Genomic DNA, 72,089 nt, shown 5'->3' with positions numbered 1-72,089 from the left:
TTTTCATTGATGACATGGGTGAGGGTATTGAATCTTTCATTTGTAAATCTGGGGATGACACTAAGCTGGGAACGTTTGTTGATCTGTTGGCAGGTGGGAGGGCTCTGCAGAGAGACCTGGAATGGTTGGATGGATGGGCAGGGTCTAACAAGATGAAGTTTAACAAGTCCAAGTGCCGAGTCCTGCACTTTGGCCACAATAACCCCCTACAGCATTATAGGCTGGGGACAGTGTGGCTGGACAGTGCCCAGGAGGAAAGGGACCTGGGGGTTCTGGTCAGCAGCTGGCTGAACATGAGCCAGCAGTGTGCCCAGGTGGCCGAGAGGGCCAATGGCAACTGGCCTGTATCAGGAATGGGTTGGCCAGCAGGAGGGAGGTGATTCTTCCCCTGTACTTGGCACTGGTCAGGCCACACCTTGAGTGCTGTGTCCAGTTCTGGCCCCTCAGTTTAGGAAGAACATTGAGACACTTGAGCGCATCCAGAGGAGGGCAACAAGGCTGGTGAAGGACTTGGAACACAAGCCATATTAAGAATGACTGAGGGAGCTGGGCTTGTTTAGCCTGGAGAAAAGGAGACTCAGAGATTACCTTATCACTCTCTACAACTCCTGAAAGGTGGCTGTAGTCAGGTGTGGTTGGTCTCTTTCTCCAGGCAGCAACTGACAGAATGAGAGGACACAGGCTGCATCAAGGGAAATATAGGTTGGATATTAGGAAAAAGTCTTTCACAGAAAGAGTGATAAAGTACTGGAATGGTCTGCCTGGGGAGGTGGTAGACATGTTTAAAAAAAGACTGGATGTGGCACTTGATGCCATGATTTAGTTGAGGTGTTAGGACTGGGTTGGACTCGATGATCTTGAAGGTTTCTTCCAACCTACATATTCTGTGATTCTGTGATTCTGTGATTCTGTGATTCTGCTCATAGGTCAACTGATGTCCCTGGTGCTTGGCCTGGAGGGTTGTGATTCTAAGATTGTTTTCCTGCATATTTTTTTACTGAGGTCATGGATTTTTCAGAACTAACATTAATGTGGGTGGCCAAAAAGGCAAGTATCATGGAAAATATAGTTCAAAGAATTAATCTGCTTGAAGGTTTGGGAAAGAGAGGAGAGAGGAGCACAGGTGAGGTGTCTGTGCAGCTATAGTAGTAGTATATCACAGTATCCTTGTGATAAAGGAGTGCAGGTCTTGCCTACTGCTCCACCTGTAGCAAAATAAAACTCATGGAATGGTTCCTGGAGTTTCTACTGGATTTATAGGACACTGGGCAATAAAAGATGAAAATTTTAATTATTTATTGCTTCTAATGAATGATCAGACCAGGATAGACTTGGATTTTGTTTTCTTTTGTAGAGTATTCAGATGTTCCATTTTGCTGCTCTTGTGGGCAGAGAAATCACAGAAAATGGCTGTGTAATTCTCTAATAATCTGATATTAAAGTCCTGTGAGCTTTCTTTATGAAACAAGTGTATTTTTTTGTCATAATTTTATTGGACAACTTGCCTTATAGGCAAAATGGGAAATATACTCTGCAAAGAATTAATTATTCCACTGGGGTTTCTATAGTAATTGTGGAGATTAAATTCAAAGTTTATCACTGTAAAGTAAATCGGTGAAGTTGGCATTATTTTGGTTTTAATTCAGAGATTTGGAAGGGTTCTTGCCAAATTATAAATTCATCTAATACTCTGGTTTTATGGATATATCCGCATTCGTATGAACAATCAAAACCTACTGTCTTTGTAATGAAGTGAAGAAAACAGTTGAAACTTAACATTACTGAAGTAGCATTGTATTTTAATTAATAACCACATGGAACAACTGTTCAGATAAGAATACTACCTTTTCTAGTGAAATAAATAAAATAAAGTGCATTGTATGAATGATCACAAAGACTCCCTCCTGGATTGTGCAAGATAAATATTCATTAAGTGAGCCCTGCAGTTGCAAGCAGAAGATAGGCTTTATCACTATGGAAGGGTTTTGTGATAAAGAAGGGTTGTATTGATGGCTTGAAGTGACATCTGGGAGCCCAGAACTGCTGTAAGGAAAGACTGAGAGGCAGAGCAGTTCCTGGGTGGGTTCACTTGGTTCTGGCTTCGTTTGTTGTAAGCTGAACAATTGTACTATGCTGCTGTTGATCCTGCATCAGATACAGCAAAAGTCCTCCTCTGCCTCCCCTCGTTAATGTCATGGCTGATGAATTTCCACCCACAGAACTTTTCCATTCTCCTTCTTATCATTGTGCAACCCCCTGTCCGCAGTGTGACTGAGAATATTTGGGGATAACCACGGGATTACTGGGAAAACTCATGCAGAATTTGACAAGAAAGCAAGAAGAAATAAAATTATTCATGTGTTACACTTTTAGGACTCTGGACATGGATCTGAATCCTGGTTTATGAACATTTTCCCCCTAGATCTCAAGGTAGGGAGTAATGATTTTTAAATAACAGGTGTAATATATGAAAGGAGCAAAGAATTCCCCTTCCAAGCTGTCACACATTTGGTCAAGTAGCAACAGATGAGGGAGGGAACAAATAAGACCTTTTAATTTTTCATTTTTGATTCTATATCAAAACATAGAACATGATTTGAATATTCCCTGCAGAGCTGTACTAAAGCATAAGCCGTGGACAGGTAATCCAGACTTAATTCTCAGACAGATGAAGAGTCTGAGGTACTTTTTTATCATTTGAATTTATCTCAATATCTGAAAGGGGAATTAACTGTTGTACAGATTATTCATTCAGAAAAGCACACAGCGCAATACACTTTTCTTCATTTCTGTAAGGATACCACATGTAATTTAGTGAGTAATTTAGACTCCAAGTGATCAAAACAAGATATTGGTCAGAATACAATTTTTCCACCAATTTACTTGGTATCTTTGACCTTAATTTCAAATGAGAAGGAAAGGAAGCAAGGCAGATGCCTGTATCACATACAAATTTGCCACTTTCCTTCACTAATCACCTAACTTCTACATCTCCTATTAGCAACTATATATGGAATTTCTCATTGTAGTACATTACTCCAGTGAAGTGACTCCACCTTGTTCCAAAATACCGTCCCTGATATGCCATGTATAGGCCAAATTTGAATAGAATATTCTTGTTTTCTCAAACTGAGAATGTAATGTAAGTGTTTCTAGTTTCTTTGGAGAGGAGTGGGTCAGGATGGGTCTAAAATATCCTTTGTAGTGCCCTGGTGCCTCTAATCCTATCATGCTGCATGAAAGTTGTGTTTTCTTACCTTTGATAAAACAAGTTTTTTCTGTTTCAGATGTTAATATTATCAAATTGGAATTAAACAAGGCACATCCTTTAGTGAATTTGCCTGTTATTGGAGAGACGTTCTGGGGAAAGCCTTTACAGAACTCAAAGGTGGGATCTGCATGAAGTGCAATTTAAAAATTAGTTCTAAGTGCCCTTCATATTGGTTTGCTCATGGTGAGAAATATTTATGTGGTTTTACACTGATGGAAAAAGCAAAATGGACAGGCTTGTGTGATGGAGAGTGCAGCAGCAGGATCTCCATTCTGTCTTCAGCCACACCGAGACCATAGAAATTTAAAGAAGTAACACACAAATAAATAAAAGCTTTATAAACCACGTGTATTAGATTTTCATCCTTACATTTAACCCTGGCTGTGATCCTAAATCTAAGATTGTTTTGCACTTGATTTGCAAATAGAGAAGTTTGCAAAATTTGGCAGAATTTCGCCAGAATGCCCAACTTCCCACAAGGTTTCCAACATTCAATTTTGATGATGTACTACAAGATCAACTGCTTTCTAATTCTATTTCTCCATTATTTGCAGCAGAAATGTTATTAGATATGGATTTCAGTAGTGTGATTACCAGTGAGTGGTAATTTTGATGGATCTGTGTGGGAACTGCTGGAGGAATGAAATCAAACCATGATTTAGATTTAACCTAATCTTACCCTAAGCTATTCTAAATATTATCAACACTTTTCCATCTCTTCTGAAAATAAATAGGAAGGTACTCTAAGTAATGGTTTGTTTTGTGTCCTGACAAAATAAAAAAAAAATAGAATTAAATTCTCTATAATTAGAAACAAAGGAATCACAACTTCTACGCATTTTGAAGAAATATTAGAAAAAAAGCTATTGATCAATTTTCAGAAACTATTCTTGGTATAGTGGCCAGGTTTTAGTTAATATTTAGAATCTTGTATATCTGAGAACTTCCTATGGGGAATGTGTATTAGCTCTGTGTTCCTCCAGCCCATCCACCAAGGGGATTGTTTTCCAAACTGCTGCTGGTCTGAGATGACTGAAATGATGGCTTTAACGACTTCTCTGTGGTAAATATTGGAGTTTGCATGTGTTTGCCATGCTGGTATTTTCTTCCATTTAACTGTGTCCTGTAATAGCTGTTGAACAACATTTTATTTAGGGTTCAGTTGGGAAATTCAGCCCCAAGGTCAGGGTGAGTTAATCTGCAAAAGCAGCAAAGCCCCAGCAAGGTGAACCCTGATGCACTTTAGATCTTTCACTGTGGCAGTGCAGGAGTTTCCAGAGCACTGATCACTCCCCATTGCCTGTGCTTTGGGGTTTTCCTGCTTTATGGCCTGCAGTGCCCTCCTCTCTCTGTCCCTGCCAGCAGGGATTGCAGCACTCTGTCTTTGGCCAGATTTGCATCACGGCCAGGACTCCCAATATTTCTGGTTTCCTCATCTGTTTGTGGTTCTGGGATTATTCCGAGCACCTCCGCCTCCTGCTCCCCAAACCCCATGGCATGACACACCCTGCAGTGGTGCATTCCTCTGGAGCATCCCTTGGTTTATCACTAGACTGGGATAAGGGGTTAGGAAGAAGTTGGTGCAGTTAAATTTCGATATTGAGACTCCATTTCAGTCCTCAAGCAGAATAAATTCTGTGTTTGCCTCCATTTATCTCTGTTGCTTGTTCTTTGATAGAAAAAGTCATAATTCCCCAATGATTGGAGTCCTCTTCCAGCGAATTTTAAAACTTGACTTTGCACAAAATTCTCACATTCCTTCAAATCTTTCTCAGGTTGCTACAGCTCACTGAATTACTAGAACTGATAATAAAAAAAAAAGAGTATTTTGTGGGGAGAAGTCTGTAATAGCTGGGTTTTGGGGGTTTTTTTCCTTAGCTAAGGTTGGATTTTGGCCGTATTTCCAAGTGTCATCACACATCCAGCTGACAGTAGAAAACTTCTGTAACAGCTGCATCAACACAGCCAAACCAGTCTTGTTTCCACATTCAGCAGCTTTACTTCAAATATAAAACAAACTGAAAGAACTGAACTTTCCTCAGTAATTTCTTTCCCAACAGAAACCTGAAAACTTACATTTTTGTTGCAGCTCTTTTCAAGGGGGGAAAAAAAAAAATCATATTTATCTTGTTCAGCTGTCAGGCTTTGGAAGATAATGGCATTGTTTTAATGTATATTGCACAGAATCACACCTGGAAGGCTCGAGTCCTATCTGTTCATAAATGTTAGGTGATAACAAGAGCAGATGACTGAGTTTATAAACATATTGCTGTACAATGTCTCTACTGTGGGGTTTTTTAACAAATGAGAAAGATAAGGAATGAAATTATTAAAACATATTGATCACTTGCCTGTTTTGAGATGTTGGGGTCTTTGTTGGGGGTTTTTAAAATTCTGTAGCTTGAAAAGTAATTTTGAAAAGACAGAGTGAGGAGTTTTGTGATGTTTGGTATATATTTACTCTATGAAATAGTCTTATTAATATTCGAACTGCTTTTTTTTAAGTTTCCTTCTCACCTGAGCAATAAAGAAAAGCCCTGATTTATGGTGTCCCAAAAGGATTTGACATGATGTCTTATAGGATTTAGGTTGTTTGGGGGGTTTTGTTTGTTAGCTTAATTATAGCACTTCTTTCTACAGTACTGGATTCTGATTTGCTTGAATAACTTGACCAACTGGTTTCTTCTTAAATAGTATAAAAGTCACACTGATGGCAAAATGCAAAATGATTTGAGCTCTTTATAAGATGGGAATGGATGTGCTCCTTTTGCTGTGATTCATGAGCTGGGAACCCTTGGGTCAGCTATTGGCTCTGGGACAATTTGAGTGGAGCAGAACATCATTAAGTGGGATGGGAGGTCTTGTAGTTCAGGGGATGCTACTGAACAATCTGCAAACATCTGTCAGTCCTCAGGAAAAATATTCCAAAGCTGGTTTAGCTCTTGAACTAGAGGATGAGCAAGGCTACCTGAAAATTGGAGCCTTACCCTTCTTGTGCCTCAGCTGCAGTCCATGCACTACAGAAAGATAGCAGTGCTACCCTCTGGGTGAGATCTTTCAAAACTGTAACAATTGTAAATGTCACATTAACAGGAGCCATTGGAACACCTGAGCTAGAAGCCCTGAAATTACAAAAAAAGAAAAAAATATGAAAGAATATGATCTGTCATGTATCTGTATAATGAAGCGAGTGTTGTTCTCAGCATCCATGCAAACCTGCATGGGAAGGATATGGACTAAAACACTGAAAGAAGGGCAACAGGGTTGGAAATCTGCTGTAAAATGAAAAAGTTTAATATCAAATAGCTTATTTTTAAATAGTAATAGCCCCTGTGTTATCCTGGGCATCCATTTACCACTATTGGCAGTCAAATCCTGAGAGTGAGCTTATAATTTAATGCTTTACATTAAAGAACTATTCTCATCTAGCACATCTGCCTTGTAGCCTCTGCAAATAAATAACAAGTGTGTCATGACTCACGGGCCAGTGGGTGCCATGGCCAAATGGCTAAAACTGCCTGGGCTGTTTTTTGTAGCAGAAGAATAGGAAACATTTATTAGAGCCATTATAGACAGCCAAGTGATTTAAGAGCTAAAGAGGTGTCATTTATATAATGTTACAATTCTTTTAACTCTGAAAAATAAAATAAGCAAGTATCCAAACAGGCTCTGCAGCTGCACTGCAGCCCCACAAACCTGGGCACTCCTATAAAGTCCATCAAGTGGAGCTCAATTTTACAGCTGCATGTTTCAATGCTCTATCTTGTTGACTGACTTCAATATCCTCAAATTTTATGCTGTTTGACGCACCGAGATAAAATTTCTGTCCTTGCACCTTGCTTGCTTTGGAAGTTAGAAAAAAACTTAGTAAGTCACAGAAAACACTCCACTGTATGACTGTAAAACTGTTTCAGAAATGATAATATTGATAACTGGTCACAGTTGCTTCCTTGGGCATTTGCAGTTATATCAGATGTTGCTCATGCTGATGCCATGAATATGGTCTGGAGAGGAATCAAAGATTTATTACTAGTAGTTGTCAGGATCACTGGGATCTGCTCCTTGAATGGGGCTCTGCAGGAAGAAAGCCACAGATACTGAACTTCAAAGCAAGAGATTACTGAGAGACATAAATGTTCCAAACGGTGGAGTGTATTCTGGTAAGCACTTGGGAGACCAGCCTTGGTGGGAGACTGGAACAGAGACTGCACTGAAGTGAAATAATTGCTCAAGGGCTTGATGTATTTTCTGCAAGCATTCATACGTCACCAGAGTTCTCTGAAAATGATTTGAATTGCTTGTCTTCCAAAAATTTGGCAGAAATCACCAGGGGATGTGGGGGTGTTACATCTGTTCATGGCTAAGGATGGCCTTAGAGCATTTTTACTTGCCTTCTCAAAATCATTTAGAGTTACATTTGCTTCTTTGCAAGGTATGAAGTTCCTTTCCAGGAACTACTTCATGGTTTTTAATGTTGTTAGTTTTCACTTTGAATTTCACTGTAGGTTTAGAAAATTACATACTATTCTTCGTGTGCTCTGTAAAGGGGCCTGTTCAGTCTCTTAACACAGGAAACTTGCTGAATTTCCCCAGGGTTGTAGATCTTATTATTTTCTACTCGTTGAATTAATCCTCCTGGGAACCATTCAATTTTTTGTAGCCCTTAAAACTTTCAGAGCTCCATATTATTATGAAAGGTTTAACTGAGTTAAAGTTGTTAGGACAGGGTTTAATTTTGCAGCCCCCATCTTCACGACCTCATGGTTTGCTCTCCAGTGCATAAAATTTGAGACTCTGAATTGCTCGCCTACAGGAAGCACTTTTCAAAACTGGGGAGAAAATTGCATAGTATCAGAACATGAATTGATGTGTCAGTGAACTCCTCTCCCTCCTTACCTGTTGCACTATCTCTTCCCAGCCTCCTTTCAAAGGATCCCAGGACCTGCTTCTCCAACTGTAACTCTCAGCAATGGTTGAATTCCACTTTTCAGCAGTAATTGTCTCACCCTTGGCCCTGCAGCTCAAGCAGGATCCTTTTCAGCTTGGGACGGGTTCCTGGCTAGGAGGAAATTATTTTTCCACTGCCTTGTGGGGTCTCTAATCCACAGTTTGGAGCACTTCTGCTTCATAAATCTTTCTCGTGTGGTAGTAATTGGGTTTAACCCTCCTTGCCCCTCTTCCAAATGCCAGGGATGTAACTGTGTGTTAACACAGGACCTACATCACAAATTCCTTCACCAGTGGTTTCTGTGGTTCCAGACAGATCTTTCACAAAGATGTCTTTATTCAGGCAGAATCTGGGATATTTGGTGGGCTCTGTGTGCAGTAGTTTTGTGTCAAGGTGCAAATCAGATTAAGACAATTAACAGCAGTGAGAGATTTGATAGGATGAAGAATGAAAGCTCCACCATGAGAGGAACAGTGGTGTCTGTGTGTTCAGGACTCTACCTCAAAATGCACCTTTTCCAATACTGAATTTCAGTGTAGGGTATGGGATGTGTCTCTGGCACAGTAGGAGTATATTTTTTAAAACTGACTTGGAATGTAGATTAGTAATATACTCAGTGTTGAATTCTCTGTACATTTATTATGCATCTCTTAATTTTCTAGAGGAGCAGAAATCTCTTCTGTAATTCCAGCTTAAGGAAGATGACATGGCTCAGAAAAGATAATTTGATTGTTGCACTTGCAAAGCATCCCTCCCTCCAGGACGCAAGTCAAGGACAATAAAAAATGCCACAGGAATAAATATAAATTACATACTTCATACTCTATAAGTCCAGAGATAGAGATTATCATCAGTTGTGGTCTCTGATAGCTCAGTGAGTGTTCTGGTCATGCAAATGCTCTAACCCAGGCAGGACTCTAAGAAATATCCCCAGTAAAGACATAATGGATCACATCAGTTACCAGATTGAAACCACTCTTGATATCCAAATTTTTTTGACAGGTTGACATCACTGGGGCTGTTCAGCCTGGGGAAGAGAAGGTTAAATAGAGACCTGATGGCAGCTTTCCAGTATCAGAAGGTGCTACAGAGAAACTGGAGAAGGACAATTCTTCAGGAACTGCAGTGACAGGACAAGGCAGAATAGGTTCAAACTGCCATAGGGGAAATTTAGATGGGATATTGGGAAGGAATTGTTGCCTGGGAGGGTGGGCAGGCCCTGGCACAGGGTGCCCAGAGAAGCTGTGGCTTCCCTTAGATCCCTGGCAGTGTCCAAGGCCAGGTTGGACATTGGAGCTTGGAGCAGCCTGGGACAGTGGAAGGTGTCTCTCTCCATGGCAGGGGATGGAACCAGATGATCTTCAATGTCATCTCCAACCCAAACCATTCTATGATTCTGTGATTCTAAATGAACCTTGCCCATTTGAATGATCCTGCATATTTTCAGTTATAGTTTGTTGGGGGTTAGATTTCTCTTTTATTTACTTACAGATTTTTTTCCCATAAGTTGCTAGGAAATTAACTACTGGGTACTTATGGGTACTTAAGAAAAAACAAAAGAAGTGGCTGAAGTCAGGAGAGGAGTGTGGCACTGGGCTACACTTCTTTTGTCTCTGGGAGTTTCTCTCGAGGGGAAAGATACCGTGAGTTTCGGGGGGGGGGGGGGGGGGGGGGGAAGGGGGGGGGGCGGGGACGGGGGTGGGACAGGTAAAAAGGTCAGGGCTGGGGGCAGCTGCTCTCTCATTCTCGGCATCAGAAGGACCATGGTCAAGCTGTTGCATACTGCAGGGAGAATTCACTGTCACCACTGGAGTCCAGTCCTAGGGATCATCTGCTCGTGTGCCCAGGAATCCTGAGCTCGCCTTCTTTTTGCTGCCCTGCTGGGAGCTGGGCTGCTGCCGTCCTGCCCCCGGCGCTTTCTTCAGCCCTGCTCTGGATCTTTCTGCGCTATAGCCCCACACCCCCAGCCCTGCCAGGACGTCCTGCAGTTCCAGCTACCACCACAGCGCTTCTGGTACATCTCATCCACCAGCCCAGGATTTCTGCTTGTTCCTACCGTTCCAGCGTAGTGGTCCTCAGAGGCCTGCAGGGTCACCGGGGTCAGACTGCCTCAGGGTTTTGTGGAACAAAGCCTCTCCTCCATCCCTTCCCATCTCAGCCGAGAAGGCTGGCACAAGGTTCCTAGTTCTGTTTTTGTTGTCAATGCCATAGTTATTGTTGTTTGTTTGCCTTGTTATACATACCAGTAAAGAACTGTTATTCCTATCCTTATATCTTTGCCTGAGAGCCCCTTAATTTCAAAATCGTAATAATTTGGAGGGAGGAGGTTTGCATTCTCCATTCCAAGGGAGGTTCCTGCCCTCCGTAGCAGACCCTTGTCTTTCCAAACCAAAACATAATTTTAACTCAAATATTCATGGTTTAAAAAATGGATGCTTGATGCATCCAGATAATAAACTGGGCAATGATTGCACTTCCCCCATCATCCTGATAATATAAATATCCACTCTATAAAACCTCTGCTGCAGTTTCTTTAATCCACTTTAACATGTGAAAAACAACTTGAGAAGGTTATTCAGCGCTAAAAATATCTTCTTTATAAACGTTTCTTTATTGATTTTGAAGCAGTGTAACTAACACAGAGGTTTCTGGGGCATCCAGGTAGGAGAAGACATGGATCAGCTGTGGTGGCTGCAGTCAAATTCATGGTGTTGCACTGGAACTCTACAGTCCCCTTTGAAGATGTCACCCAGTGGGTGCTGTTGTCACCAGCACCTGAAGCCCCTCAGACTTCAGCTCTCTGAAGCTGTGATAAGCTCAGTTGGATTTTAGTGGTTGGCAGAGTTGCCATTCCATGCTCTCATTGTGTATCCAAGGCCCACATCTCTCTGCTCTGGAGGGAAGTCTTCAATTTAGAACTCTTCAGAAAATAATTTTTTGGCTTTGGAAATCAATAGAATATGCATCGTTTTTTATTCAGCGCACACCCCTATGCTGAAGGAGAGAAAATGCAAGTTGCAGAGTCAAATGTTTTCTCTGGGGTGCTGGAATTGCTTTTTGTTCATGGACAAAGACTTGAATTCTGTCCCTCATTTAGTTAAAATACTGATTTCTGATATATTTGGAAGCTACTGATAATCTGTTCTTAAATTACAGGTGAAGACTGTCCCAGCCTTATAGACTATCCCAAATACATCTCAAGCAGATAAAAGGGACTACCTTTTTCACAGCACGTTGTTAAGTTTAATTTATTGCCATGAGAGAATGTGGAGCCTGGAAGCATAAATGGTTCTAAAAAGGGTTTAGCTAAATCTGTTGGTTGCTGCTAAACACAATGATCTACAAAGCAAGTGCCAACTTTGAGAGTTCCTAAACTTGTTATTGAAGCTGAGAAATACTCTGTGGAAAGATTGGTTTAATGGGGTGGTGAGAAGAAATGTGTCTTCCCTCACACAGAGCGATATTCCACAAACAGATCTGATATCAGTTTTGCCTGGGTATGGCAAGAAGTGAGTAAAAACCAGCATGTGAGTAGTACAACACCAAGGGTAAAGCCCCATTCCTAAGCTAGTCACATGGAAAGTGAAACCATTTCAGTTTTAGCAAGCCATTTTTACAACTTGAAGGAATATTGGGTAAGTTAGCAGATGATACTAGATTGGGAGGAGTTGTTGACTGGAAGACAGGGAGGCCCTGCAGAGAGACCTTGACAAATAAGAGGGCTGTGAATCACCAGTGGTGTGATGTACAGCAAGGGCAAGTGCTGGATTCTGCACCTGGGATGGGGCAACATGGATGTATGGACAGACTGGGGATGAGAGGCTGGAGAGTGGCCATGGGAAGAGACCCAGGGGTCCTGCTGGATGGCCAGGTGGATCTGAGTCAGCAGTGCCCTAGAGCCACGAGGGACATCCCTGTCCTGGGGGATGAGGCCCAGTAATGCCAGCTGGGCCAGGGAGGGATTGTCCTTCTGGGCCGGGGTGGCCTCACCCGCAGTGCTGGGGCAGCTCTGGGCACCATGAGGTAAAAAAAAGACATTAAGCCATTTGAGAATTTCCAAAAGAGGCCATGAAGATGGTGAAGGGCCTGGAGAAGCAGCTGAGGGCACTGGACTGGTTCAGCTGCAGCAGACGAGCTGAGGGCAGAGCTCCCCAGGGCTGCAGGGGCAGCTCCGAGCTCTGCTCTGGGCCAGGGACAGCACCCAGGGAGTGGCGGGAGCTGGGCCAGGGCAGGCTCAGGCTGCAGAGCAGGGAAAGATTCTGCAGGGAAAGATTCTGCTGCCCCCAGAGGGCGCTGAGCCCTGGTTCCCCAGGGAATGGGCATGACCCTGAGGCTGCCAGAGCTCCAGGAGCGTTTGGATATTTCTCCAGGGATGCACAGGAGGGATCGTTGGGGTGTCTGGGCAGGGACAGGAGCTGGATCAATGATCCTGGTGGGTCCCTTCCACTCAGGATATGAGATGAGAATACCCATCTCTGTGATTCCCTCATTTAATGACAGAAGCAGTTGCACTTTTTAAATGAGGAATGGCAGTTGCACATTAGGACAATCTCAGGAGGGACATTGTTCCTGTTACTCCCAAGGCAGGCAGAAATGGGTATTTGCACAAAAAGAAGATAATTCTGGTCTTTATAAAAGGATAAAATGAACTCTTAACAATTTTTAATCAAATGGCAAATAGCAACATCTTATTAACTAATAAATTCACCAAGAATTTAGGGAATTTAATCCATTAATCTTAAATCTCTGCATAGACAGGAAGTCATTCAGATAATGAGTCACCTGAGGCAATAAGATTCAGTAGAAATCAAGCAGCTAATTTTTGTCTGCGCCTGTGAATATTTCTTATAGGAATCCTATCTCTTTCTCTTGAGAGCAATATTATTAGCACCTTCTGCACTCCTTTCATGCCACGATGCTGGAGGAACCACATGCGGGGCTGGGTCTCTGTGCTCTTTCAGGCATTCATGTATTTTTTTGATGCTGAATAATTCATGAAGAACATTTGCTAATAGAAACATGTCAAACAAACATTCCATCTAAATTTGGCTATTTGTTTTAACATTTAAATTCCTCCGCAATTTGAAGTGTGGCTTTTTGTTCATTGACCTACTTGCAGTAATTTCCCACTGGAAGAAACACCCATTTCTTCTTATTTTTCTCAATCTAATCTTCAAATAATTGCACCAAATAAGCTTCTTTTTTTTTTTTTCTTAGCATATTTGGCTTTTTGAATTTTCAGTTTCTACATATGAGCTTAGAATCAGATGACTAAAATGTGATGTATCAGAGTGTGCATGTGGTGGGGTGATGTGGTGGAATTTGGGAATACCAGCAGGGAAAAATCAATGTTTATCATGATCTTTTCTCAGTGTGAAGTGGACTGAGAAAGGATGTTATGTAGCATGAAATCATGTAGAATGACCTTGAAAGAATTTAAAAGGTAATCATGAGCATTCTGTCTGAGCCTGCAGATTTATTGTAGCACAAAGATGCTGTGAGTTCACCTATTATACTCTTAAGTAAACAGAGGATTTATAATGGACATCTGTATGATTAAAAGCTCAGTCCCCAGAGAGGTGTGAGCACCTCATAACTTACAAACTGAAAAACGGTGACTGAGGTATCAGAGACATTCCTCATGCTTGGAATTAATTTCATATTAAGGGAGTTTAGAATGGGGCCTCTTTCTCCACATTGGAGCGAGTGATTAAATCTTTGTATATTAAGCATTTATATTTTTTGCTTCCTAACTTTGACTTTATGTATGTGATTATTCTGGAATCTTTGCACGCAAAAGAGACTTGAGAAGGGGTCCTGCTATTTTAGAGTCTGTGATCATCAGAAATTTGTTTTCTGTCCAACCACCACAGGACAAATGTTTATCACCCAGTTATACTCAGTCTGGTCACAATTCCTACATCTCCTTAACCTCCCTCTTGTGCTTCTATCCATGAAAGACAATATTTCATAAGGATTCAATGGTGATGCTGTTGTATACCACACCACAAAGACTCCAACTCCAGAAGGCTGAAAATTATTCCCTTGTTCTTGGGATGTGTTGCCCTTTCTATACTATTCTACCCAGACCAATTTGATTGGTGACAAGAAGACAAACTTCTTTAATTGCATTGCTCAGACCAGAGGGACATCAAAAAGAAGTCCCTCCTAGGGAAAAAAATGTAAACAAATTTGCAGTTACAAAAACATGTCTCATGTTTACAGAAAATTCCCTGGGAAAGAAATTTCAGAAACCAAAACATCTCAGGCATGAACCAGGGCTACACAATGGGAAGATAATGAACATCACTACTAAATAAATATAGTGTGAGCAAGAGGTTTGCATGTGGATAGAAATTATTCTTAAAAATTTAATAAGCTGACTGTGTTCACAGTGATAATACAGAACAGAATGTCCAAATCCATTCCATTCTGGAATATTTTCAGATGCCTTGGAAAGCTGCAATTGACCCATACAACCTGATGTTTTGAAAATGTCTGAATGATGCTGCACCCAAGGTTCTTCTGTATTTTAAAGACCTGGAAAATCTATTTTATTGTTTTATTATTATAAATATATATGAAGACATCTATTTTATTATTGTATTCTTGCTCTTTTCACTAGTTTAAAAATAATTTAGAAAGTCTTCTGCTTCTGTAGGTTCATTTCTCTGTCACTTAATTTTTGTTGTATTTTTATTAATTGGTGTCAGCAAGGTGATTTTCAGCTGCTGTCGTTCTCCTATCTGCCTGTATGGCCTCCTCTGTCACAGTCTGATCAACCCGACTTGAAGAACAGGGTTCACCCTGATTTGGTGAACAGGGTCAATGGTCTATCGCGATCTGGCAATAAAGATAGGTCGCTGGCTTTAACCAAGATGACCGTCACTGGGGGTCCGCCACGGCTGCCAGTGAAGTAAAAGGAGCAGGTATGACTGTGGTTGCCTGAAAAGCAATTTATTAAGGCCATACACAGTAGTGCCGGAGGATGAAGCTCTGGGGTGAGCAGCCAACAGAAGAGAAATATTACAGGGAACAGAACATTATATAACCTTGGTAACAGAACAAAGAACCTATGAACAACAATGTAGCCATATACAGAAAAGCAACTGGCCAATTATAAACACATAACCTTATTTGTAACAGCCTAATCTGCATAACAATTCCCATGATCCCTTCCTTCTCACCATAACCTAAACATAAGTTTCCCTGCCTATGTTCCCATTTCCCATGGCCATGGAGGTTGATGCCTCCTAGGCAATCAGTTGAGGCCAGACCATTGTCCATCCCAACCAGTTGAACTTCCACACTCTTCTACAAATCTTGCCTTAATGTTATTTTTTGATGTGATTCTTGATGTCCTCCACTTATCCAAACTCAGGTACTAAATGGACAAATCTATGAGACAGTGTTTCCAACATTTTCATAGTGACTACAGATGTAATTAACTCACAGTTGTCTCAAGGAAGGTTAGTAACATCATGCAGCATTTTTGTCTATATTTTTATAACAAAAATCAAAATTCAATTCTTCCTTTCCACCACTCACCATCAACTTTCAGGCACCACCGTCCATTTATTGTATGAGCTGGAACAGCTTTGATGTAGAGGGTTATTTTTTTCATCATAGGTGTATTAAAAGTATTTAATGTATTTGAAAATTCTTCTGCTAAATAGAAAGAACATTTTTAAGGTACACACTTAAAATGGAAGCATTAAGAACATTGGTTTTCATTTTACAATTAGTTTATCATTTTACAAATGGTAAATCTTGATTACATATATATTTTTCCTTTTCTCTGTCAGCTATAATGGTGTTACAGATGTGTATTAGGGAAAGCACATTATTTTCCTTTGAATTGTGTGAGTCAGAATAGATTTCTCTCCTTTCTCATCAAAGAATATTTTGACTAATTTTCTTAGGCACTTTTTATGGAAAAAGTTTAGCTTTGAACTTTTTTCCACACTGAGAAACTTTAAAACTAATTATTTTTTTTCTAAACTGAGAGCTTTACTTACGTTTGCATTGCAGAAAGTGCGAGAATGAAATTTCATTCCTTTCACCTGTCATACATGAACATTTTTAGGCTGTGCTCCTTTGCGGTTAGAGGAAAAAAATAATAGCTTACATTTCTAGGAGGCCAATCTTTTCAGATGTTGGCTTCAAAAAGACCCAGATTGAGTCACCCAAGCCACTTTTTAATAATCACTTACCTTGATGTGCTGCATTTAAGTACTGCTTCAATAGCCTGAATTGGAGGGGATCAAAATTATTGGATATTTGTGAAAAGCTGGGCCTAAACACCTACTATACTGTCCAAGAAAAGTTGTTCACAGCAGTTTACTGTGGAGGGGGTGGAAAGGGAGGTGGCTTAACTGTGAGTTCAAAAATCATGAGGAGTAGACCCTGAACAAGATCATCTTCTCAAGCCATTGCTTCCCCTCCCATGATGAATTGTGGAACCATCACCTTTAGAAACTAAATGTACATCCCATCCGTCTTCTTCCTCTGTGCTAACTTGTAATTCCCACCTGTGCCTGGTTGAATGTTTTCTCCTTGTCCTCGTGGCTGTTCTGCTGGGAAGAATGATGGCATTTCCATTACATTCCAAATATTCCTCAGCCCCAAGGTTTCAGTTCAAGTGACTTAGTTTTTCTGTGTCAGAGAGCTACAGGACTATGCAGCTTTTATGCAGGTGAAATTTGAATTACCCATAAGCATCTCCTGTTGAAATTTCTCATAAAGTACACATTTCAATTAAAGTTTTTGTTTCCTCATTAAGCATGGGAAAAGTCTTGTATTCAGAATACTAGTGGAATATCCAACAGATAACTCCACTACTCTATCCTTAAAAGTTATCTGCCCTTCACTGTGAAAAAACTCCCCCAGCAGAGCAGCACAGACATATAAATAGCTATCTTCTAAACTTTCCATCAACGAATATTGTTTTCTGTCATCACAATTGCACCATGAAATACGAAAGTTCAATTTCCTCTTCATTTCCTTTTAATAAAACCTCTGCTCATTTCATTTTTGAAGAGAGATTGGATCTAAATTACTTTGATTTCTTCTGGCCCAACTTTGGTGAATGTTTCGAGAGAGAATCTGAAACCCTTTTAAAACCCACCAAAGTGATCAACGGCTGTGTTCTGAGGAGTTTTGTACTCACATTCTCATCTCTCTTTTAATACAGGTCTTTTGCATTTAGAAGTGGCAGTAGCAGTATCGATTCCAGGACATGGTTGCAAGAAGCATAAATATTGCACCCACTGATGGAGCTGCTGTTCAAAACTTAACTTTCTCTTAAAACTGTAGGAAAGGGAATTAACTACAAGAAAATATGTGCAAGATTATTTATCAGCAAAGCCATTTTATGTTGTAGACCTTATTCATCATTCCCAATATGCACAGAGAGAATTTGGGTGGATGGGATCTATATGATCTTTACAACTGTACCTACCCATGATCAAGTCAATGGAATTAAACCAAAGGAAAACATAAACAGGATAAATCAAATGCAGATTTCGCAGGTTGGCTCTTCCTGCAAGTTCTGTTTTTTTCCTTCTGGTTTTCTTGGATAAACATGGGAGTTTTTCCTAAAATTACATCAACAATTCAGAGTAAACTCAGTTAATGCATTAATAGCTTGGGCTTGTGGGTCATAGATGTGCCTGATCACTGAAGTTAAAGGTTTCTGGGCCAAGTGACAGAGAACCACAGAATGGTTTGGGTTGGAACAGACCTTAAAGCCTATCCAGTGCCACCCCTGCAGTGGACAGGGACACCTTCCATTGTCCCAGGCTGCTCCAAGCCCCAGTGTCTAACCTGGTCTTGGACACTGCCAGGGATCCAGGACCAGCCACAGCTTCTCTGGGCACCCTGTGCCAGGGCCTGCCCACCCTCCCAGGCAACAATTCCTTCCAAATATCCCATCTAACCCTGTGGCGGTGTGTGAATGAGTCCCATTGGCTGTTCTGTATTTGTTTGTTGTGCTTTGTTGTATGTTAATGTTAAATGGTTTGCTCCTTGTACCGCCCCCCCCCCCCCCTTGTTTACCCAAAGACAGTTAACTGTCAATCTTATGTTATATAACCACCTGGTCCTGCCAGTCATTCTGAGGCCTTGCCCTGTGCCTGGAAAGTTCTAGGAAGGGCCTCAGATGATTGGTTGGGATCAGGGGTTCCCCCTACCCTTGTTATCTGTATGGTTGTTATGCTGATTGATGTTCCCTGAGCCACTCCCTGATTCCTTGCGATTGGTCCCATGCTCTGCCCTCCCATGTGTTCCTCCCCTGTTTAAAAGTTGCTGCAGGCAGGTGTTCGGGGTTTCTCTGGAGGCATGGCCCTGGGTGTGAATAAATCCCAGTTGCTACTCCTCTGAAGAGTCCCGCTTCTCTTTGCCTGCGCCTTAGTAGTGGTCCTGCTTCTTTGGCTCCAAGATCCCCTTGTTGCTGTGGTGCCAGGGCTGGCCGGGGCCGGCGACAATTAGGCAGCCACCGCATAACCCTGCCCTCTGGAAGTGGTAGCCATTCCCTGTGTCCTGTCAATCCAGCCCTTGAAAACATTCTCTCTCCATCTTAACAGCTCCTTCCCCACACAACAGAAGCCTGGCCTTTCCCATGGCATTGAATATTTCACATTGTTAATTCACTTCAGCTAAAAAGTATGTGGTGAGGGCTCTGAGTGTGGTTTCTGCCTAAACCTCTCTAACAGAGATTTGGTATTTCTACTATTTTCAAAGATGAATTGGGACTTTCATGCACAAATAGCAGCAGTTGTCTCAGGGTGCATGACTTCTTGCATATGTGTGTCTTCATTAGTGAGAGAATGTTTGTACTCAATAAAGCATTTGTTTTCAGCCTCTGTTGTGGGACCAAGGAAGAGGCATTGGATGTTCCAGTCATTGTGGAAGTGATATTTCATTCCTGGGTTGCATACTATGGCTGGCAATGAGTCCCTGTCCATAATTGCTCTCTGGACAAATCACAGCTCTCTAATCTTTTGTGACACATAAATCCAGGAAGGAGAAGCGTTTCTGTCTGTGCAGGAGCTCAGTATCTTCAGAGCCAGCTTTTTTGTGTCCATCAAGGAGCACTGGAGACCACGGATCCTTTGGAATTGCTTCAGCATAGCCGAGGCTGATATTTTGTGCATGAAGGTCTGTGTGCCCGTGAGGCTGCGCCTGTGAGTGACACCAAACACCCTTTACTGCAGTCCATCATTTCCATTTACAGCAGTGCCCCAAGTCACATCTTTAGAATTTATAATCCCAGGTGAACAGAAGATTTTGCCAAAGGCTGTTTCTCATTAAATTGATAATGAGTTTGAATTTTGCAGAAACCGTGTAAGACAATCCACTGGCTCCATGGTGATGTGGCTATGACTGTGTTAAACTATTCCAAAAACTCTCTTGTGCATATGAAGTTAAACAAATTTGGAACAACTTGTTTGGAACAACTTTGTTTCTTTATTCTTTGTTGGCAAACTATTACAAAAAAACTCTTCATTCGGCAGTCTTGGGTTGGCTGGGGGAGAAAAAATAGAGAAGCAGGACCTCAGACCTCAATTTCCCTTATTATAATAAATCAATTTAATACTCATTTGTGTTCAGTCTCCATTGGAAATTTGCATTATCCAATCAGAACTGAACAGGGCCCCCAGGAGCGATTAAGTGTCACATAAAAATTCAACAGGAAGTTCGTGCAATAAATCGGTAAAATTCATATATGGAGATTTTAAACCCATCTAAATTCTATTAAAATCCTGTAAATTCTATTTTAGACAAGAAGGAAACTTGGGAACTGTAACATCCCTAAGAGGTTCCTCAAAGTGTACATACTAATTTTTAATCATTTATCCTTTTTGAATGTCCAAATTAAGTAGTTTAACTGAAGTGAGTATGGCTTTCATTTCTACTTCTGATGAGGAGTAATATAGAGACATTATATTGTCATAATCTTCTAATATTTAGCTGGTAAAAAATACATTCTGTAAGTTACAGGCAACTTTTTAGCATCTTGAATTAAATTTTGAAATATATTTAATGGGAGAAGGGTTTACGTGACTCACAGTGGATCCAGACACAGCTTCAGGACACTTGGGTGTGTGTGTATATGTGTTCTTTGAAAAAAACAGAGGGGCAGCAGGAGTGATGGAAAAGCAGGAGGAAGTGGACAAATGGGAGTAGAGCAAAGCAAAGCCATCGCCAGTGGAAAACTTAGTAAATTCCAGGTAAAGAACTCTACATTTTCTGCTTTGTAATGAGAAAAAGATGTGAAGTAAGGGTGAGTTCCTTCCTGTTCAGCAGCAGACAAAAGGGAAAAGAGAGAACTCAGTCTGGGAGTAAAAACCAGTAAAAATAACAATTAATGCAGAAGCAGGAACCAGTGAGGTACCTTCAGTCCTATCCAGCTCCAGTTCAGGGGCACAACTGCTCTGAAATAATTTGCTGTCCTAAATGCTGCCTTTGATCTTCTGGATTTCTATGATGTTCCTCATCTGGTGGAAGAATTCATGCTGGAGCAAGAGACAGAAGCCTGGAATATTTATTTAATATCAATAAGTAATGCTGGAAAAACTGGCCTGAGGAAGGAGTCTTCAGGGATATTTGAAACATTGTGTGTAGTTCATATTTAATTATATTTGACTGATATATCTGCAGTTGGTGTATGTGATTAAAGCAATTCTTTAAAGCTCTAAATGTCATGTAGAAACATGGTAGGAGAACAAAGCAGAAATCCACTGTGTCGAAGTGATTGCATAATAAATGTCTTGCTTTTAAAAATTGTGCAAAACCTACAATATTTATATATTTTAGAAGGGCTGAGCTAAAACGTAACTTTATATTAGAAGACACATTTTTGGTTAAAATATATTATTTGGACTAATTTGAACTATTTTTGTTTGAAGGTTGACCACAAGTATAATTAACCTCTTGGTCTCTTTGTATTTCCATTTCAAGAACTTGTGAATGAGTTTCATTTTCACTTTGAAAGAAGTTGTTCTAGAGGAGGATCATTATAACTGGCACATTGCTGCTGCCCACATTTCTCTGATATTTCCTCCAAAAATGACTCACGCATAATCAGAATAAGCAGGGTTTCTTTATTACTTTGGATTGTTTCAGGGAAAGCAACAGATGGTGGTATTTGAGCTGTCCAGATACAGAAAACATGGCCTTGCACTGTCAGGCTGTCTTTGCATTGTTTGCCTTTTTACAGACATAATTCAGAATAATTAGGCAAGCATTTAAGGTCCTGCGTAAGTAGTAAAGTGGGTCAATAATTTCTGCTTGAAATTATCCATCTGGCTGAACAATTTCTGAAGTCAACAATTATGTGGATGAACCCTTCCACTTTTGACAGGAGATCAGTCTTTATCTTCTGCATCTGTTTAAATCCTTCTGCAGTTAGCACCAGGCAGGACTAACACTTTACTTATTTAGGGAAGGAAATTTAATCTTTAGAAAGTTCTACCCTGAGGAAATGAGAACTGTCATTCTCATTAATACACATTCAATTTCCTTTTTTCTCTGTTATTGCTCTTATTTCCACATAAAATTTCTCTGAAGAAAAGAAAATCAGAAAAGCAGATATTCTTGCTTATGACAATAAGAAAACTTGTGCTGAATCAAATATTCTTGGGTTTGGGGAAGTTGCTTGGCTGATAAAGGGTGCTTACATTAATCAGCTCTGTTATACAGTGTGAGGGTGTAGAGGCATGTAGGAATTAGATCTAAATTCTACTTTATGCTTATTCAGATGAATTGGACCAAAGCAGAAATTGTAGAGGAACACAATAGTTCATTTGTTCTTGTATCACCTTTTTAACAAGCTGAGGTGAAGGATTGGAATAGCACATTTCAGATTTATTTATAGTCTCCTCACTTTGTAACTTGGTAATACAATAAATGGAATTGGGGGGTGGGGGGGGGGATAACCCACAGTTTGAAACACTTATAATAAAGCTCCTTTTTTTTTCTTATCTCATGCTGTGAATGAAAGTCTGCCAAGAGAGATAAGAAGGTTCTGTTCACCAGAATCTGTTGACACAGTATTTTTAAAAAAGTATAGTCATGGATAAGAGTCCTGGGAGTTTTGGGTTGGTACTGATCATATCTCATATAAATAAATAATCTGTGGTGGCATTTCAGCATTGGTAACATTCCTTTCTCAATAAAAATACTTTAAAACTTTTTTTTTTTTTTTTTTTTAGGAGTTTTAGCAAAAAAACCCTGTTTGCTGTGTACATATGGATGTGCACTGGGGGAAAAAGGGAAAAGCACTGCTCACTATGAAAGAATGCTGGGGGTAATACATTTTCAATTCTTGCTGGCTTTATAACTTCTCTAATAAATTAAAAAGTAAATTAATCATACTCCACAATTGCATGTTCTTGAAGAAATAAGACTTTAGATCCAGGCTGTCTCATGCTTAGAATGAAATGATCTGTATCACACACACCAATTGCACACAAGCAAAGTAATGGCCCTGAGGCTGCCAGGCAGTAATAAATAAAGAGTACATGCTTAGGACCAAGTGCACATTTTATTAGATAAATGTAATTTGACTCCAGCACACAGGAAAATTAAATGGTGATTTTTCAAATTTTTGGGAGGAGGTTGAAACAACTTGTTTTGAAGTTCTGGTATTGTCACCGAAATTAGCTGATTTGGGATTGACTTCTTAATTCCAGTTAGATAAGAACAGCAAAAATGAATTTTTTAAGCCTTGGTTCTTCTAGATAATTCAGTTGGGATTGGAGTATCCTGAGGAGGGGTGGTTATTTGTGGGGTCTCAAGTCTGGTCTGGGTGAAGGGTGTAGGGTGTGCTTAAAAATCCAGTCTTCAACCAAAGTAAAGAAATTACCAAAGCACTGCTTGTTTGGTTGAATTACCAGCACTGAGGATGAAGAACTTTCTTTTAATGTGCACCAGATGTTGTTACTCTTTCAAGGCACTGAGAGCTATTCTGCTGTGAAGTATTTGATCAGGGCTGGATCTCTTTCTCCAGCCATTTGTTCTCCCCAGCATGAAGATTTATGGCATTATGTCATTCCTAAGGAGAGGAATGGATTTAGCCACATATGTTTGGGAAAAAAAGTTTCTAAAGTTTACATTGCTTTAAAAGAATGCAATAAATTGCTTGAGCCGCAAATTTGGATATTTGCTGTGACTTTTTCATATAGACAAAAATAGGCACACAGATACAAAATAATTCCTATATATGGAGCCCAAATTGCCTTTTATGCCACCACAGCCCCCATTTTAGAGCACACATGTAACATGGGAGACAATAAATCCTTGCATTATATGAATAAAATCCTCTTGGCAGTTCACTGGGATTTTATGCATGTAAAAATATTTGATCATCTGTGTTCATTTTCATTTTGAAAATGGAGTTCTTGTGGAGATGAGAAAATTTCTAAAAGAATCAGCTTGCTGTCCTCTCAAGCTCCTCTCCAGCAGACTACTGTGTTGCCTGATTATGTTGAACTTCCATAGTTCTTTAAGACCAAGAGACATTTTGTAGAATGAGAGTTACTTTTCAACTATCCGAGCTTGAAGAAAATAAAAGAACTTGTTTTATGTAAGACATTCAGATTGGCCATCTTTTCATCTCAGAAACAAGGCATAATTCCATCTTCCCAAAAGTTTTCAAATGCATTCATTAGAAGGACAGGGTTTAATTAATTTAAAATGTATTTCATATTTGCTTGACTATTAAATCTGAGATATTCTGCAGACTGTGGGAAAATGCCCACTTAAGATTAAAATTAGCTGATATCACTCTTTATTCCATCTGTGCTCTATTTGACTGCCAGAATGGGGAAAGAAAATAGAGGTAGAAGGTGAAGGTTATGAGTGGAAGCACTTATAAAAAACAGTAATTATTGACCTTGGTGGTGTGTCAACAGCATGTTCAGCTGCTCCTGAGAAGAACCAAATGTTCAAGGAGGACTACAATCCCCTCCTTTGCTGTTCACGCCTCAGCAGGGAAATCACAGGGTGGTGAGCACTGGCAGAGGAGTCCCAGCACTCCTTTGGATGTTGTCTGGTTGTCCTGCTGCTCAGAACTGCTTCTGGGCCTCTTTTGCAGACAGGGCTACACTGAAGGCATCTCCAGTGCAAATGGCCTGGTGAGGCTTGTCTTTCACACTTCTGGAGAGTGGCTGTGTGACCTTGGATGTGCTGGCAGTGACAGTAAAGCATGCTCTGTCCAGCACTGGTTCTGTGGTTGAAGGCCAGGTAACTCTGGCTTCTCCAGAGCAGCCCTGTGACCACACACACTGCCCATGAATCCTTCAGCACAAAGAGCTCCACAGAAAACCAAAGTTTAAAAAATCCCTCATATTTCTTCACATTGCAACTCATTCATTTAGCCATTTTAATGCCATTAAACTAATCAAAGTTTATAAGTTTTTTTTTAACCTAATGCTAGTTTATAAGTTAAAGCTTAGAAGTATGTAAGTTCGTAATATTTATAATTAATATATATAAGTGTAAAAGGCATCTGAAGGTGTCAGAGGAAGGGCCAGATTGGACCATTACCGATCATGGAATCATGGAATTTTCTGAGTCAGAAGAGACCCACAGGGATCATTGATCCAGCTCCTGTCCCTGCCCACACACCTCAACAATCTCTCCTTGTGCATCCCTGGTGTCCAAGGGCCCCTGGAGCTCTGGCAGCCTAGGGGCCATGCCCATTCCCTGGGAAGCCAAGGCAGTGACTTGAACCCTCTGGGGGAAGAACCTTTCCCTGCAGCCTGATGCAAAAAGGTTTCTCTTGGAAACTGGACCTGGGAAGGAATTGGTGGGCTGCTGGTAGAAGAATTGTGGCTGGAGCCTCAGTCCTGGGGGGAGATTTGTCAGGAAAAGGTTTTTCCTCATACCCAAAAGATAATGGAGGTGTATTGCCATAAGGAATCTAAATGTGCTTTTATGAGGAGAGGAGGAGTTTAGGGTGGGTTTTAGCTGTGAAGCTGAAGAGGCTTGCTGGCTCAGAAAAGGAGCAAGGCAATCTGAAGCTTTCTGAAGTTGAACCTTTCTTGTGCTTTCTAATTCCTACATTCCTCATCCCACTATTTAATGCAGCAAATGGCTTCCTTCCAACATTGACTTTCCAGGTCTTGAGAAACATAGTCATATTTAGAGTGTTCATTCTCTACATTTTACATTAATATACCTCATATTCTCTTTGGGAACAGAGCAGGAGAGAATCCTGCCTTCCCTTTCTTGGCTTGGGACCACAAAGTGCTGTGAAAGCTGATCAGAAGATTGCTCAGTTTTTTCCAATTCACACCAACCAGCACAATTGAAGAAAACGGGTTAGAGATAAATTTAATATTCTCAGGGAAATTAATATGTTCAGCCTCTCTTGAAAATGTATTACTTTGTTTGCTTTCATTTTAGACGAATATAAAAGCATCTTAAAGACATTATTCATATGCATTTTTAGTGTGTCTGAAATTTAGGTTTCTCCATTACATGGCATTCTGCTTCATTTTTTAACCTTGAGAGTCTCTGCTATAAAGGTGGAGATAATGTCCAATGCTGGTAATTTCACTGGGTTTGATTATCTATTGCATTATATCATAAAAATTTCTATGATCTCAGCTGCCTATTAACTATGGACCCAGGTGAGTAAGGAAAAGCTCTCAGGTGATATCATTGTCAAGTTAGATTCCAGCTGTACCGATATAAAATAGAACATATTCATTGTGGGAAATGTCAAACAGATAGCTGTGGAATGAAAAACATTTTTTTAATATTTCTGATATTTATAGAGAAATATGACCAAATATTTGAAAAGCCATAGTTCCTTATGGCTTTTTTTCTGAGGTGACATCTTATAACACCAGGCCTATATCGTACTTCCTGCAGCAAATTACAGCCTGATGTCTTAAATTATAGACCAAATTACATGTCAAGTGAAATTCAAACAATACCATATCTTTTTCTTTTAAAAATCCACTACCTGGAGCCGGAGAGATTTACAGATTTAGCCTCCTGTAAGATTTAAAAACATTTAAAAATCACTAAATCTGTATGCACATTAGGATACTCTAAGCATTAAGAGTTGTTTACATCAGAATTTTAAATACACATCAACATTTTTTTGAGGTGCAGGTGAAATTAAGGTGCTCAGATATTTGTCTTTTTGCTTCCTTGCATAATTTCACTGCATCTTAAATTCCCCACCAGGATGAAGCATTGCAATCAGATTTAGATGACAGAGAAGGAAAAAAAAAATATATATATATATACAAGGAAAAAACTCAGGCAAGAAGAGGGAGATCAGATGGGGAGAGCAATGTGTTTTTCATCATTCTGGTATTTCAGGATATTTTGTTTCCCAATCCAACCATTGAATGCTCCTCATAAGTATTGTAACTTCTGCCTTTGCCCCAGGGTACTATTTTGCAGTCTGACTATACTTTCAAAAAGATGTATTTCTCCCTGTGAGCTTTTTCCCTGTGAAACATTTCCTGGTACAGTAAAAAACCCTTTAGAAAGCTGTCTTCAGAGAAGCTGATCAGAACACCTCTTTTCCTGTTCATCCTTGTCAAAATAATGCTCAGCTACGAATTTCCTTAAGAATCTCTAAGCCATTACAGTAACAATTTAACTAAGAAAGCACTTTTATAAGTGCTGACAGATATGAGAAATGCCTTAAAAAGGTAATTTTGAAGTGTCTTATTTCAAAAAAACTTTCATTCCTAAATGTGTTCTGTTTAAATTTATAATTTTTTTATATTCACGACATAAGTATAATATTGTTCCATTGCAGCACAAAAAAAGGGGAATTTTGATATAGAAAATTAGATTTAGACAGTAAAAATGGCACTATTTTTGTGAAACAATTAAAAATCCCTAATCTTTTGAGGTTATGATGGTATTGATATTTTGATATAGAATTTATAATGGAGGGATTTTCCTCACCACTTGTATTTAAAGAAGACTGGTGCATATGTTGAGGTGGAAGAATATTTTAAGAAAAAAAAAAATTAAATCATCCTAAAAAATATCAAATTTTTACTTTGACCAATTTTTGCTACAATGGTCTTTGAAAATTATATTGTTTTTTATGTAGTGCTTTTAATTTCATTCAACATTTTCACTTCATGGGTAGGATAATTTAGTGATCAGGATTTTTTGAGTGTGACCTTAATCCAGTTCTTGAATGAGCTTGGGTCTGTCTTTGGAAAAGTCTGATAAACAGAACCCAAATTTTATAATCAACAACCTTATTTACTGAATCACTGATGAGAAGTAATTCAAAAGGTGTCTGCACTATAAATTGCTTTCCAGATACAAATTTGGATGTATAAAATAGAAATATGGGGAAATACACTGCATTTTCATTTAGAGAACCAGTCCCTGGCTGTCAGAGCGATCTGGTTTTAAGAGGAATAAGTTTGTTCAGCTCTCGGGGAAGGAGAGAGCCGATGCTAAGGGCAGTGCTCACATTTAATGATGAAAACACAGGCTTCAGGAGCCTTCTCCGTGTTCAGTTTACAATGTCAGCCTTAATCAGCATTGCTGCTGGCAGAGCCCAGGACTTGCTCAGAGATCCTGGGGAGTAGGAAGGGAATAGGAAAATCCGCTTAGGTTTTGCTCATCCCATCTACGTGTGTGGCTTTGGCCCCTCCTCGTGGCAGGCTGCAAGTGCCACAGCAAATCTCCAGTTCAGCAGCCCCCCAGGCAGGGACAGACCTCACTTCCCTCTGGACTGGGGCCGGGGTGGTGGGTGCCTGGCAGTGCAGGAGGAGGAATCCACAGTTCTGTAGGAATCTCAGTTCTGCCAAATCAAGTTTCTTGGCTTGCGTTAACATTTCCATACTAAAAAGTTGATCTGCAGGAAGAGAAAACCCTTCTTAGGGCTTTATTAGAATATAAAGTAGAAAAAAAAGAAAAATGGAAAAAGTAGAAAAAAATGATGGGGAAGAAGGGAAAAAGAATCTTGAACTTGTGTGTGTGTTTGTGTGTGTGTATTTATTGAAACAGCTTTATTTGTGTCTCACTCTGGAGGTAATGTTGTACAAATTTTTTCTATCATTTATGAAAAATACGTTCCAAATTAGATGGATTCTGGGAGCGTGGTACAGGATCTGCTTGTTTCCAGAAGAAAAGCATCTCTCTGTTTATGTCACAGGTCCCTAAGTGCTTCAGCCCAGTAACACTCCAGTGAGGTCATGGGCTCTCCGTGCTGATGATGGAAAAATTCTGATTGGAAAGGAAAAAAACCCTCAATCCATGCAGGTCCTACGGATTTCCAAAAAATAAGATCCTGTCAGGATCACAGAGTCAGAAGAACACAAAATAATTTTCTAGCAGTCTCTTGCAGGGAAGGTCAGCTGGAAGGGAGCTCCAGCCTCCTCCTCCCCAGGCTGACAGGATAGCCTCTGGACCTCGCTGCCTCTGGAAGATTTTCCCTCTGAACAGCTTTGGTAGTCAGAGCTCTACACTCAAATATTAAAAGTCAGACTGTACAAGAGGGCATGAGACAGGCTTGACTGTTGTGGTTTGGTTTGGTTTGGTTTTTTTTAATATCAGATGATAGAAGCTAAAAATGTCAGGGAAAAGAATTTCAGTGAATAAAAATAACAAGAGATCGAGAAGCAGTTGGACAAGCAAAATACAGTGGAAGGAAATGAACACAGGCCTGGAAAATATCTGTCTGGTCAGCCCAGTTTCCAGGGCTCATGGGGAGTTGAGATTAAAATGTCTAAAACAGAAACAGAATTTTTATTTTATGATACAGAAAATCGCAGGCTGGAGCAATCAGACCGGAACGTCTCCTTTGTAAGTTAAATTCACAGCATAGCTCCAGAGCATTCCAGGAGAGCCTGTAGATTTCTATAGCAGATTTTTAATAGCTCTTTTGACAATGCATGAGGGATTGGAGGAATAGGGTTGCAACCTTTTTTTAAATTTCCTGTTTTGAGAGATTCTTAGTGAGCCAGGAATAGAGTCTGAGAAGATTTAACTCTTCAGGAGCACAGATGTTAAGGGTGATAAATAAAGGATGATGTCACCAAGCAGCAGGATACACAACAGGTATGACGATAAAATCTACCATGATATTCACCCAAATGGAGTTTGTGGACATTAGAGAGACTTTTGGAACCATGGACAGTGCCAAACCTGAGGATTCACACCTGCTGAAAGTGCATATGGAAGGAGGTGCTCATCTTTGATGTTCAACTGATCAATGATAAAGTTGAAAGTGTCCATCAACACCTGACTAAAAATGTTTACATGTCTAATATTTATATGTAATTCTGAGCCTGAAGCATGAGCAAAAACTTAAATGTATCAGTCTATACAACTGTATATCATAACTTGAAAGAGAAGGTAAAGATCTTCCTACATCTGAAAGGATTTTTAACAGCTTTGTGCTTATACTTGGGACTACCTCTGAAAAATATGAATTTTTAAGGACTGAAAAGTTTGCCCGATTAGATCTTTTGAGACATCTCAAAATTAGACACAAAAAATTTAAAACAGTCATGTCTTTTATGTGTCCCTATAACCCATCTTGGGCAAACACTGATAATTAAATTTTAATGATTCTTATATTCAGTGATGCAGTCACTGCTTACCTGGTATTGTCATGAGACAAAGATGTTTATTTTTCTGTTGACATAATCAGAATTTATTTGAACTCCTGTCTCTAAAGATATGATTAAGAGATATACACTGGGAGTTCTCAAAGAGATTGTTCATAAATAAAGGCAGGTGATGATTGGCCAACTATTTTAAAAATCCAGATGAGTGATTACCTTTAACTGGGGGCAAAGTAAGTAGAGCTTGTGTTTTTACATCTACTATGCCCTGCACGGAGGGGATTTCTTTTATTATCCTTGAAAACCTCTGTGTTTTCTAATGAATTGAACAATAAATGGATTTATGTGTTTTTCCTGTATCTGAATTCTATCCTACATGTGAAGTAGGATCGCATGTAGGATAAAATTAAAGTGCTGATACCTATTTATCCTCATAATGCCTTTAAAGTAAATGTAAAAAGTAAAAGTCCTCTCTGTGTACTAACAGCACACTTGGGGTAATATATTCACATCTTAACTTGGAGCCAGATCTGATGTTTTAAATGATTAAATGTTAAATCTGGTATTTACAGTTGGACTGTGCAAAAGTCAAAGAGAACAATTTGTCAGCTCATTTATATTTTGCTTCTGAAGCCAGTTAACTAATCAGTCTAACAGTAAAAGAAGTAAGATAAATGGAGACCATTCTGTTATGTAGAAAAGTGTACATGAAGGTAATTTTTTCACATTTTGCTTCATTTCATCTGCAGTTATCAGGGTCACAATTGCTTCTGAGAACTCAAGGTGCTCTTCATGTTGCTTCCATGATGTGAAGGGTTCAAGCTCTTTTGGCAGACCACTGGCCTGCAGTCCTGGATTTTTTTGCATTCTTTTTTCTCTATGCTAATTTAGGAAAAAGCCTCTGCGTTTTTATTACAGGGAACTTGCCAGATAAACACACTGTGTAAGACAGCAGTTTCTGCTAGAAACAAGATCAAATTGCACCTTGACGCAATTGCTAGTAGAGTTCCCATTAGTTTACATTAAAAATATGCCATAATCTAAGCTCAAATAGCTTGCAGTAACTTCTTTTTCTGCCATGAATTCTCCTGATTTAAGGAGTAATGGGGTCATCCCATTTGCCTCAACAAAAACCTGCAAGAGGCCCATCAGGTGTTTCTCATTGCATCTCATGACCAAAATTATATGAAAAACCCTAAAAGCTATAGGCTAATGTGTTAAAAATCTAATTACTTTGCAAAGGGAGTAAGGAGTTCTGTGTGAAATACGATCTTGACTGTTTTTACTGCTTCTGCCAACTGACTGCATTTGCTGCATTCCCCAGGTGGGCAAGAAAGGCATTGGCACCTGGCCTGGGTCGAAAATGCTGTGACCCCGCAGGGCCAGGGCACTGGTGAGGTCACACCTCGAGGGCTGTGTCCAGTTCTGAGCCCTTCAATTCAGGACAAGAGACCTGGGGGACTGGAGGGTGTCCAGGGCGGGGAATGGTGCTGGGAAGGGGCTGGAGCCCCAGGAGGAGCTGAGGGGGCTGGGAAAGGGGCTCAGCCTGGAGAAAAGGAGGCTCAGGGGGGACCCTGTGGCTCTGCACAACTCCCTGACAGGAGGGGACAGCTTGGGGGGGGGGGGGGTTGGGCTCTGCTCCCAGGGAACAGGGGCAGGACAAGAGAGAACAGCCTCAGGCTGGGCCAGGGGAGACTCAGGTTGGAATCAGGAGGAATTTCTGCATGGAAAGGGTGGTCAGGCAATGGAACTGCCCAGAGAGGTTTGGAGTGCCCATCCCTGGAGGTGTCCAAGGAAGGCCTGGAGGTGGCACTCAGTGCTATGGGCTGGGGACAAGGTGGGGATGGGGGCACAGCTAGGACTGGATGGACTGGGAGGGCTTCTCCAACCTAAATGATTCTGTGTGATTCTGTGATCATGTTGTGTTTCTTTACTGTGAACTCTTTAAGGCTTAAAGGAAAATGCCAGCATTTCTGAGAGAGTCTCTCCCTCTGTTAATACTGAACAATTTTCTGACAAAATTAATTACAATGACACGGTTAGCCACATATGTGGCCTCATTAGTGTTTGTGGCCTCATTAGTGTTGTGACCTCATTAGTGTTTGTCGGATTCTGGTGATTTTTATGATGGATAAGCATCCAAACACATAAATAGATACAGTGGTTTCTTCCAGGTGTCGCTGGCTCCGGCCAGCCCTCGCACCACTGCAACTCAGGGGTCTTTGAGCCAGCGAAGCAGAGTCACTACTAAGGCATGGATGCAATGAGAGACGGGACCCTCCGAATGAAACAGCAACTGAGGTTTATTCTACCTCAGGGCCAAGGCTCCAAGAAATGGGGAGACGGAGAGACTGAGAGACCTTGAGCACCTGAAGGTTACAGTTTTTAAAGGGGAGAAGGAACACATGGGACAGCAGAGCATGGGGACCAATGACAGGGACTCAGGATGTGACTCAGGGAGCATCAATCAATGTAATAACCAATAATATAACTTGTAGGAGGGGGAAACCTTGACTCTAACCAATCACCCAGGACACTTCCCAGAAGCTTCTAGACACTGGGAGAGGTCTCAGATTGACTGGCAGGGCCAGGTGCCATGTAAACAACAAGATTGACAGGTAACTGCTTTATGGTCCTAAGAATAGGGAGAAAAAGGGGTAACAGGTCATGAACTATGCAACATTAACATATAACATATCAACAAAGGATAATCATTAGCACTCATCAACCCACTGCCACAACTAGACCCAGAGTAGCTGCATTAAAATTGCTGTAAAAGGTACCTAAGTTTTCTCAGCTAGATTTCTGAAGTGGTAGACTGAGAGATTCTTAAACAGGCATGTTCCTTTTGGCACCCTCTGCACTTTAGAAAGTACAAACCCCTCAGCTCTGTCCCAAAGGAATACAGGAGTGGAAATGGTTTTCTTTCTTTTGCAGTCTGTCAGTAATTTCATGAAGTTTTATGGCATTACATTTTCAAGCACTCCAGCGTCTGCAGGAAATAAATAGCTAAACAATAAGCTCAGAGAGGTAAATGTATGCATGATGTTCTTAAAATACTAATGTAAACTGAGCTTAGCTCAGAATTTCCAAACTCACATAATTTTTTGGGTTTTAAGGCTCTGCGGGCCTTTTTTAAAACCTCAGAAGTTTAAATCAATATATGCTGCTGGCAAAAATAGATAGCCAAAAATTGATGGGATATCAAATACTTTTATAGTCACAGAGTGAATTTAATTAATCACTTGTTCTAAATATAAGATTTTTTCTTAACTAGCAAATTTTAATTTTATTCAATTACTAGGAATTTAATTTCTTCTTTTATACAGTAAATTCAAGTAACTTCCAAGCTTGGGGATTTTTTCCCATCAAGAAATCCAACTTGGATTCTACCATCTTGTCCTTTCTACTCCTGTAATTGCAATATTCAGTCAAATTAGGAAAGTATTTTTCTGGAAAATTTGACAGGATAAGAAAGGAAGGTTTCCTAGAAGATATTTTGTGATTTGAATTTCTTGCTCCTGGATATTCCTGTGCTCCCCTCAGTTTATCTCTACTGTTGTCTAATGGAAGCTCATCATTGACAGAATGTTCCTGGATTCCTTTCCTTCCAACTTTTTTTTCAAAATTTTGCCACAAGACTTTTTGCTTGTTCATACTGAAAGAAAAAAAGTAGCTTTTTAAAGCCAGGGATACCCTAAAGAAGCAATGCAGGTCCGACCACTATGGTTACCACTATATTCTTCCTTTATTTCATTCGAAATGGCAGCTTATATACATTTCTACATAGTTTACAGTTACAGTTACATTTTCATTGGCACACAGCAGAGGAAAGAATGCAAACACACATTATTTAGTTTACTTTTAAGGTGGCTAACATGTGCCTATTAACAACTCTATTCAGTGACCTTCAAAACCCCATTATTCTTCCCTAACACCTTAATATCTAATTCTAACTGCGCCACAACTTTACCAAGTAATTTTAACTGCGTCACAGGCTTCAAGGCCTCAGCAAGGCCTCGGGTCAGGCCTCAGCTAGGGTAGTTCAAGATCTAGATATAAATCATGTCCTCCTTCCCTGAGGAAATCGGTAACAGCTTTTCCTCTCCATAGCTGATTTTCTTGCTCCTTTCGCTTGCCTTGATGGCAAACAGGAATCAATGCTTTTCTAACATTCATTCTGAAATTAATACACACTTCTGCTGAAGATATGACAAGACTAAAAATAATGCACATACAACAGCAATCAGAATAATCTTTATAGTTGATTTGACCCTATGAATTATATCAAACTGATCTTCTGCCTTGTGCATGTTAATATTCAGAGACAATATATGGAATGCTTTCTAAACAGTTTCCTTTTTGGACTGGCATCTTAGTCTGCCAAAAATCATCTGAAAGTTCCTGATGGAGTCATGATGTTCCTTTAGGATGCAGCTATTGCTGCACCCCAAATTTCACCAGCTGATCTAGTTGTCATTTATTTCCCAGGTTTGATAAACAAAATAGTGTGTGAATGCAGAGAAACTGTGCTGCCTTTTCAGTCTCTGACTGAAAGGACACTGCTCTGTCCTTGCAGAACACCATTACATTAATTACAGTTTGTAAGTGTGTATCACTTCCAAGAAAATGGAGGAGGGGAAAAAAATTAAATAGGGGAATTTGCTCTTCTTGAAGTTAAGAAACACAGGCAAAATATGGTCTGCTTTTCATTTCCCAAGGAATATGGTCCTTTTCAAATAAGTTACATTTTTCTTTTGTGTCCCTTAGCCTACCCCAAGTGGCTTGCAGTATTTATCAACTTTAATCAACATGAGTGACAGGAAACCTGATAATAGAGAATAGCTGTCTCCACTGGTGGGCCAAAATCTATTGAAATGTCAGTAGTGGATACACTGTATTTACATTTCTTTGGGACTCTTGCTTTTAAAAGATTTTCATCTTTTACACTGGAGGGATGAAAGTAAAGGTTATTTAACTCTACATCAGAAATTGTATCTGATGACAGTGTGACAAAATATTCCTGCTTTCAGAAGGACAGCATGCCTGCCTCTCATCTCTTGGGCTGTTCCAGTGGTGTAGCAGGTTCAGAGCTGTTGCAGCTAGTCTATTAGCTAGACAAGATAAATCTGGTCATTACAAATCTAATTCGGCTTACCTGGCTCATTCTAGAAACCAATCCATAAGTGAACAATGGAATTCATACAAGGACCTCAGCCAGTCATAGCCAGTCTAGAGAGTAGGTCAAGGAGCTGGGCAGGGCTGAGACCCAGACCAATCAGTGTCTAGATCCAGGAGTTTTGAACTCCCTATATAAGATAGCTCCGAACAATAAAACCAGCTGTTTGTCTTATGATCAACAGGACTTGAGTCATGATTTCTATCTCCAACCTTCAACTGTCATGTAATACAGAGCTACTGTTTGTCCTCTAATATTGAAAGCTGTTCATCATCCAATTAATGAGAGTCCTGGAGCTTTCTTTGTAAAATAATTTTTTGGGGTTTGGCCAGCATATTAATTCTTTGCAGAAATTTTTGCTGTGTTAAATATAAACAATTAAAATTATTGGTCACCTCCTCCTGGGATGTTGTGGGACACAGTGCTCTAGGTATTCAAAGGCTGAGCCTGGGTAAAGCCTCTGGAAAAGGCTGAGTCCTCTGTGCTGGATCGGGGGCTTTGGTCAGATGTCCTCAAGAGCAAAAACCTGTTACAGGCATGCTGATCCCTGTGGTTTCAGTCTGTGAGGCCTGAAGGTTTGGAGAACTTTGGCTGAGTGTTGTCTATAGGACCATAGAATTCCTAGGGACAGCCAAAGGTTCCTCCCTTTCCTGTCCTGAGTGTGGGACTGCTAAACTGGGACTGTGAGGGCTTAAAGAATACCATGGCTCAAACCTCTCTCTTTCTCCCCCTCTCCTTCCCTGCCTTAATGTACTGTTGAATAAAATCTGTACTATTGACTTCGCCAAATGGTCTCGTTTGCACCTTACTTTGGGCAGAGGCATCTTCTAATAATCACATCCTAACGGGCTTGTATTAATTGTGGCAGTCACAGTCTCTTCTAGACATCCCCTCCTCTTGGGCATCACCCTGGGGCAGAGCTCCTGGTGCTCTGCCTCTGCGTGCACCTGGGTTTAGGCTAGACATCACCGGGGTTTTGGTTGGACATCACCTGACTTTAGGCTCAACATCACACAGTGCCACTGCTCAGAAAAGGAAAACTGAACTCTGAGCTGAAAAACTTGTATTCATCTTAGAAAAGATTTGAGGAGAGCATCCAGTGAGTTTTCAAATTAAGGCAGCTCTGTTTTCTGGTGTTTTCCACCTCTGCACTTCATTTGTGTTCTCCTCTGTGTTTCCTTAGCATTAATCCTCCTTTCTGGTATGAAGAAGTTTTAGATTCTCAGCTGGAACTGTGCAGGCCTCAGAAGGCTTTGGAAAAAGAAAAGTCTGTATTAAAAAACTGGTACCAAGAGGGAGAGCTGGAAGTAGTTTGTTTCTCAGTGAGAGAGGTTTGCTGGTCCCTGTAGGTCCCTTTTGATTGCTCCATTATCCTACAAAGCTACTGACTTCCCCTGGAAATGTTTCTGTTACCATCTCAGAAACTATTTTCAATTCAGTCTTGAAATACACTCAGTTTTCCTTTTGACTATCATTGTTAATGATATTGGCAAAGGCAATATTTTAAATTTATTTTAGAAAAAAATCTGTTAAAATCTTTCAAAGAAAATAATGACAAGTTATATGTTCATGTTAATAATACCTTTAGAAATATGAGAAATTGCAATGCTATTTCTCAGCGAGAAGGTTCATTTCCTTGGCTTTTCTTTGAGCTTCTAACATTGTAAATTTTTATTAATGAAGAAAAAAATCACAAAATATTTGGCAGGGCAATAATCAAGCTGTAGAGATCCCATTAAGGAAAGCCTATCTTAGTGAGCATGGAAGAACAAGAAACACCTAAAGCTCCTCAATAATGGTGGTTTTCCTCCCTTTTCCTCTGTGCTATGCCTCAGATTCAGAAGGAAATGCTGTGCCCAGGAGCCAGGTTTCCAAGGCTGACACATTCCCAGTCCATCTGGGAGCAAGAGACACAAAACATTTTTGGGTGCTGCTGGGGCCGTCCTGCAAGCAGGATGAGAAGGCTGGGGATAGCTATGAGATCCCCAGAGGGTGCAGGGGTGGGTCCTGAGCTGTCCCAGTCAATGACAGCTCCCAGGAGGGTTCAAACTGGAGGGGAAATGAAGGTGGGGACTGCTTTAACCAAAGGTGTTCTCTGAGTTTGATGGGAAAAAAGGGCTCTTTGCCTTTTAACCGTCAGAAATGCATCTCTCACTTCCTTATGTTCCAGAATTCCTTGACTTAATCTTTAAGATAAACTGCATCCAGCAACCCCTCAGCACCTCTGAGGCAGCTTCCATGTCCAGGATCTGCTCTGACGTGAAAAATGCACAGGAGAGACACTGGGCCCTTGAACAGGAATGAGAGATGATTTGTCAGGGAAAGGAGAGGAATCTGGTGTGCAGCAGAAGGGAAGGGCTGTGACCCTCTCAGCTGCTCTGCACAGAGCAGTTTAGAGCCTTTAGTGGAGGGGAATCACTGCCCTGGTTGTATGAACCAGCAACCAGAAGATCTGGTACCTCCAGAGTTGCTGCACAGGCTCAGCTCCATTCAATTTAATTTTTATCAGTGCTTGTGTTTTCTACCATACCTCCCAACACATTAAAATAAAAACACCTCAGTACATAAACAGGTAATCCTGAAGCCTGCTGAAAGCATTTTGAACTGGAGCATCCAGGTTTGCAGGATTATTGTATTTCTACACGTGCCACTCACACCTCTGAGGTCCCACCACCGAAATGGACCAGCAATCCAAAATACCCTCTTGGGGGACGGACCTTCACACAGGAAAAAGCAGAAGGAGAGTGTTGTGGTTTGAAAGCAAAATGAATGAGAGGCTCCAAGTCAGAGATATAATTTAATAAGAAGAAAGGTAAAAGTAAAATAAAATAAATACAATAACACAAAGGATCACTGACAGAGTCAGAATACAACCTGAGCAGGATGATGGAAGCAGTCCAGGTGAGGCACTCTTCCTGAAGCAGTGATCCTGTAGAAAGGTCTGGTAGCTCTGCTCCTCTGGGAATCCAGTGGGTAAGTGCTACTTGCACTGTCCCACATACCAGCTTATATCCAGGTGAGAATGCTTGGCTCCTCCCCCTAGGCAGAGCATCTCACAATAGCATGAGAAGTGTGAAATGGGTCCTTGATGGCCCATTAACAGAGATAACCCCTGGAGGGAGTTACCTGTGACTCATGGGTCATTAGCAGGAGACACCCCAAAAGTCATTAGCAGAAAACACCCCAAAGGCATTAATGGGCCATTAGCAGAAAAAGCAGGGGGCTTGGGAAAACACTAGCCCACCTGGTTTGAACAGTTCATGAAGATGGTGATAGAATAAATACTTTGTGTACATCCTACACTGCAACCCAGGACAGAGAGTTTTGCTGTAATGACAAAAATTGGAACAAGGCAGCAGGATCTTGCTAATACCTCCATGAATGTGCAGCTTGTGCTGCTGCTGAATTGCATTTTGCTGATAACCCAGGGATTAGACACACGTAAATACAGTAAATGGGGAGTGTTGCCAAGCTGCTACAGTGAATTATCTGACTGGAGTTGCCCATACTTTCTCACTGAGCAGTCAGAGCGACTTGTGTTTGCAATCCTGATTTATTTCTTGGTTTAATCCTGCACCCTGAATAAAACCACCCAGTGTAAGTTTGTGTGGCATAGCAATCAATTAGCCTTTATTTAATTGTAACAGAGTGGGATAGCTGGAGTTATTTGCAAGTAATGGACCTGCTGAGTACCCATATGTTAGGAGCTAAATGGAGCAGCCACTCACTCCCTTGTTCCTGCACAGGAATTTGGGGTTATTCCAGTGATCAGTCTGTAGAGGAAAGGGTGATGACTTCCCAGGCACTGGTGAGGACAGCCTCCTCCTGCCAGTGATAGTGAAGGGCACTGGAAGGACACAGAACAGTTGGAGCAAATCCAGGTAAGGCCTCAGAGATGATGAGGGAACTGGAGCACCTCCCCTGTGGAGCCAGGCTGGGAGAGCTGGGGCTGCTCAGCCTGGAGAAGAGAAGGTTGTGTGGAGACCTCAGAGCTCCTTCCAGGGTCTGAGGGGCTGCAGGGAAACCAGAGAGGGACAATTCCTCAGGAACTGCAGTGACAGGACACAGGGAATGGCTCCCAGTGCCAGAGGACAGGGATAGATGGGATATTGGGAAGGAATTGTTCCCTGGCAGGGTGGGCAGGCCCTGGCACAGGGTGCCCAGAGAAGCTGTGGCTGCCCCTGGATCCCTGGCTGTGTCCAAGGCCAGGTTGGACACTGGGGTTTGGAGCAGCATGGGGCAGTGGAAGGTGTCCCTGCCCATGCCAGGGGATGGCACTGGATGAGCTTTGTGGTCCCTCCCATCCCAAACTATTCTCTGGTTCCTTGACACAGCTGGGCTGGCTGTGTGTCAGCCAAGTGCCATCACACTGTTATCCTCCAGGAATAAAAAGTTGAGAGCTACTCATTTTCCTTTAGGAATAAACTTTGGTAACAAATATAATCCTCATTTGAGAAATCCTTCTGTCTTGCTTATCTGACATGCAGGTGCCCAGGAAAGCTCAGAAATAAGCTAGTATTGCCTGATTGGAAGTTTCTGTGCCAAGCTATGTGGCCTATACATGATTCACTCCTAAAAACAGTCTGGGCTGTTATGAGCTGCACAAGGTGTTCTTACAAGGAATCCAACCCCAAAAAATGATAAAAAAGTGATGTTAACTGGTGCTTGGTACTGTCCATACATTCAACACTGAATAGAAAAAATAAGGCTTCCAAATCATCTTTTCAGTCTGCAGTCCTGATATTCTTGTGGGTATTTGCTCACACAGAAAAACATCTTGCATTCAGTTCTAACCCCTAAATTAGAAGGCTGAACTCAGAACATTGTATAGAAAAAATACATTCTGAACTGAAAGCAAAATTAATGTTAGTTTAGAACGCGTATTTTGATATATTTACATAATATGGTTTGGGTATTTGGAAGTACCAGAGAATTTCTCACAGCATGTCCTGAAATATGTCACAGCCAGTCGTGACAGCACCTTTCCACTGGCTCCCTACCTATCACCTGGGGCAGAATGTTTTATTTAAGCAGGAGCAGGCCAGGGGATATTGATGATGGGAAAATGAGAATGTATGGAGCCATCAGGAGCCAGAACAATAAGAACAAATGCATTCCAAGGCTGTAGACCACAGAGACTGATTCTGTGGGACATATTAACCATGTCTGCAGAGCCCTGCAAGTGCTCAGGGAAAGTAATCCCCAGAATTGTGAATCCCTGCCCTGGAGAGTGGCAAGGGAGGTGAAATGATTTGCCCAGACCAAAAGGATCCCATGATGGAACTGGCTTAGGATGCCAAGAAACTTCTGGCTTTTGCCTGTCTTCTAGAGAATGTGGAGATGCATGTTCAGCTGATGGGAGAGAGAGAAATGTGGTGCTTATTTTGAAGTAGATTTTAGAAGGGTTTGTTCTACAAATAATTACAGAAAGGCATATGTATTTCCAGGGAATTATTTTTGGTTGAAGGAACAAATATTGCAAATTTTAAAACAGCTCAGGAAGAAGTTAAAAAGAATGTCAGTAAGTGCAGCATTAGGGCCATTTTTGTTTACTTTATAAATTACTGACCCAAATTTGCCAATGACATAGAAACGGGAAAGGACGATAAAGTAAATAGAGAAGAACAGAGCAAATAAATTCAAAATGATTGGGATAGATTCAGCTTAGAGGCTGGATAAGTAGCTTATTCAGCTCAGTTGTACAGAAGTGTGAAGTAATAAGATTAAGAACTAAAAATAATCAAAGAGGATAGAGACTGAAAGAAAATACAACAAGTAGCACAATCCCAGAAGGGCAGACTGAGTACTTTCCCCTGTTTGTAGGGGAGAAGATGCAAGTTGCTATGGGCAGAGCAGAGGAGACTTTGCCCCAAAGTGGTTTTGGCTGACAAATTTTATGAATAATTCCTGAACCAGATTTGTGGTTATTTTCCATTTTGCCTTAGGGAATTAAAAAGAAAAAAAAAACAAAAACCAAAAAACAAACAAACAAAAAAAACCCACACAAACAAGCGAACAAACAAACAAAAAGGCTTATAAAAACTGAGGAGATGATGTTTACCCATTTATCTTTTTTAATATAAACTTTATTTTGTCCCCATATTATTAGAAAACTGAACACATACCAGTAGATTCTGTCACGACCCGCTCAGGTCTCCCGATGGATCTTCAAGGGCCGCGACCTTCCCTGGCGAACCGCCCTTAGCAGGGCAGCCCCAGCCTAGGTGACACAGGCACCTCGGGGAAGTGATTTCAGCTCAGTTGTGAGGTGGAGCCTGGCAGCTCTTTCCAGGCTATGCTGCTGATGCAGCTCCTTGAGGCAGGTCTCAGGCAGCGCCGAAGAATGACAGGAGCCAGGAGTGATCTCCAAGGATTTTCTTTATTCAAAGGCTAGAAGACTCAAAGACCCCGCATGGGCCCAACAGCCGGGATTTATACATCTGGGGAGGGGGTGGGGTAGCACATAACAACCAATGGGGTATAGTTTGGAAACTTTCTAACAAATGAGGTTGGGAATTGAAACTTTTAACCAATCAGGGAGGAAACTAATAAACAAATTAGGGGATCGAAACTGAACCAATAGAAAGGGAGAACTGCAGAACCATAACAACCAATCATAGAACAGCAATTAACATAAACTCCTTCAAACACTTGTTCCCCTCCAAGGGAGGGCTGGGTGCACCACTCTATCTGAGTCCTTTTCAGGGGTACAGTCCTCCACAAGATTCCATTAAAGAATAACACAAGCCTTAGATATCTTTTCTCACAACTGATCTTCTACCAAATAATAAAAGACACCATTAGCAGCCACCTTCTACTCGAAATTGGGCTACTACTTTTTCTTTAAGAGGTACTTTTCTTGTGTTGGAGGAATTATACTGGGTATTCTTTGTCTGAAGTAACAAAACAACTCTATAATTGCATTCATTCAGAGTAATGATAACAAGATTTAAAACAGTTGCAACACAGGAAAACTTAGTGTGAAAAGGCTATTCTGTGTCTTCAACTGTCAACTAAAAGTATATTGAATTTTGCAGAGCAAATTCAAATAAAAGTATTGAGATTAAAAGTGATAAAGCAGCAACAGTGAGATCAGAATCCCTCCAAAAATTAGATTAAATTCTCCTCAGGACCATAAAAACCTCATTATCTTGACATGACTAGATCAATCATTGCAAGACAATTATCTTAAGAAGTTAAAGTTGCTTTGATCCAGGAATTTAATACTCTCTTTTTCTCCTCTGCCTCGGTACTAAAATAGGCAGTGCATGGTCCAGGCATTGCTGAGCAGGAACAGAAGCAGACACATTGACACTCTCCCGGTGACAAATAAGCCATAAAGTCTATCTGTAAACATCAGTAAAAGCCCCCTTTGAGCAACAAAAGCTTCCATTAGATTGACTGTGAAATAGAACAGCACTAACTCTTGTCATTATATGGTTTATTGGCTGTGCTATGAACTTACTTAACGTTGCTTTTGTCACTTTAACTCCAAACTTGTTCCTGCAGCACAAATACTGGGTTGCATTTCCCCTGTGGCTGCTCTGGAGAGCTCCATGCCTTACCCTTGGAGTCATTCCGTATCTCCAGAGGTGGCTGGTGCTATCACTGAGAGACGTTACAGCTGAGAAATGAGATGAGAATGGTTCCAAAATACTCAGGACGAGAGCCAAAAAGAGGGAATCGTGACCTTTTCAGTCTCACTCATGGCAGCAGCAGATGGACTTTAGGTGGGTTAGGAGTATGATCAGTATTCCAAGTGAAAACCTGCACTGCTGATTGAGTAGTTTTTTCAACCTTCTCTCAAGCTTGTCATTCCCGTTTTTGATAGGGAATTTTATGTGCCTTTATTGCTTCTGGTGGAATATTTGAAGAGTATTTTGTCTATGTTTCATTACTGTGCAACAGCTTTGTGAACATTCTTGTTCCTTTGGAGTACCATTGACCTGGGCTTGGACTGAGAATTTTCTCACTGCCTACAGATTTAATTCTAGGGCAAATCAGTGTAGTTATGTGTCAAAGAATATGACAAGGATGGGCTTTTACTTCAGATCACAAAAGGCCCTTGGTTAAATTTGAAACAGCAAATGCTTTAAATTCTTTTCAAATTAAAAAAAAAAAAAAAAAAAAAAAAAAAAAAAAAAAAAAAAAAAGTAATTTGTATTTTGCATCATTTGAAAGGAGCACTAAATCCAGATTTACTTTTAAAAATCTTATGTTTGTCAGTTTTAGAAATGATTTCCTACTGAATGCACTTCCAGTAGGAATCAACTCTTAAACATGTTGGCATGGCATGGAACCAACACAACAAGGGATTATAAACATTTCTTCCAGTGCAGAAGCTGATTGTGACTCTGTAGGCTGAGAGAGCTGGGATTGTTCACCTGGAGAGGAGAAGCTTTGGGGTGATCTCAGTGTGGCCTTGCAGGGCCTGAGGGAGCTGCAAAAGATGAAGAGAGACAATTGGCAAGGGCTGGAGGGACAAGACACAGGGAATGGCTCCCAGTGCCAGACGATAGGGTTAGATGGGATATTGGGAAGGAATTGTTCCCTGGCAGGGTGGGTAGGCCCTGGCACAGGGTGCCCAGAGAAGCTGTGACTGCCCCTGGATCCCCAGCAGTGTCCAAGGCCAGGTTGGATATTGAGGCTTGGAGCAGCCTGGGACAGTGGGAGGTGTCCCTGCCCATGGCAGGGGTAGCACTGGATGAGCTTTATGGTCCCTTCCAACCCAAATAATTCTATGATTCTTGGACATTAATGGCTTCATATACCCATGAAGGACAGCTTGGATCAGGCAGCCTTACACAAATAATAAGTTAAACATTCCATACTGGTTTAATTCCCGCACAGTTTTTCAAGTTTTATTAACCCAGACAACTTGTAATAATTATGATAAACAGACATTTTCATCAAAAATCAGCAGAAATTTGATAAGCTTAAGTACAATGCAATGCATCTTCCTTGCTCACAGAGCCTGGATAATAAATTACTTTGAGACACCAGAATGAGGCATTGTATAATTGAGCAAAACAGATCAATTTTTAAGGATGCTTATTTAAATGCAAACCAGACTTTTTGAGAATAGTAAACTTGATTAAAATCCCTCTTTAAGTGCAAATCACAAATAACAATATCTAATGCTTACAGGCCATAACCATCCTATTAATAATACAATTTATTGTTCAGATATAATTGTAAGGTCTTAACAATGTGGCAGCTGTGATCTTCTTTAAAAATTAGAAACAATGAACTCCACAGTGTTCTAAAGTGGCTCAAACACACACCACTCAGTGTGTGACTTGCTCAGTGCTTGCATTTGGTTCCTGGAATATTTTGCACCAGATTAAATGATCAGCCTTTAGCTGTTTGTCACGCATAATTTTCCCTATCTTTAATGGTATGCTCCATAAATACTGTCTCTGCTATGGTGTGGATATTAAAATCAGATCCAGACATGACTGAATAGGAATTTAGCCATCTCAGTCCTGAATACTTTTTAAATTGGTTCAATCTTCATGTGCTGACAATACTTGGTTATTTAACTTAATTTTTTAAAATTTTCTGGATAGGTGGAGTTGTGCTTTTGCATAGCAACAGTGTTTCGGATTTGAAATGTTGCCTATCTCATGCTGTAAGCAAAACTGAATTAAACCCCCTGATTGTTCCCACTTAATTTTCACTAAGTGATTCAAATGGAAATTTTTGGGAATTAGATGCCATAGTCCCATAAAACTGCTCTTCCCTGAAAGCATAGACAGCTGCCACTTTCTTTAAGGTTGTGAGTGGGGCTGTGGGGCTCCCTCTGCTCTGACACCTTCACACCTTTCTCAGCACTGTCAGGGAATTAGTTCTCACCTCTAATGGTGCATTTAGGCTGCATTTCAGAGCTTGTTTGCCTGTATTGGAGCATATGAGAGCTTCAGTCCCCTTGAGAAGGGGCTGAATCCATCCTGGGTTCTCCAATGCTCCACAGGCATCTCCATCCATAGCAAAAGACAGCAGTGCCTTGTGTTCATAACTGACATAAATATTGTTGTCCATAGGGTTCCTTGTTTCCTAAATGATAAAAATGAAATTTGAAATGTTTATCTTGTAATGTAGCAGTGAGAGGCCACCTCCGTGGCACCTCCCCCCAGACCACCTTAAAAACGAACCTCGAGAGCTCCATTCAAAGAAGCCCGGCGTCGCGGCTCCCAACCCCCGACGCCGGAGCGAAAAGGACCGCAGCCGGAGCAGCCGGCACTGCCCCCACCGCGGGACTGGCTCCCGGCCCCCCCCCCCCCCCCCCCCCCCCGCAGCTGCCGCCGCTGCTAGAGTGGTATCGTGTGTCCCCGCAGTCCCCGAGGCTGCCGAGCCGCCCGCCCCAGCACGGCTCCAGCTGCCGAGCAGTCGGCCCCCCGGCCCGATCCCCAGCGCGGAAAACTCCAAAGCCCGCAAAACCACCACGTGGCGCGCCCAGACCGCCGCCGCCACGGGACTGGCTCTCGGTGTCCCCGTGGCCCCCACCGAGCCGCCCACCCCGGCCCGGACCCCTGCCGCCGCTGCCGCCGCTGTGAGGCGGCGCGAGACTTCCAAGACGCCATGTCTGGTTGCAAAACTGCCATGAGAAACCCGCAGCTCCTGCCTCCCAGGGGGCGACCCTGTACATGCAAATTAGAAGTCCGAGGTGCATCTCGGGACTCTTATAACACCAGAAACCCCTTATAAAAATAAAACTAAGTAAAATTAAAACACACAGGAACCAATACTAAGCCGTGTAAACCCTAGAGTATCAGGGGAACTGATTTTTCCAGTTTCTGTGACTCGCTGTGACTTTAGAGTGCCAAGCCAGAGGTGAGACCCCGAAGAAAACAAAGGAAATACAGAACTCTGGGAACACTCCCAGCGAGAGAAGAGTTCTCCAGCCCTGCTCAACTTCCTGCAGCAGAGCTGACCAGCACTGTCCTCCTCCAGGGCGCATCGGGCTGCTACACCCCTCGAGCAACCATTGTAAGAGCTGATTAATAAAGGCATTTTAAGGAGATTAATATTATCTCCGCCCGTTTATTTATAACACTAAAGACCATGACAGACTTTGGGAAGGCAAAATTTCACTCAAAGCACATGTAAAATTATGCACTGTTCTTTTTGAATTTTACTTTTCAGACAGTCTCAGAATTAGGCAAGAGAAGAGCAACTTCCCAAAGAAAAAGAGTGAAAAAGCTTTTTACTTTCAGTTGCAGTTTTGCAGTCAGCATCTGTGAGCTGGTTTCTTTCATCACTGCACAAACTCCAACAACAATAAAGTTTCTGCTTGGAGCAGAACTTTTCACCAAAATCCCTTAATGCTATAAAAGCAGACTGAAGAATGAGACATTTGATCTTTGAAACAGCCTTAAACTTTGGTGAGACATGAGCGTTGTAAGTGGGATATTTATGACTTTAATAACATCCATTACTGCAATGTTAATAGCATTTTTAGAAGCAATAAACTACTTATTAGTAGCTGTATGACTGCAGTTAAAAAAAAAAATGAGCTCTGACTTAGGCATGTTAATGCCCCTCAGGCATTAATGTTAGATTCCTGCACATGTAAACCAGGTTCAGGAGCTGAAGTGTTTTCACTCTACATTCACTCAGTCTCCTCTGAAAGTCTTGCAAATAGTGTCTGTCATTTATTACAGCCCTGGCAGCACAAAACAGGGTTCTGTCTTTGTTTCAAATGAGTCTGTGCTGCTGGAGCCTGGGAGTCAGATCTGGGAATAAGAACAGAGTGGACCCTGCTGTGGTCTGTGCCAGGCTGGGAGCAGCCAGTCCTCTCTGCCCAGGGCTGTCCCCACTGCCCAGGGCTTGTCACCTCTGCCTAAGGCTGTCCCCTCTGCCCAGGGCTGTCTCTTCTGCTGTGGAGTGGCTGCAGGTGGGCTCAGCCCAGCCTGAGCAGAAATAGGAACTCAGCTGCTGGTTGTTGCAGGGACAGCAGAGTGACAAAGCCAGCAGGGAAGTGGCCTGACAAAGACTGTTTTGCAGGATTGGTCACCTCTTCTAGGTGACTGGACACTGTGGGATAGGAGGGTAATATTTTAGCAATGATCAGTGACTATTTAGCTGTATGGTTAAATGATCATGCACTGATTCACTTCAGCAAGAAGCTTCTCCTCTTTGCTGGAAGCACAGTGCTTGAGTTGCATGCCCCTTTTCCTCTCTGAATCTGTGCTCTCCCCTTGCCACATGCCCTGTCTCACTCTGCGCAGCATTGACAATAATGAACATCATCTATTAGCCAACCCAAGGGAAGTTAACATGAACCCAAACTGGGCACGGAACCCTGCTGAGGAACAAGAGGCTGTATTTTGAAACACTAGTCATTAAGTCCTCTGCTTCAGCTTCTGCTTCCACAGCCCATGTACTTCCTACATTAAAACTGATTGCTGCCAAGAAACATCAGCCAGCTCAGTTATTAATAGGTAAAAAAATTCTATCTGCATAATGGTGTTGCTTCATCCCCAGTAATCTTGTTGAGCTAGGGATGCATGTCCCTGAAAATGCTTGGAATGGCCGGCTGATTCTTGTTCTGGAGAAACATCAATCAGAAACTGTTATCCCTGTCCCGTAGCAGCATTCCTTGGAAGCCTGCCATGTGAGGATATCCACTTGTCTGGGCTGCTCTAAATGTGAAATCTCTGTGTCTGCACGCGCACATGCCAAATCCAGTATTTTGTGTGGTTTTCAATGCTTTTCCTGGTGCGTGTTCACCCTGATGGAGCGACAGCTGCAGGCACTTGAGGGTTAGGGTGGTGATCAGTGAAGGGTTCTTCTGCCCCCAGAGGGTGCTGGGCGCTGCCCAGACTCCCTAGGGACTGGGCACGGCCCGAAGGCTGCCAGAGCTCCAGGAGCATTTGGACACCAGAGATGCACAGGGGGGATTGTTGGGGTGTCTGGGCAGGGACAGAAGCTGGATCAATGATCCTGGTGGCTCCCTTACAATTCAGCATCCACTGATTTGAAAATGCTACAAAAAGTCATTTTGCTGTAAGTGTTTTCTGAATCAATGAATCATTTTGTTTTACAGTAGCACCAAAAATGTGTCTAGTGGCAACATTCAATAAATCCTGATATTTTCAGTCTAGATATGAAAGGAGAGGAGCAGAATAAAATGTCACTTATATTTCAGCGTTTTTATATTACTTGTATTGGAGACAAACTTAGAGGAACAGAATAAACTAATTTCATGAAGCTGACTCCACATACCGAGAAATTATACACAGGCAAAATAAATGAGAGGAGCTGGAGCTGAAGGCAAGTCTGATTTTGAAATTAGAAGAGGCAGAAAACTCAAGAAGAAAAGTGCAAAACTGTGAAGATTTCTAGGGAAAAAAAACTGTAATTTTGACTTGATTAAGGCAGAAAGGAGATGTCCAACATCTCAGGTGACCTGGGTCAGACAATGAGCAGTTCAGTAACCATGGTTTTGCTGTGAAACCAAGATAAATATGAGTTTGCTGGAAAAACTAGAGAAAAGAAAGTTCCAGCCTTCAATGTATGAGATCTCTGATGACAGATTTTGGTGAAAAATTCATTTAAAAAAATTAATTTCATGCAGATCAGAGAATTGCTTTCTAATTTAGAAAGTCACAGCATTGCATACAGGAGTGGAGAGATGTTACCCCTGCCTTTAGAGGGGCAACACGTTGTGACGTGGGAGTGGACCTTGACAGAGGACAGCATGCAGCAGCTTGGTGAAACATGGAAAGCTCTTTATTATCTGACTCCAAAGGCTTATATACATTTTGTACAGAGGGCCAAGATTGGCCCAAAGAGGTCACAACCTCCTGACTTCATTGGTCAATATGACCATCAGTCAAGTTCTCTATCACAGAACAAGAATGCAAAACATAGAGATAATTTCTAAGAATACTTATTGTTTACATGAAGCAGCGTGAGAAGCTGCTGCAAAGACTCAAACACTTGAAGGCAAGAAATTCAGGGACGACATCTCACCCTTTTTTACCTTTAAAAAAAGAAAAAAGGAAAAAAGAAAATGAACTACAGTTCAATTTCTGTTCCCATGGGAGGACCAGTGGTTCCTCCTCTGTTGACCTTCATTCGGTCATGGTTTCTTGCTTTTCACATTGCAGGGTTAGTGAAATTCTGTGGCACCTGTAAGGTGCTCAATGGCATGCAAAGCCTTTGCCAATTGAATTTGCGGGGTTTCACCCTGCGTTCCTCGTTTTTGTTTTTGAAGAACCAGGCCTCTGTGGCACAACAAAAGGTTCTTCAGCAAATGGAACAAACAACATTGCTGATTCCCTTTAAATTGAACAACCCACCTGTGTGCCATGTCGACCACAGAAGTTAAATCCGTGACTAAATGAAAAAGTTTCTGGGAAAACTGTGGAAATGCCATGACAGCAGCCCCAAACAAGCAAATGGGCTGCCCATCCTCAGGGGCTTCCAAAACTTGCCCTCAAAATCATCCTTCCAAGGAACACTGGCCTACTTCATCCTCCCAAATCGTCTGTAAAGACAGTGGGCCCTTGCACTAAATTTCTGAATATTTTTGGGCCGCAAAAGAAATCCAAAGGATTCTTGCCACTCACAACAGCTCATGGCTCCAGAGCATTTGGCAGAAAAACACTGCTTGCAAAGCTCCAATCAAATTCCTCCCATAATACTGAGAGTATGAATTTTACAAAAATCTGCACCCATCAAATTCACAAGCATTGTTGCCTGCATTATCAATCGAGCAATGAGCTCATACAAAAATGATTGATTGCCATTTTTGCGGCTGAAATCGAGCAATAATTAGCTCAAACAAAAAAAAAAAATATTTTCATTGTTTGTTTTTTCAAACAATATTTTGCCGCCTTGTGGCAGATGGGGCAAAAATGACCCATTCCAGAACGTGCAAGGAATTGGACATTCATCAGCCAGTGATACCTGCAGGATACAAATGAATCACAGAAAACAATCATTCAGATTCACAATTGAGGATTGGCTTTTTGGAGGTGTTTATAAAAACCTCCAGTCCCCAGAGTTCTGTTTCGATGCAGAACACAAGAACGTCCCAGGACTGGTTGAAATTTCCAGATGATCCTGGTCCATCAGCTCCCAAACAAGTCACGAAGGGCGATGAATGGACCTTGAAAGACAGTCCATTCCAGCTGCCAAACAGCAAAGGAAAAAATCGCAATGTCCGTTTCAAATTGTTCCAGGACGGTCTTTGATCAGAGCAACAGTCCAGTGAAATCCAGGCAGCTCAATACTTCAGAGCAACTGCCTTCTCACCACTGACTCTTTGTCCTGTGAACAGAAACTCAAACACAAATTAAACAATTTTGGTCCCTTCAGGGACACTGACAGGGAGAGGTGGGTGTGGGACTGGACTTTCCCCACAAACCTCCATCGGCTGTGGGGACTGGGAAGACTCTTCTGTCCAAGCACGCTTCCTCTTTGCACCCCACTGCCCTTTTGACAGAGGCTGGCCTTTCACCTGGCTTGCCTTGCAAACATCTGACATGTGATTTGGCCGTCCACACCTTCCACAAAGAAACAAGGGAGTGATTCCTCTTTTTTGCACTCTCTTTCTTTGTTTCTTGCTGGCCTGAGCATTAGATGAGGCATCATGGGCCTCTGAATCCTGTCCTGTGTGCTCCACAGGGACAGGGGTGAGAACTTGTCTCACTGCACCTGCAAAGCTGGGGAATCCATCCCTGCCCTGCAGGGGGCACCGTGCTGACCCACGGCCGCCCACAGCATCAGCCTCAGCTGGGACATCACCTGAGACTGGGGGAGATCCGGCATCCTGGGACCCTCTGCAACGGGGGAACAGACACTTGTGGCCGCGCTGTTCCTTTAAAATTGACAGATTGGCCGCAGTTGCCTCCACAGGCGCGGGGGCAGTGCCCCGATCGGCAGGGAGGGGCGTGTCCCTTGGCGCTGCTTTCGGACCGGCAGCTGCTGCCCGCCCCGTGCGGCCGTGACCCCGCACGGGAGGAGACCGCAGCGCTGCAGGAGGCGTGTCCCGCTTGCCAAGCGCTGCCCCCACAGGCTCGGGGGGAGTGCCCCGATCGGCACGGGGAGGAGCGGGGGGGCTGGGAGGCTGTCCCGGCCCTGCATTCACAGCCTCAGCTGTGGCTCTGATGCTGGACGGCTTCGCTGCCGCGTGGCGCGGGGCTGGCCCGCCCTTTCTCAGGGGCGGCGCCAGCCCCTGCGGGGGGGTTTTCTCCCACCACGGGGCCGTGCGGGGTGGCCCTGGGCTGGTCCCTTCACTCCTTGGGGCCGCCCCGTCCCGCGGGGGCTGGGCAGGCTGCATTGCCCGCCCTGGGCCGGCCCCGCCGCTTTTCGGGGCCGTCCCGCCCCTCACGGAATACGTTATTGACATTCCACAGTGCGGACAGTCTGCAAAAACCACCCCTCCCCCCCGATCCAAGAGCGCTCTCGGCGCTTCCAAGGCCAGGAAGGCACGCGGGGGGAGGGAGGTGGGGGGGCCGATCTTTGGCCTCCGCCGCCGTTTTCTCGGCACGGGGCTGGGAGGGGGAGCCGATCCCAAGGGGATTTCAGAAGCCCCAAGTTTTTCCACACTCCATCGCTGATGAGGCGTGGGTGCGAAAGGGGTCTGCTCTGCAGAAGACCCCGTGCCCGCCTCAGCAGCTGTGCTGAGTGCAGGCAGTCTTCCCGCCATGCTGCTGCGAGGAAGGGGGGTCGGCTGTCCCGCCCGCCTCCGCGGAGCAGGAACAGGAGAAATGACTCCACCGTCTTCCCTGGAACCCAGCCTGATGGGGCTGGAGCTGTCCTCAGAGCTGGAAGGCTGTACTTTAGGCAGCACTTTCTCCAGCCTGCTCCAGGTGGCTATCAGTTTCAAAAGTTTCACACTGCGATTTGCAAAGAAAACCTGGAGCAGATAGTCGCCCAAAGACTTCCACTCTGCTGTAGAAAAAACTTCTTCAAGGCTGCAAAAAACCCATGAGTTCTAGCATAATAGAACAATTTCTGGAGAGCATCTCCAGGAAAGGAGACTTCTTCTCTCTGCAGGACATCAAGGCAAAGGTCCACCATGAGAGTTTCCTCATCTGAGGAGGGTTTAGAGATCATTATCTCTTACCACGATTCCTCAGGCAGAGCAGCTCAGTCTCTCACTGGGCACAGAGGTCCACCGACGTGCAGTCTCTCACACAGTTGGAGGTCACTGGTGTGACCTGTTCTCCCACGTCAGGAGTCCGTTCAGACACTCGGGGTTACCACTTGTTACCCCTGCCTTTAGAGGGGCAACACGTTGTGACGTGGGAGTGGACCTTGACAGAGGACAGCATGCAGCAGCTTGGTGAAACATGGAAAGCTCTTTATTATCTGACTCCAAAGGCTTATATACATTTTGTACAGAGGGCCAAGATTGGCCCAAAGAGGTTACAACCTCCTGACTCCATTGGTCAATATGACCATCAGTCAAGTTCTCTATCACAGAACAAGAATGCAAAACATAGAGATAATTTCTAAGAATACTTATTGTTTACATGAAGCAGCGTGAGAAGCTGCTGCAAAGACTCAAACACTTGAAGGCAAGAAATTCAGGGACGACAGATAGTCCACTGCTCTGAGCCTGTAAGCTGCTATTAACAGAGCAAGTAATTAGAATATTTAAATTAATGAGACAGGGATTACAATCAGTTGAAAGTTTATCAATTTTTTATGACCTTGAGGCTGACTTAAGTTTCCAGTGTGGTTTCTCTCATGTGAGGCTCAAGGTAGAAATCAAACTAAGCTGTGGTAACTCAAAGTAATCATTTACAATGGAAGTTTGCACCCAGATATGGAAACACAAAGAATAACAAAGACAGAAAACTCTTGATTATATATTTGCAGGTAATTTCTCGTGTAAATGTGATTTCTGTAATCCTTTAGGCTAAATCTGGCTAAACCTGATTGTCCCAACTTGTGTGAAACTCAACACTTGTAAAGACAGGTTTGGTCTTTGCTGTTGTCATGGTTGGAAAACAAAACGAGTGAGAGGCTCTAAGTCAGAAATACAATTTAATAAGAAGAAAGGTAAAAAGGTAAAAATAAAATAAAATAAATGCAATAACACAAAGGACCACTGACAGAGTCAGAATACAACCTAAGCAGGATGGTGGAAGCAGTCCAGAAGAGGTGGTCTTCCTGAAGCAGTGATCCTGTAGAAAGGTCTGGTAGCTCTGGTCCTCTGGGAATCCAGTAGGTAAGGGCTGCTTGTACTGTCCCAAATCCCAGCTTATATCCAGGTGAGAATGCTTGTCTCCTCCCCCTGGGCGGAGCATCTCACAATGGGATGATGAGTTGTGAAGTGGGGTCCTTGATGGCCCATTAAACAGAGATAACTCCTGGAGAGAGTTATCTGTGAGTCACGGGCAAGGCATTGATGGGGCATTAGCAGAAGACAGCCCAAAGGCAGGGGCTTGGGAACACTAGAACACTGCCCCACTTGGTTTTCAACAGTTCATGAGGATGGTGATAGAATAAATACTTGGTGTACATCCTACACTACAACCCAGGACAGCTGTCTGGGATGTTCCATTTGTGATTTTAACCCATTTTCTCTAAAATGTTCTTCATGCCCCTCACTTTATGCAAAACACCAATACTGAAATATAATCCAAGCAAAATTATTCTAATTTATTTCTAAAATAGGTAACATTTCTATTTGATTTTCACAATTTTAATGATGAATGCTCAGCTCAGGATCTTAAGCTCAAAATACTTAAGGAAAAATAAATATATTTGTGCCTTGTTTGATGAATCACAGTTTGAGGGAAATGTCACATTAAAAGCTACACTTAGGTAATATGCCTCATTAGGCTTCTTCTAAAAAGAGATATGAATATTCAAAATTAATATAGTAAATCCATATAAGGAAAGAATGATTTGTCACACTTATTATGGATTTTTAGGCCATCCTTCGAATTAGAAATTCAATGTAATGTAATATCTTGCACGTATATATATATATGGCTTGTATTTCTTTCCATTTGTAATTTCCATTAAAGTGTGTCATTAATTAATCTTAAAAAAATCTTTGTGGGTCATATATATAATGTACATGGGATGGGTGAAATATATACTGAGTATTCCTGGGTCTAAAAATTATAAGTTTATCTACAACATTGGTATGGGAATGATGTGCTTTAGCTATTTCCTGGGATGATGAGGTGAGCTCTAAAGAGGATATTTTTCTTGTGCATACTATATTAAATAACAAATTATGCAAAGTAAATGCTTAGTTTTATTACTTTGAAGCAGTGTGGGTTAACTACATATATTTTATTATGTACAGCTATAGTTAGCAGAGTTATGTGCTCTATTCGCACAGGATAAGGGTTCATAAGGAGTAAATCAAATATAACCATGTATAAGCACTGTCTTTTAAAGATTTGCCCTCCAAACACAGGTTGGATGAGTGTGACACAATAAAATGTATAAGTTCTCCCCCACTGCTGGCCTGGGCCCTGTCTTTATGAGATACTTTTCTGGCTGGGCAACTAATGGAATGGAGACACCTCTGGAAATAAAACATGCAGGAGGTTGCTCAACCACATACTCCTGTTTATTCTCAATAAATATGTCATGAGACATATTCTTCTTTAGAGCAACAAAACAAGACTAAAACGCAGACTAGGACATAGGGGAGAACCGCAGAGCCTCAAAATCCTTCCTGGATTTTACATCACACTTTACAAGAGCTGAGGGTTTCTTGTCAAAGTATTGACAACTGGCAGGCCTGCCGTGGGAGATTAATTTCTAACACCTAATCTGTTTATAAAAGAAAAAGGTGCTGCCTCATTAAATCATATGGAACATATATGAGATCAAACCTGAAGGGAGGAAAAAGGCCGTTGGCTTGAAGATGTGATATCCACAGAAAGTTGCCTAATTACAAGCAGGTTGGCCAGAGAAAGAACCAAGTTAAACAACCCCTGGCACTGCTAGGTAGCCTGAGGCTCTGCTGGCAGCAGCTTTCCTCCAAGCTGCGCAGGGTTAGGGCGGCGCTTGGCATCCTCTGCTCCTTGTTAGACTAGAGATTTTGCTGGGCTTGTCCCCACTTCTTTTTGGACTGGAATTTATCTATACATTGCCCTTTACATTTTCTATAGCAAGTTAAGTAGATAAAAACCCTCCTGAAATGCTTATGTTTCCAGGAGGTGCCTTGCTTTGGTATTTGGAGGGTGATATGAGACCTGTCAGAAATATGCCCTTGACAGACAAGAAATAGTGGCAAAAAGCACCTAAATAAACAATACAGATCGTGACATCAGTAAAGTGGCAAAATACTCATTAGAAGCCTTGCTTCAGGTCTTTCAGGATGATCCCAGGCAGAACAGAGTAGAGATGAGAATGGACACTCAAGTTTCTTGAGTCATAGAATCTTAGAATTTGAAAAAGACATGTAAGATCAGCAAGTCCAGACATTCAGGCCTCATTTGGGCTGCAAAACCTGCTGAGAGGCAGCTCCTGACTTGGCTGGTTTGAGGTCAGACCTCGAGCAGATTACAATTTTAGGTTAGACACTAATTTCATACTTATCATCATCCTTCCACCTTGACAGGATGAGAGGAAACGGCCTCAAGTTATGACAGGGAGGTTTAGATTATTTAACAGGAAATATTTCTTCACCTGAAAGGTTGTCAGGCATTGGAACAGGCTGCCCAGGGCAGGGCTGGAGTTACCATCCCTGGAAGAGATTTGACTGAACTTCTGAGCTTCCTTGGTTTTTTTTGTAATTTATGGAATGGAATCAATATGAAATATTTATTTTGGTCACTCATAAAATCCTGTTGTTTGCTCTCCATAAAACACCATTGTAGTGTAGAGAATACTGAAAATATTCTCTTTTACTGATCTGGACCTGTGAAGTTTGAAGAATGTTCTCTCTTATAGTGGTGATTCTGTACCATGTACCCATGCAAGTATCAGTGGCATTGGTGTTACATCCAAGTATTGCTTTGAATAATTCATTATCCTTATTTTTTTGGATTTCTTAAGTAATGGAAAACTGCACAGGAACACTACTCACACAACCCTTGATCCCACTTCTGCTCACTGCAGTGTCCTCCACTGAAAGTGTAAAAATGCAATTCCTGAGCATTCCCTTAGCACACAGACAGATAACTAATTGACTTTATATCTATCAAAATCCCAAATTATGAATGTCACATCATGAAGTTTTCTGTACAATAATTTTGCAAATTATATGATCATCATTGAAAATTAAAAATAAATCTACACAGGTGCTACTTGGAAGTGAGCAGGAGAGAAATCAGCTCCTCCTCTCTCATTTGCTAAAACTGAGTTTAATGCCCTCTCATTATCAGTATTTTAGAAACTCACTTTTACTTGATATGCTCCACACCATGAGCAAACCTTTGCTAGGGCCCCTCCAGTGAGGTAATTAACCAAATCTCATTTCATTTGTATGAATTGTGGATGGTGTCAAAATGTCTCTACTCATTTTTAAGGTCAGTGTTGGTAATCTTGAAGACTTATTAGTATTGATAAAATAAGATGTTCCCTTGCATAGCCCATCGTTGTTAATTACTTTTTTGCTTTAGTGAGTGGCAAAAAAAACAGTCTGTGTGAAGTAGACTGATAAGAAAACTGGCACAAGGTTTATTAATTATAATTGTAATTGGCAATTATTCATTTTTGCAGGTTATATTCTTCAAATGCAGTGACTACTTGAAATGGGACTTTGTTGTGATGGCTGTGGCCTGTTCTTGTCCGTGAGCCACCCCCAAAATTTTGGAATCTCTATATATACCACTGAGTTCTAATTAGCTGCATGCTTTTCATGGAAAGTCATTAAAACTCAGCTCTATACAGAATTGTTGCCAGCCACATTATTTTTTAAGGAAACAATTGGTAGTGAATCCTTGAATTCCTATTCCATATGAGATTTGCCTTCTATTGGATATACAAACGCTCCAAGTATTGTAGGAAAAAATAGAAAGCCACTGATTTATCCTTCAAAGGATCCTGATCTCTCATGCTCTCATCTTATCTGAATACTAGTGAGCAAACCAAATCAGATTAAAGGGGGAATGTTTTTCTCTTATCCCTTAGACTTGGTGAAATCTAGACTTATCTGCTGAGTATTGGCTATATTTGTGCTTTAAATTCCAAATATCTGTTTCTGAGCAGTGCTTTCTCTTTTTATTAACCTCTATCACAGCCCAGCATCTGGGCAGGGATTCTAGGTCAAAATTCTAAAAACCTTCAACACTCAACATGTTGATGAATGGCAGAATTATATGGGCACCTCTGAGTGGGAAGGGGAAACCCCAGGTACAGCAAGAATGGCTTAGTGCAAAATTAATTTCTATTCCCTATTATTTCCCAGCAGTGTCTTTCATTTCTAGTGGAGGCTTGTCCTCCTGACATCTTAATGAGGAATTGTGGCTGCATCATCAATGTACCATGGACATTCCAGGTATTTTTATAGAGAAATAGTAATTCAAGTGAATGTGAAATGATGAACAGTCTCTTAAACTGCAGCATCCCACGGGGTTAAATGCTACCTGTAGAAAACCATTTAATTTCTGAGGTTATGTAATATTTATTTCTGAAGGAGAAGATGCCCAAAACATAAACCAAAGTAGACAATGTTGTTTCCCTGAATTAGCTGGGTTAGAAAATACAACCAGCACTGAAGTGGAAGTAAACTTGGTAAGTTTATCCTCAATGGCAGTAACAGATGAAATAAATGTTCTCTTTGTTTAACTGCATATTGCTTTGCTCAAAAATTGAGGCTTATCTTGCCACAGATTAATTATGAGCAATTATTAATTTAAATTATCAATATAATAATTTTAATAAAGTATTATTTTTAAATTTGCTTTTAAGAAGAAAATTTTCTTTTTTTTATTCATGTTAGAATACTGTACATATATATAAGCTCTTCCTTCTTACTATTCTAAAGAATTATATTAAAACCCTTGATGACACTTTGAGATATGGTTTAGTGGGCATAGTGGTAATCAGCCGGAAGCTGGACTTGATGGATTTGGAGGTCTTTTCCAAACAATGATTCTATGGTATTATGGAACAGTAGCTGCTTTCTTGCTTGTGATGTTCATGGTGCACTTTGCATGTTTTCTGCTGTTTGCAATGTCAATAATTTTAAGCTCAGTGTATAGCAGCTGTTGAAATAGTGTTTCTGAACGGCTTCGCAGCATGATGCCAGCCTGTTTCCAGTGGGTTTCCAGTCCAGGGAAAACAGAAGTATCTCTTCCAGACTTCAGGTGATCACTGACTTTTACGATCAGATCCATATTTAGGTAAATAATGTAAATTCTCAGGGTGCTCAGAGAAGCTGTGCCTGCCCCTGGATCCCTGGCAGTGTCCAAGGCCAGGTTGGACATTGGGGCTGGGACAGTGAAAGGTGTTCCTGCCCATGGCTGGGGGTGGCACTGGTTGGGCTTTAATGTCCCTTCCAACCCGAATATTTCTGGGATTCTAAAATCCAAATTTAGCTGGGAAAAACAAAACAAAACAAATCCTCAGTTGTTTTTAACTCTTTTTTTGTTTGGGGGTTTTTCTTCGTTGAACAATGTGCGCCAAACCAGAAAATCTCCAACTTCTGTCCCTTGGTAACTCATGGCCATTTAACTTATTGAATGGTATTGGCCAGTTCTCTTGTTTCAAGGTATTAAATCAAAGGAAGACTCTGGGACATTCGTGTTCTTTTGCATCCTGCACCAGTAAACAAAAAGACAGGAAGGTATTTCATACCACACACCTGTGTGATGTTGATGTGCAAAACACCATTCATTGTGTTGATGAATTTTCTAAGCCACAACTAAGGAATTTTATTATAATAATTTTACAATAAAACCATACAGTTCTGCTATAGACTGAAAAGACTTTTGCACAGCCTTATTTGCTTAATATGGTTTAGCAAACAATCTGAAGACGTACTCAAATACCATTAACAGGATTACTGTTTTTTTCCTGTCCATCATTGGTAGCAGGACTTGAAAAGATTTGTGGTGGGATCAGAGAGATTTCCAGATGCATAAGCATTGCCTGTTAACCAGTAAAGGAGATGCCTAAATTCTTAATTGATTTAAATGATGCCCTAAGTCACTGAAAGTGTTTGAACAATGCAGTCGTTAAGGGCTATCACCGGGATCGCTGCAGCTCCAGGCAGCTTTATACTGTGCTTTTTAAAATTGCCTGAGTAGTGTTTTATTTCTAAAGAATATCTTGTCAGAGAATATATCCGAAAGAAGGCAATATTTTGGTGCAGTAAAATCACAGAATATCCTGAGTGGGAAGGGACCAACAAGGATCATTGATCCAGCTCCTGCCCAGACACCCCAATGATCCCCCCTGTGCATCCCTGGAGCAGTATCCAAATGCTCCTGGAGCTCTATGTGATAGATGTAGTGTATAAATTTGTGTATAAAAAGATAGTATTAAAAGTTTGAACTATTAAAAGCTACTCGAGGTGTCTCTGGAATTCGAAGGCCCATTGTGCAGCTGTGAAACCACAAAATTTGCAACAGAAATTACAGGGCTGTGAGGCATTGAAGACTGTAGTCAAAATAGATAGTGCTGAGATAATGTAGCTAGGAGTTCCCTTTTGCTAACAGAAGCCAGACTGAAGGAACTGATAAGGAACTGATAAATCATGAGAACCGTCAAACTAGAGCTTCTGCATCCTGAATAATCAATAGGCCCTATGAACACAATATAATCATAAATCAAACAGTCCTGGGAAAAACAGGATTTAGCTGTCACGAACACTAAAGGTTAAAAAGTCAGAGCTGAGGAAGACAATCTTACTTCATCATTTTGGGACCCCACCCCATTAAAAAGACCACCGACCCATTTCAAAGAACAAACTACGCATGCTTGATGGCTTTTTGGGCTAATTACCATACGAAGCGGGGAATGGGAGGTATCAGAGCTATGAATATGCATTTGTAGTTTGTGTATTCAATACTTCTGTAGATAAAAGACCCTGTGATGATCTGTAAATTGCGCGTGTGTTTCTGGGAGCTATCCTGCACGCTGCCCGGCGTCGTAATAAACATACACTTTCTAACTTTAAACTGTTAGAGAGTCTTTGTCCGTCATAGTTGGATATTGGTATTAGATCAATGTCCACAGTTTTTTTAATAAATCAGCTGGACTGGAGATGGCCCATTCATCGAGGATGGACTTCTACTTTACGGCTACTCAGGACCTGATATCAATCTTGGTGGAGGATCCGGAGGATGATCAAATCAGCACCCCAAAATAGGAGTCCGGGAAGGCTCTTGAGACTTTTTTCAGACTTATGGAAAACTCTTTCAAAACCTTACTCGAGAATAAAGAAATGCATGAATATTTGGACTCTCAATAGACTTAGCCTCTGGACAGAAAAACTGTATAAATGCTATACACCGAGACCCAGCATTTGTGGGCAAGGTTAGATAGCACCCTTGATGCTGTCAACCTGTCCACCCAGCATTCGATCAATGTTGTCCGATTTTATTGTGGCATTTTAAATTGATCTTGGAAATTTGCTAAATAAATTCTTTTATTTTGAATTGGCTTCTAACCATTTAGAACATCTGGCAGCCTCGGGGCCCTGCCTATTCCCTGGGGAACCAGGGCTCAGTGCCCTCTGGGGGCAGCAGAATCTTTCCTTGCAGAATCTTTCCCTGCTCTGCAGCCTGAGCCTGCCCTGGCCCAGCTCCCGCCACTCCCTGGGTGCTGTCCCTGGCCCAGAGCAGAGCTCGGAGCTGCCCCTGCAGCCCTGGGGAGCTCTGCCCTCAGCTCGTCTGCTGCAGCTGAACCAGTCCAGTGCCCTCAGCCGCTTCTCCAGGCCCTTCACCATCTTCATGGCCTCTTTTGGAAACTCTCAAATGGCTTAATGTCTTTTTTTTACCTCATGGTGCCCAGAGCTGCCCCAGCACTGCGGGTGAGGCCACCCCGGCCCAGAAGGACAATCCCTCCCTGGCCCAGCTGGCATTACTGGGCCTCATCCCCAGGACAGCGATGTCCCTCTTGGCTCCAGGGCACTGCTGACTCAGATCCACCTGGCCATCCAGCAGGACCCCTGGGTCCCTTCCCATGGCCACTCTCCAGCCTCTCATCCTCAGTCTGTCCATACATCCATGTTGCCCCATCCCAGGTGCAGAATCCAGCACTTGCCTTTGCTGAATATCACACCACTGGTGATTCACAGCCCTCTCATTTGTCAAGGTCTCTCTGTTTGACATGATTTGGTGAAGAGAGCAATTGTGACACCAAATTTCAACAAACCCTTTGCCCCTAAGCATCTCCTCTGCTGCAAGAGCTCTGGGAATCCCTTGCTGTATTAACAGATGTGTTTCCATTGCTTGTGCAGCATCAGCCCAAACAAGCTGTCTCTGATTCCTATCAGGTACCCAAACTTTCTTATTACTTCATTTGGGAGATGGATGTGCCAGCACTGCCTCTGCTACTGTCAGTGATTTGGGAGAGGATTTATTATGCTCACTGGTGCCAGTGGGCTTGAAAACAGTTATTTGTGAAGCAGCAGAGAATAAATACAGTGTACAAAATCCCTGTGAGTGCTTATGCAGCAGCTACAAACACCTGGTGCCACGTCTCCCAGCTATGGTCAAACTGGACTGACTATGGCCCATACCATACGGCAGTGACTTTATCAGGGCAGGGTCAGAGTAAAGAAGTGAATAAAACACCTGCTTTATTACTCTAGATATTGTATAATTTTGTCTACTTGCTTTTCGTTATTTTCCTCCCATTCTATCACAAATTGGTGAGATTTGAGCAGTGTCACTGCACCGAGCACTTGAAGAAGGTTTTTAATCCATGAACAGCAGAATAAAGTTATGCTGTACAGGATCTAGCAGTTACAGCATGCACCAGCACCTGAAGTTTATATGTTCAAGTCTTTGCTTGAATTAAGTCACACAAAATATTCAACATTATAATCTTGGATTCTTTGACTCAGAATCACCTCAGTGATAACGAGTGTCCGTACAATGACTTTCACTGTGTTAGTCACAGGGCATGGCTATCCCACAGGATCCACCTGAAGACCCTGTGTGTACTTGACATTTAAAATTCAGACAATGCATTATTTGGGGTGGGAAGAAAGTGAAGTTGTGGGGGTTGTTTTTTCCTTTTCCTGACTGTTTACATAAATATCTGAAGAGAAGTCAGACATTTGAGTTGTTATATATGGTTGGAAGTTTTTAGAATGTTTTTGTTTGTTTAGATCCTCAATGTCATTTAAAAGTAGTCAAATAGTTTTTGCAGTGTTTAACCAGTGATGTTTCTGGTAAACCCATCACACATAATACTTCAGCCTTCAGGTACAGGAAAAATTGGTGTTTAAAGGGTCATTTTTTACTTCTACCTGCTGTTACCAAAGCAATCCTTTGCTTTAAAGCTGAGACACACCAGATGATGTGTCCACACCATTCTTTCATCTCCCAGTGGAATGTGCCAGTCCTGCTGCAATGAAGGGCGCCCCACGTACACTTCCAGCACAGAAATTGCACGGAGGTTGATGTGTCTGCCTTTAGGGACCCCAGAGAACAGCTCCCAAAGAGCCACAGCACATTTTCCAGGTGGAGCAGGTGCCACAGTCAGGTTATTACATAACTGTGGCTGCAGAGGAAGTGGTCCTTGACATTTTTATGCCATATGAGACCTGAAGTCTGAGGAACAAGTTGCACAGTGTGTTAATTCTTGTTATATCAGGTTAGAAGAGAATCAACCTGAAAGCACTTTTTGCTGTCATCATACATAGGAATAACTGCAAAAATAACTTGTTCTTGGAACTGGGGAAACATCCTGGGGGAACTGGAGCCTACGGTGCCTGTCCAAACCAGCAAGGGGAGAGCATCTCAGTGTGGTAGTGTCCAGTGAGCATGTGCAGCTTGAAAGGGTTGCAAAAGTGGCATTTTTAATTAGAGAGGCCTCAGCCAGAGTTAAAATGACAGCATAGGCATAGCTGAAGAATCCTTGGTTCCTTGGGGTACATTGCTGTAGCCCTCTCACAGCACTGGCATCAGAGCAGATACTCATCTGTATGCCCAGGACATGGTGCACATACTGGAGCTCAAACACAACATCATTTCACAACTGCACACATTTTTATTCCTTTTATTTCAGGGGAGTTAATGCCATTGAGGATGTAGGTAAAGGGTTTAACTACATACCATTATATTAGCACCATCCCTGGCAAATGCCCCTCATTTCCTTGGTTGTCCTCTGACTCTCTAAGCAAGCACACTGATGATTATTATTTCAGCAACATCATCTGGTTTGCAAATTGAAGTCAAAGCTCTGAAAGGTTTGGGGATAGCAAAAAATGGCTTCAGACTGTTCAGTAGGGGGACAATAAAACAAAGCAGCCGTTGTATTGGCTCATCCGTGGTACATTTGCTTTTTAATGTCTCTTCAAAATAATGGCATTATTTATGAAAAGAGAAAAATCTGGCCCCTAGTGCCATAAAACTTTGATCCATTATATAAAAAAAAGTCATAAAGACAATTGGACATTTTAAAATAAGCTATGAAAGGCAGAATTTTTACATTTTAATATAAAAATCATATAAAATGCCTTTTATTTGGCTGAATACCATTCACAGTAAATTTCATTATTGTTATCCCGCATCTGATTTGTCATGTCTAATCAGGTGCCTTTATTTTAAATTTTTTACATGCTCAATAACTCTTCAAATTGCTCTCACCAGATGAAAGATGTCATGCCCTTTAAGACACTTTCCTTCTGTGGAGAAGAACAACTTCTTGAGCAAATTTCCCAAAATTGTGAAAGCTTCCTGATAGAAGTAATTTTAAAGAATGACAGTATAGGTGGAATATTCCTGTCTTTTTCAATTTCTTTTTTGCCATGTGTTATGTAATGTCTTTTTATTATATTAGAATCTTTCATTTTTGAGACTAACTGCACATGAAACCCTGGGCTTCTCAAGCTCCTTCTGCCATTTGGAGTCAAAGCGAAGCAATTTTTCCAGCATCACTTCTCCTTTGTTATCTTGTCTTTCCATCAGCTTCTCTATTAGCTCAATTATAGGCCTGCTACATTTTTTACTGCTACTATTATGTGTGGATTATTAAATCATTTGCTATTCTCCAAAACATATTTGTGCATAATTTATGTCTAGTTTTAAAAGACTGAAAGCTCACCTCAGCGTTATCACACTGATACTCAACGAAGTAATTGCATAAAATAATCCAGAATAAGATGCAGAGTAATTCAGATTTAGGGATGTAATCTATTTGTGGTTATAGAAGAAATTATTTGTGTGATTGGTTATTCTATTATTCTACTCTCTGAGATTACCTTGAGAGTTTCAATATGGAAATAAAAGAGCTCAGGGCATAATATGAGACAGTGCTGCAAAATTCCCATCTTTTTTCCATTGGGTGATTTAATTGACATGTTTTAATAAATTGTGCAGTGGCCAAGTGAGGAGGGTTTGAGCTGTGCCCTCAGTGCAGTCTGTCACTGAGTCTAGGGGTGGTGACAAAAGGGGGAGTCCTCCAAATGTGTCCCCAAGCAGAGTGACATGGATGTGTGTGGATTCAGCAGACACTCCCTGCCACAGCAGCTTCCAGGTATCCAAAGGAACCTCTGGAGGCTGGAATTTCCTCAGCTTCACCCTTTCTCTGCCATCTGTTGCAGTGCAGAGAGTTCCTGGACAAGTGTGTGCTGCAATCAGGTGCTGCAGCTCTGCCAAAGCCTTGTGCAAACACCAGGGGATGTCATTAGCACAGGAGGACTAATTGTATTGGCAGGGACACCTACAGCACCGTGTTTTGTTCTCCCCATAAAGATGTGGAATGGGTGGAATTATCTGTTTGTAAGCAGAAAATCAATGAGGTCCAAATTTCTTAAAGAGCTAGGAAGTTATGAGAGAGATTTGAATCAAATAGATGCACAGAATGAGTGGTTCGAGTTGGGCTTAGCGGGTAAAAGACAGGAAGTTTGCAGTGTAGGAACCACTGTAAAATTGAGGATAAGGTGGTTCTAGATTTACATGATTCATTGCAGTATTCATTGCAAAAAGTAGGTATTATTCTTTCATTAATAATTAATTTCCTCCTTTTTCTCCTTTTTGTTTCAGTTCAATTCAGCTCTCAGGCACCGGGTGGGATTGTCAAAGTGACTGCGTCAAGTCCAGGGTTCAAATTTGATCCTTTCCAACTTGGAATATTCTGTGATTCTCTGATTCTGACCCTTCCAACCCAAGCCATTCCATAACTCTATGGTTTTTGACTGACCCCTATGTCTGTTATTCCAGTGTATTTTCCAGAAACTCCCCTTACATTTATACATTTTCCACAGGATTTTCACCAATAGAAAATAAAACTTCATACACATCCAAAATTAGAATTTGACCATGTTTTACAATATTTACATATTAAATAATTGTACCCTGTATAAACACGGGGGGGGGGGGGGGGGGGAAATGACAGTGTCTGATTCTAAAATGAAGTATAAGAATTTCTTTAGCATTTGCCTAACTTAAAAATGATACAATTTCAACATGTAAAGGCCCAGTTATTTCAGAATCAGTGATCATCTGAGCAATTGGGGCACATTGCTCTGCAGAGATACACTTTGTTCCCCATGTGTAAAAGACATAATAGCTGGTCTTCTCCCTTACTGGATGATTTAGGTAAAATTTATTTAAGGTGTTAAGCCACTGAACACTGGTTGATGTCAGCTCATTCATTTTATTTGTGATGATATAACAAGTGTAAACATCCTCGACAGCTGAAGATATATTACCTTGAATTATATTTAACAGCTTGATATAAAACAATACATTATATCGTCCCATCTCTTATGAACAATGTTTATAATTCAGTAAAATCTGTGCTTTAATTTTCACGTGTTACAAGGTATTGGCTTCAGAGCTGCAATGCTTCTGCTCTTGGCTGCTCCTCAGCAGACAGGGATATGCCCACACAAGTAAACAGGTTTTTTAATTTGAGGTGCAGGAATGAAATCTAAGGATCAGGTTACCCCTTCATGGGGTCACAGAATGTCTGGGTGGGAAAGGGACCTCAAAGCCCATCCAGTGCCACCCCTGCCATGGGCAGGGACACCTTCCACTGTCCCAGGCTGCTCCAAACCCCAGTGTCCAACCTGGCCTTGGGCACAGCCAGGGATCCAGGGGCAGCCACAGCTTCTCTGGGCACCCTGTGCCAGGGCCTGCCCACTCTCCCAGGGAACAATGAAGGATCAGAAATAGCTGCTCAGTGTCAATATATGTGCTGGGTTAAAACATAAATGCAGCTTTCCTGCTTATATATCTGCAGGTGTTGCAAGCTTGCATTGCATAATCCTGAATCCATACCTCAAGGGTGAAATTCTGTCCTTTATGCTATTGATTTCTGTGGGCTTGTAGTTTCTCCAAAGATGAATAATGTTGGAACAAAATGGTAGTGTTAAGCAGTATAGTATCATCACTAAGAGGGTTTGCTTATAAAGGTCAAATTAGAATACGTCACCCGTCTTTGATTAATAGCTCATGGTGTTAGTAGATATTGATTGCGTTTAAGAGCCTGTGAGTAAGAGGCAATTGAAGTTATCTTGAACATCTTCACAAGAAATAAGGTTCCTGTGACAGCAGATCCCAACAGGGCCTGTTACTGTGGATCCAGTCTGAGCAAGGGGAGATAGCAGAAAGAGATTTACCCATTTCATGCAAACCAAACTGGTACAGGCATCAGTTGCTCCCCATCTGCTCTGCCCAGCCTCTGGTATTGATTCCAGCACTGGGACTGTCCAGCATTTTTTCCTTTTTGCCACTCAATTTCCAAACAGAGTGTGGTCTTCAGCTTTTGGCGTCTCTAGGTACAATATTTTCTTCAAGTATAGGACAAAATAACCAACATACACCACCTTATCAGACACTTTTTCAAAGTGTTCTGGGAGATTTTCCACTCATTTATGTTTTATTTATGGCAATTACAATTTATCATTCTGGAGCTGATGTACAAGAATGATCTGCACTCATCAGATTTTTGTCTTACTCATTAAACTGTAACAGCTTCAAATTTAGGATTTCCTTAGTACAAAGCTTGCAGACTTTAGGAGGTCTTGTGTCATATAATTGAGTAGGGAGACCCCAGATCTTTGCTTCCAGAAGGCAAAGCTGTGCTGAGAAAATAGTGGTGAAAGATTTCCTCCCCATTTTAACCACCTCTCTTTGCAATTCCGTGCTGGAAATTGTGTTACTCAAGGGGAAATCTATTTTTGTCCAGGTTGTGGGAAAGTCAGGCACTTTCACCACTCACTTTTCTTTGTAGAAAATAATCTAGAATCTGCTATTCTGTCAATCTGGAGAGATCTGATGTGTGTGAAGGGGTGAATACAGAATTATAAGCTAATAATCGTCTTTTAGTGAAGATATGCATTTTCCAGAATTTATTTCCGTGAAAAATCAAACATGGTCACTACAATTTTTGAAAGAAAAACAAAAAAACTCTCACACTGTTTCTAGTTTATAATCTCTTAATATTTCATGACTATAGTACAGATGTATTGGGCATTACTGTTTTAAAGGTGTTTTCAAGATAAACCAAGGTTCTTGGAGAGGAAAATGGGGGTTTTCTGAACGGAAAGAGCAAATGTGAACAGGGAAACTCCCCAGACATGGCACATGCATGTGTCACTTCTGTATCTGGATGTCATTATGTGACAGCACTGGTTTTAAAGTATTAAGTACATTAAAATTCAGCATTAATTCCAGTAATTCCATACTCATGGTCAGAATCAGCTTGTTTAATGGATTTGGGTTCACCCATCCCCCAAAAAACTTTCACATGAGTAGATGCAGCAAGATTTTCACAATGTTTTCTCAGCCTGGCTGGTTCAATTTCAGAGGTTATTTTAAAGTTTACTACTGATGTTTCAGAGATATCAATGCCTGTATGGAGATGTCATTTTGCTGATGTTTTAATATAATATTTGGGAAAAGAAATCCCACTTTGCATCCTGCCTCAGTAATAAATGTCATACCTCATTTAGAGTTCTGCACGTGGACAAAATTTTTCCCTGTAAACTGATTTCATAGCAGTAAGTTTGGTGCTGAGATCATAATGAAAACTTTCTAGTGCTTTATTTTACCACACCAACAGCTGAACTCCTACTCAGTTTTGTCAAATACATCAACCAGGGTTTGCCCACAAGCAATAAGGCCTCCAATAAAAGTGAGGCAGAATCTGGATGCATTTTGGGGTTTTATAAATGGGATACAAACATGTAATACCCAGGCTAAGTAAAGAGATGCCCATCATCCCTTTGTCTCAATGCAGCCCAGGATTATTTATTTAAATCAACAATAGAGCATTGGTCTGAAAACCAGTAACTTTTGGAAAGCAGATTAATTGCATCAAAAAATGGCACAAGTTTGAAAGTGCAGTCACATCCTCATGCCTTCAGAAAAAGTACAAGCTCATGAATTTTTTTGTGTATTATATCTTCTAAATATTTTTTGGATCCAGCTGAGAGAGTGACTTGCAGTGATAATCTGATAAGACAGTGAATTTCTGTTAATTAGTGCAACTGTTTTATGTGTTCTTCTCATGAATTAAGCATTTTTGCTTAGATTCTGATTATTTTTGACCTTTCATTACTAATTTACTATCAAATCATTGTCAAAAAAAGCAAGACTGATCAACATTTAACATCAAGGAGGTGTATTTATTTATTTATGAATTTTTGAGTGCAAAGGTAATGAGAGTACTGACAAATTTCATGTTTCATTGACAAGTTACTTTGAATTTCAGAATATACAAGTATTTAAAACAACAATCAACTTCCAACTGGTTTTGGCATGCCAAAAACAAATGAATCATGCATAAGTACTAATAAGGTTTCCAATCTGTCAGTTCTGCTTTCTCTGCTGCTCCCATGACTAAACTCTGGATTGACTGATTTTTTTTTTTTTTTTTTTTAATTTTTAGGTATTTCCTTTGATGTGATGAATCACAGCCACAGGTACCAATATCTGTTTATAGGCTGTGCGCAGGTGAGTGCACTGAAAAACTTGGACTAGTGGGAACTACCCCTGCTCAGGGCAGTGCTTGGGACAAGAGGAATTTTGGAAGTCCTTTCCAACCCAGGCCACTCCAGGATTTTGTACCCATTCCACAATAAAGCCTTAGAGTGATATTTACCTAAGGATTCCGTACTAGGCAATGGCACGGATTGGATCTCCAGGGCCATTTCATGAGAAGAAGATGATGGTGGTGATTTTTTTAGTCCAAACCAGTTTCCTTGTTCAATAGTAACTCATAATCACACACACACCCCAAAAAAAAAAAAAAAAAAAAAAAAAAAAAAGTGCAAATGCCACCAGAATTATGGATTCTTTGATTAATAGAGACCAGATGAATTCCATTGAGAATTTCTTTTTGTGCATGTAAGTCATTGAATAATTCAGAAGTTACTCAGGAAAGATCACTCCACTTAACAAGCCCTGGAGTGATCCAAAAGAGTAGCAGAGATTATCCTGAAGGATAATTAGACATTTTACACTATAAAATTAGCATTCCAAAGCATAGAGCATACTCCACGGCAGTAGTTAGCAAAGCAACTGTAATTTGTTGGAGTCATGGGAGACTTGCTATCTTATGTGGATGTCTTATATGCAAAATCTAGAAGTTTTATTGTCATAGATAGTAATCTTCAGAATTGTATTGTTATTAATGTGAAATGTAAAATGTGAGTTCTCCTCTGACAGTGGGTGGTGGGTGGCCTCTGTTTCCTGCTGAGATTGTCCAGATATGACTGGAACTTGTATATATAGACTTTGGAATATTAAATATCAGGATTTGTGTAGCTCTGGTCCAACAGAGCAGGACAATTCAATATTTTAGCTCCTCATTTGCACTGTGGCTAAAAACAGAATATAATGGGAAATATTCTGGGGAGTTCACAACAAGGAAAAATACTGAGTTCAAAAGAAATATGTATTAAAAGAATAAATATATTAATAAATGTATTAAATTTAAAAATTAAATTAATAAATTTATTAATTTAATTATGCCTCATCTCTCTCCACTCCCAAATGAAGATACTGCACAAAACTTTATTTATTTTCCACATGTGTAGTGTCAGGGTCATATCAAGACCCAGTTTCTCCAGAGGAAACGAGGTATTATTGCACAGGATAAGCAAATTTTTCCTACTAAAGATTATTTAAATTGTGTTATAAATGCAACATCAAAAATCGGATTAACAAAGAAACAATTTATTAATAAAACAATCTCAATCACCGATAAAAAGAGAAAACCACAAATAGGATTCGCAGCGCAGTGCTGGGTCGATGAGGGGACTGCACTCTAAGGCACGGTTTTCCCAAATCCACACGGAGCAGATCGCAGCTGGGGGGTTTTATAGGGGTTTTCATGTCCCGAGGTGAAACAGGTGCCCAGGATAGTCCAGCAAATAGTCAAAATAATTTTCGGATGGGCTTCCCGGATTTGTCTGAACTTTGCAGATAGTATTCCGGGAAGGTCCTTTTCACATGCGGATGGAGCCCACCGGCCCATGGTTATTTCAATGTGTATTCCTCGGCATTTCGTTAGGAGAGGAATTTCTCTGTCTGGGTGCGATGCCGATTCTTATCTGGGTTGGCTAGTGTCTTTGTTCCTCCTGATGGCTCCTGTCCCGTTCTTTTGTCCCAGGACTGGGGACAGTGGAAACCTGGCTGGAGAAAAGTTTATACGGACTATACCCTTTTCACATTTTATATTAACACCAATCTAACATATATTGCTATATTGTTTTATCAAGAATTTTTACCCAATGCCACATTTATCACACATTGCAAATAGTCATGGATGATGTTTAAAATTAGCAAGTGTGGTGTGAGGCATTTTTGATTCCAATCTGAAAGTGGGAAGGTTCACAGGGGGAACAATTCTGATTTGTTTTTTACAGATGAGGGCCCCAGTTCCTGGGAGTTGCCACGGAGAAAAAAAAAAAAAAAAAAAAAAAAAAAAGGTAAAAAAATAGAATTAGCTGATGATAAATATTTTTTATCTCAAAGAACAAACACAAATGTTCAACTTCTTAATAACAGTGATAAACTTCTAAACCTGCAAAGCTGATACAAGTTTAGGACTGGGAGATCGAGCTTCAGCCTGAGTAGTTTGGTTTTCTCTTGTTATCTACTTTAGCAGGGCATTTACTCTGAATTGTGCCAAAAAAACAGTTTGGGGGAAGAGATGTTTCATCTGCAGACAAGTGCTGACACATCAACTGCAAATGTGTACAGAAATACACTTAACAGTGCATTTGTGATGGGAATTTGTTACATTTAGTTTGTCTTCATATTATAATACTTTGATAAGTATAAATTTTTGCATTAGCATTGTAGAAGACCCATTACCACCAATTTCCAAACTTTCTTCAGACAACTTTATTTCTTTGCTACTTTATTCTAACCTTTCAACAGTGCAGAATTTTCCCAATTTGTAAATTCTAATTTTGTCTCCTTCTGATGTCACCTCCTGAAAAAAAAATTCTGTGAGGCACAAGGTTACCAGTAGCTTTGATGTGTGTATTCCAAGCCCTCTTGTCTGAAGACAGTCTTCCAGCAGAGTTTAAGGATGACAGTGTTTCATTACAAGGCCTTTGAAGTTCCTGAGGTACCACAAATGGCCGTTATTGAGAATTTGCCTTGATTATTATTTTTCCTGCCAGACTTTTAAGCCATACAATATCAGCTTTCTTTTAACTTTGCTGCTTAGTTCCATTTATGGTAAAGCTTAATAGAGTGACCATATGGAGCAACTGAAAGGCTGCCAAGTGTTTAAATGACAAGGTTATAAATACAGATACAGCGCGGGGGTTTCCCCCCGCCTCCCCCCCCCCCCCCCCCTTAATGTATAGTCCTGTTGGTTTGAGCCAAAGCAGACAATAAATCAGAATATATAACTTGTTTTGCCACTCACTTTGTAGGTTTTTATATGAGGAGGGTATCTTAGTGCAGTAGAGGGAAATACTTGCAGTTTGGGGAGGGACTATTCCATGGAGGACACCTGTGAGTGCCGAAGCAAAACTTAGACTTTGAGTTTTGCTTTACAGCAAGTTCCTGCCAAAACTCAGTGGCAGAGGGACATCCCTTCTTC

This window comes from Zosterops lateralis, assembly GCF_965231275.1.
Source record: "Zosterops lateralis genome assembly, chromosome: 12".
NCBI classification, from domain to species: Eukaryota; Metazoa; Chordata; class Aves; order Passeriformes; family Zosteropidae; genus Zosterops; species Zosterops lateralis.
The sequence above is the reverse complement of the archived record's forward strand: the minus strand, read 5'-3'. Positions refer to the sequence as shown.